This window comes from Plecotus auritus (assembly GCF_963455305.1).
Source record: "Plecotus auritus genome assembly, chromosome: 7".
NCBI lineage: Eukaryota > Metazoa > Chordata > Mammalia > Chiroptera > Vespertilionidae > Plecotus > Plecotus auritus.
Window position 1 is genome coordinate 154,671,407 of NC_137774.1, and position 72,089 is coordinate 154,743,495.

A 72,089-nucleotide genomic window follows, 5' to 3' on the forward strand; every position below is an offset into this window, starting at 1 on the left:
AAAATATCTGGTGTCAGTATGTTTACAAGGAGATGAAACCACATCTACTGTTTGCTCATTTTCTGCTGGTAATATTCGTCTATAATCTTGAGAGATATGAATCACAGGCCAGCTAGTTTAGTTCCTTTCTTCTCAGTCTAAATAAATTGAAATGTAATTTATGAGTTAGGGTACAGCCTAGACTTAGTTCTTACTCTATTGACTAGCCTAATTTATACTCTCTGTATCTGAGTTATATTGGAGGGCTCACATTCTCTACAGGAGTCCTCTCTAAGACAGTATGTGCATCTCAGGAGAATATCTGCTTCATAGACTTGTATCTTGCCACATTACTGGGTTGATGACATCGAACAGGTAAGAGAGTGTTTGAGGTGTCTCTTCCTGGAGCACCCAACTCACTGGGATTTCAAAAATAGCTACATCAAAGGGGACAAAATGACTGTGAGTACCATGTGTATAAAATTACTTACTGACATTTAGAAATTCTATGTACTTAGGAATCAAATTGATCATTTAATTGTCTCAGAATAGATTGGAAATTTTAATACCCCTTAAAAAGAAATTATGGATACAGTTGTTAAATTAACTTTAATAGCAACATTTTTGAATTATGTTTTCTATTAAGTGAAGACTATCTAAACTATAATTTACCTTTTATTGCATTTAATATTATCATGTGGAATATGAATAAATCCAAAATCTGATTTTATATAGTAAGTTATGTAGTTGACTTGTCTACATATATCTATATAATATTGAATTTAATTGAACCTATAGAAAGAAATACATATAGAGATATATCTTTTAGTTTAAGATTAACCTTCTATTGAGGTTAAAAAAACATAACCCAGAAAACAAAATATAAATTAAACTAAACTTATTTTTTGTTTTCCTTGAACTTAGCTCACATTTAAATACACATAAATGCTTTGTGATATTACACTGTAGTTTCCCCCAACTTGCCTCCAAAATTCCCGAACATTATTATCGCCTCCTGGAAGTCTGTGCATCTAAACTCCCCCCCACCTTTTCCTGCCTGTGTCATTTGCAAAAACACCCCAGGTATAGAATGACTAAGGTTTAAGACTGAAGGAGAAAAACCCCTAGGTAAACCCAGGACCTCCTTTAGAAGAATGGGAATGGAGAGATTGTAACCCTTGGGCATTGATAATACTGGTCCTGTCACACTTTCCAAAGGTCAGTGTCGCTAGATCAGCACTAAACTGTGTCACCTATAGATGCCCTCAAATTACAAACTAGTGTCATGTGCTTGTGAAATACTACATTTCAGGCTCCAGGAACTCTTATTTTCATGGATTTTACCCTGCGTCTTATCACACATACTATGACAAAATGAATTAAATATACTTTTAAACTGTATAATAAGAGGTTATTTGTAATTTTGTTTTTTAAGTAATTTACAGTTTATTTAATTTACAGCTGGATATAAGTGATTACAAGAATTACTTAAAACAAACAATTTTTGAGAGTTGTTTTTTGTTTGTTTGTTTGTTTTTGTTCATCCTCACCCAAGAATATTTTTCCATTGCTTTTTAGAGAGAGGGGGTGGGAGGAGGAGAGACAGAGAGATAGGAATATCAATGTAAGAGAGACACATCAATTCGTTGCCTCCCACATGAGTCTTGACTAGGGCTGGGGATCGCCCCTGCGACTGAGATAAGTGCCCTTGACCAGAATGGAACCTGGGACCCTTCAGTATGCAGGCCGACATTCTATGCACAGAGCCAAACTGGCCAGGGCAAGAACTGTTTTATTTTTTAACATAATATGATTTTCAATTGCAATCATGTGTGAGCTTTACATTTATACAGCTTTACAGGTGTTTGTATGGAAAATAATACAATTAATAAATAATAATACAAAAATAAGCTGTGTTTTGTGCATTCACAACTGTAAACCTGCTCTTTCCCACCCCTATATATTAAAAAGAATGAAATTCTCTACATTGTATCCAAAAATGTATTACACTTATTGAGATTTTAATTTCCCTTTCTTATGAACCATTTACCTGAGAAAGAATTGGTTTTTACAGAACCAATAGCATTTGCATTTAATTTCCCTCTCTTCCAAGATGAATACATTAGTTGTTCTAAGAACTCCACTAAACAACCTAAGTAGGGGTTGCATCACCTTCAATGCTTCAAGTGGTAAGTGTATTCTCCTTATATGCTCTTGAAAATGCAGAGATTATGTTAGAACCACAAGAGTGGTCTCACTTTGTGCTTAGTCTGCTACATTAGAAGAAATGTTACACGCTCCACAACCCAGGTCATTATTAGCTGGCCTTGGAGAGTAACCTGAACAAATTAGAAAAATGGGCTTATTTTATCTCTATGTCCTCATATGTGGGATGATTCTGCAAAGAGTAATATATATATTTCAGCCAAGTCTACACAAGTGCCTCAAAAACCAATTTCATTTGCATTTCTGCTTCTTGTAAACTATAAGGTTCAAATTCCCCCTTTTCACCTTTATTCATAAAATCTTGAGAGGCAGGAGGACAGTGGGGTAATCAGTCATAACCAACAGTGATTCCTCTCATTGGAATGAGACCAAAAAAGGGCTAATTTTAGAGCCAATGACACTTGTTATACATGACATCTGATTTATGATTTTGTAATCTGTGCTGGATTCTGTGGCCTATTGGTAGCCCAGTAAAGATGCTGTCTAATGATATTGGATGAATAATTTTGGTATTTTTTAAATCAAATTTTACTATCTTTTCCAAATAGTTTATTACATTTTAGTTTTTTTACAGATAAACCCTATATACTTTCTGTTACATTCTGTGCTTGAGTCTTCTGCTCTCTACAACTTGAAATTGGTGTAACTGTTTGTTATTGTTTGGTATAATCTCTCAATGAGTAGACTTTTAAAGCACATTTGTAGAGTGCAGCAGCAAAAAAGTGCAACTACATAGAATAAGGATTATTAAACAAGCAATTAAAAGAGCAATTCATTTCAGCTATCCTGTTAATTTGAGAGTTACAAAAGAAAACCAGACCCCAAAAAACATGACTTCATGATATAAAACAGACTGTATATAAAATTTCCAAAAAAAGGTCCAAAAACAACCCAAGTAAAACAATTACAATAAACATTTCCAATACTCCTGACTCAGTTTTATGTCATTAATTTTTGACCAACAGTTTGAGGTCAGCAGGGTACTACTCAAAGTCACCTGCTTCTTTTGCTGCTTTTGGGTTTCTACTCAGTCATTCAAGAATTCATCTGCCCTCTGAACTGATTCTTAGAATCCTTGGCACAGGTCTCTGTTTTGAAGTTCTGAGGCTGTATTTGTTAGATGTTTCTTTCAGAGGGATTACCAATTAGCTTCCAGGTTATTGCAGGATGCCTCATGCCAGGTAAGGGGAAAACAGAAACTACATGCTGATGAAATAATGATGGTTTATGTTATTTTATTACAATAAACTAGAGGCACGGTGCACGAAATTCAAGCACGGGGGGAGGGGTGCCCCTCAGCCCAGCCTGCACCCTCTCCAATCTGGGACCCATCTTACAATCCAGGACTGCTAGCTCCCAACTGCTCTCCTGCCTGCCTTCCTGATTGCCCCTAACAGCTTCTGCCTGCCAGCCTAACCACTCCCCTGACAGCCTGATTGATGCCTAACTGCTCCCCTGCCAGCCTGTTTGTCCCTAACTGCCCTCCCCTGCAGGCCTGGTCACCCCCAACTTCCCTCCTCTGCCGGCCTGGTCACCCCTAACTGCCCTCCCCTGCAGTCTTGATAGCCCCAACTGCCCTCCCTTGCAGGCCTGGTCCCTCCCAACTGCCCTCCCCTGCTGGCCATCTTGTGGTGGCCATCTTGTATCCACATGGGGGAAGCCATCTTTGACCACATGGAGGCAGCCATCTTGTGTGTTGGAGTGATGGTCAATCTGCATATTACTCTTTTATCAGATAGGATAGAGGCTTGGTGCATGGGTGGGGGCCAGCTGGTTTGCCCTGAAGGGTGTCCTGGATCAGATTGGGGGTTCCCTTGGGGCGTGGGGCGGCCTGGGCGAGGGGCCTGTGGTGGTTTGCAGGCCGGCCACACCCACCAGTGACCCAAGCAGAGGCCCTGGTATCTGGGATTTATTTATCTTCTATAATTGAAACTTTGTAGCCTTGAGTGGAGGCCTGGGCCTGCCAGGGTGTGTGGAAAGCTTGGCTTCCTCCATTGCCGGGAAACCCAAGCCTCCTGCTCACTCCATGGCCACAGCTATCTTGGTTGGGGTAATTCCATACTTGCTCCTGATTAGCTGGTGGGCATGGCTTGTGGGTGTAATGGAGTGATGTTAATTTGCATGTTACTCTTTTATTAGATATGATGACAGTATCTGAATGACATAGAGTGAAATCCTCCATTGGGAGTAAATATATGAGCACATCTGTAATTATTTTTAAAAACTGGGGAGCTGGGTGTTGGGTGGCTCATTGCCTGCACATAGCCCATGGAGGGTGGTCCAAAGTCGATTCCACAGTATGTCAGAAATATAAGTGGAGTAACTTTTTTTTTTATTGAGGTATAATTGACATATAACATTATATTAGTTTCAGGCATAAAACTTAATTCCATATTTGTGTACATAGAATAATGATATACTTTCTTTATTCTGTATTTAAATAGTCTATGTTATTATGTTTTCATTAATGTAATCCTCTTAGGTAAACTTTTCACGTAGATTCTTGCAAGGGGAACATATGCAATAGGGTGACTTTCAAGCTTTGAGTTTGTTTAAAGGGTTGTGTACTCATTAATTGATTAGAAATTTACTGGATGAGATGGGGTGTGGAACTATAACCCCAAAGCTTAAGCCAGAAAAGATGTGACTGAGTCACAACAGGGAAGGATACAACTGGTGGGCCTTATGAGTTCTTATGGAGCACAAAATACTTTTAATAAAATAGTATAAAATATTTAAATCTTTGTATCAGTACATACTTCCACAGCAACAAGTTTCATAGATTAAATTTTTTATACCTGTATATATAACTCTGATTATTCTTTTTGCCTTTGTGGATAAAATCCAGATATTTTTATAGCCATAATAGAGAAAAATGAATCATTTTATCTTCTTATATTAACCCAATGAAAAATTAAATGAATAAGAGGAAATGTATTTCTTTGAAGAACACATATTTCCATATTTCTAAAGAAGTCACCAAACCTATAAATATTTCCATATTTATAAAGAAGTTTATGAAGTGGCTCACTACCTAGTTAATTATTTGGTTATGCTAGCTTAGTTAGTGCTGGTTGGTATTAATGAGGTAACTACCTTTTCAAAATCATTCAAAAAGTTGAAGTTTGAGTGAAAGTTAAATATTCTTGGCAGGTAATATGAAGGTGATGACAGACTCTTCACTCTGACAATGACATTCTTTCAGAACTTTGACCTCTTTTTCAGTATTTCAAACTGTAAAACTCCATAAATTAATTTTCATCTGGTGAGGAACTATCAGCAAAATGTATTGCCATCTTTAACTGTCAAGTAATTTATGATCTAATATTAGAACAAGAGATAGCTAAAAATAAGTGGATATCTTTTCCTACCAAGTGCATGAAACATCTTCTCATCTGACAAATTTAAAATTTATATTTATCAATATAGGGGAAATATGTCAAGATACCAAAGTTTAAATTCACTCTATTCTATCCACCTATAGTACAATGAGCTGTCATGCATGTCACAAGCAAACACTGTCTGAATGTTTGTCAGCTTTGAACTTGGGGAAAGTCCTTTTTACTGAATTTTTGTTTTCTATTCTCACTCACCATCAAATCTCTTTTTGAAGTTTTAAATACCAGTTTTAAAAGCAGATAGTATAGAAAGAAAAAGCACCTTCAGAATATTTTCTATATAGTTTACAAGTCAAATATACTTTAATATTACAATATTGCCATGCTTCCTTTGCATATAAAGCATATTGTTATTAATATTACACAAATGCAAAGGTAGGCAAACATCACCCTTAAAATTGTTTAAATTTATTTAAATTAACTTTTAAAAATATTTTTATTGACTTCAGAGAGGAAGGGAGAAGGAGAGAGAGATAGAAACATCAATGATGGGAATCTTTGATTGGCTGTCTTTTGCACAACCTCCATAGGGGATGGAGTCTGCAACCCTGGGCATGTGCCCTGACCTCCTGGTTCATAGGTCCATGCTCCACCACTATATTTAATTTAATTTTAATTTAATGACTGTAAGTGAGACTGCATATTATTTGCTAAGCAAGTAGATTGTATAAGAATATACTAAGCCTGCCCTAACCGGTTTGGCTCAGTGGATAGAGCATCGGCTGAAAGGTCCCAGGTTCGATTCCAGCCAAGGGCATGTACCTTGGTTGTGGGCACATCCCCAGTGGGAGGTGTGCAGGAGGCAGCTGATCGATGTTTCTCTCTCATTGATGTTTCTAACTCTCTATCCCTCTCTCTTCCTCTCTGTAAAAAATCAATAAAATATATTTTTTTAAATAAGAGAATATACTAAGCTTTTTGACAAATGCAACTTCAGGGGGATATTTGAAATACTAATTGTTTTATATGGAAATGTTACTTTATAAAAAAGCTATGCTTTTGTATTATTTAAAAAAAACATGAAAGGAAAGTTATACAATGGGACTTGCTCAAACACAATGCTCTATACAATTTCTCATGAGATTAGTGGATGTCAAAGTAAATTTGTACCAGAGTCCACTTAGTTTATGGAATGATGAAATAATTTTGTTTATCTGGTTGTTATTTTGTTATTTCAAAATGCATTGTGCAATATTTTAGAAATACAGTCATGTATAAAGAATGATATAATAAGCCACCATTAAAATTTAAATAAAAAATAATAAATATAGTTTAAAAACTTCTTGTGTAATATTCCCTGACCTCCACCTTAACTTCTCCCCCCTCCCTACCCCTTCCACAGTAAGCAAATATTCTCCATAGTGTGTATTTCTCATTCACCTAAATTTTCATAGATCCTTACTATATATGTTTATAAATAACTATGTAGTATTAGTCTGCAAATTTTAAATGTTGTGTTATAGGTGCCTATTGTTTCTATCATCTATGGTTTGTATTCAGGATTATAGTTTATTTCATGTCATAAATACACTAAGATGTATTCAGAACTGTTATGTTGATAACATTAAAGTTGTTGCCATTGATTTTTTTTATATACAAACAACCTTGATGAGAACATTTCTATAACTTTTGGGCACAGATGTGGGAACTTCTCTAAGGTATATACAATGAATATAATTATTGTTTTGTAGAATAGTTTATTTTTAAAATACATCAGATAACTCTAAATCTCACTCCAAAAGATGAAACAATTTGCAATTGAAATATTAGTACATAAATGTTTCATATTTTTGCATATTTGACAATACTCAATATTGCCAGATTTTAGTGGTTCTCAAAGGAAGATAGTCATGCCCTGACCAGTTTGGCTCAGTGGATAGAGCATCAGCCTGCGGACTCAAGGGTCCCAGGTTCGATTCTGGTCAAGGGCATGTACCTTGGTTGCGGGCACATACCCAGTAGGGAGTGTGCAAGAGGCAGCTGATCGATGTTTCTCTCTCATCGATGTTTCTAACTCTCTATCCCTCTCCCTTCCTCTCTGTAAAAAATCAATAAAATATATTAAAAAAAAAAAAAAAAAAAAAAAAAAAAAGAAGATAGTCATGGCCCAGCGGGTAATGCCTGGACATTTTTCCTAGTGTGATCCCTAGAAGAAAGTTGTTTTTAATTATGAAAAAATATGTAAAACATAAATTTTACCATCTTAACTATTTTAAAGTTACGGTTCTGTGGTACTAAGAATATTGTACAACTGTCACAACCATCTATTTCCAAAATGTTCATATTCCTAAAGTAAAACTCTACCCATTAAACACTAAATCCCTATTCTCCCCTCTTCCCAGCTCCTGGAAACCACCATTCTACTCTCTGTCTCTATGAATCTGACCACTCTAAGTATATTACCAGTATACATATCTGGAATCAAACTGTAACTGTCTTATTTTGTTGTTGTTAATCCTCACCTAAGGATATTTTCCATTGATTTCTAGGGAGAGTAGAAAAGAAAGGAAAAGACAGAGAAAAATACATGGATGTGAGAGAAACACATCAGTTAGTTGCTTCCTGCAAGAACCCAACCAGGGCCCGGGCCTGGGAGGAGCCTGCAACCAAGGTATGTGCCTTGACCTGAATCAAAGCCGGAACCCTTTGGTCCACAGGCCAACGCTCTCTCCACTGAGCCAAACCAGCTAGGGCTGTAACTGTCTTTTGTTCCTGGCTTATTTCACTTAGTTTAATGCGCTCAGGTTCTTTTGAGGTGTAACTTGTATCAGTCTCCTTCCTTTTTAAAGGCCAAATAATATTATTTTGTTTATCCATTCATCTGTTAATGGACTTGGGTTGTTTCCACCGTTTGGCTGTTGTGAATAATGCGTTTATGAACATGAGTGTTTAAATCTGTAAAAGTTACTACTTTTAATTCTTTGAGGTACATATTCAAAATTGGAATTGCTTGATCATATGGTAATTCTATTTTTACTTTTAAGGAAATACCAACTGTTTTTCAAAGTGGCTGCATCACTTTACATCTCACCAGCAATGAACACGTATTCCAATTTCTCCACATGTTAACACTTATGTTCTATTTAAAATAATAATAGCCATAATTACCTGGAGATTTTTGATTGTCACAATCTAAGGGTTGCCACTGACATCTAGTGTGTTGAGTTTGGGGATGGTGCTAAACATTCCACAATACACAGAACAGGTCCCACACACAAAAAGAATAACCAGCCTAAGATGCCAGTGGTGCCAAAGTTCATTCTTAATTATTTTTAACAAATTTATGAATGTAAAATTATCTCTCACTATATAATAGTTGTCAATTCCACATAAATTCTTATTGGAAAATTTATTTGAGTTATGTTGATGGATTAAGTTTATCAAGTCCATATTTGTGATTTGTGTTTTTAACCACAAATATATTAAATATATGCATTAATTTAGGTTTTTTTTATGTGTAATGTTAATTCATATGTTTATCTCCTTCTTCAGCCATGCTAAAATTTTAGGAAACTTTAACTTCCCTTATGCCATTTTCTCATTTTTATATTTTTATGTCATTTTCTCATTTTTACATTATTATATTTCGTATTTAATCCATATACATTTAAAAATATATAAATAGTTATTACAGTTTTCTATTGATAATTATGAAGGTTTAGAAATGTTCCATCATTGTCTTTTCATCATTTCTTTCATCCCATTGCTATATTCAAGTATCATTTTCCTTTGTATTAAATTATATCTTTAAATTTTTCTCATGGATTAATAAAGGAAACATCTGGCACGGCACTAAAGAGAATAGACAGATTCCATACAATTGAATGACAGTTATGCTGACAGCAGCTCTGCACACACAATAATAGAAACCAAAATACAATGGAATAATCTATTTAAAGTCTTAGAGAAAATAATTGTAAAGCTAAAATCCCATACCCAAATAAACTGTCAATTATAGTAGAGACAGAAAAATGCATTTGAATATGAGAATATATTACTAATAATTATTCTATTTAAATACTTAATATGAACAAAAATAAAACTAGAATGAAGCAGTATTATGTAAGAAGTATTAGTGTGAAATAATCTAATAGCTCGCTTGTGTTTTGGTTTGCTTTTTGTGATTTTACCCTGCTAGTTACTCAATATAATTTTTAATATAAAAACAAATACCTTTCCTTAATCCTAGAAAATCTTAGCTGTTACATCAGTGTTCTATTTTCCTGGTACCTCATTCACAATTTAAGCCCTCCAACCGCTCTTGTATTCTAATAGTGCATACTTCTGAGCACCTTATTCTTGTCCCCATTACTGATTCCCTTATGTTATTTTAAAATATTCAGTATTGTATCTTTACTTCTATTTTATTATTTTCAGGCCTCTTTTATTTCTTTCCTCCTATTTTGTTTGGGTTTATTTTGTTTTTGTCGGGGTTTTAAATAGTTTGCCTCTTGAAATGAATACTTATCCTTTTTATAAGACTTTATTTCTTTAGAGCAGTTTTAGATTTATAGCAATATTGAGAGGAAAGTACAGAGCTTCCCATGTACCCCCTACCTCCATACATTGTCTCCCCCATTATCAATATCTCCCACCAGAGTAGAACATTTATTTCAACTAATGAACCTACCATGATACATCATAATCAGCCAAAGTCTATGGTCTACATTATGGTTCACTCTTGGTTTTGTACATGTGGGAACCCCTTTCACGTCCCGCGTGGTTCAGGGTTCCTGTTCAGGGTTCGGGTTCTGGAGAAGGCCGCACACAAATGAAAAGAGACTTGGAAAAGTATTAATTTTGGAATATTGGGGGCCAGGCGGGAGCCCAACTCTAGTGGAAGGACTACCCTTTGCTCTGGCCTTGCAATCCCTTTTATTGAGACTATGGCATACGCCCATAACCTTTAGGCAGGAAATTCCAATAACAGAAATTTACATAGGAGAAACAGAGGTGGAGGCTGCTTCAGCTAACAATGTTTCAACTAAAGAGTGAGTGATTAAAACATTTAAGGTTGTTGACCAGCCTTCCCAGTTTCCTGTCCACATTTTTCTATTAGTGGTAGAATGATTGGTTTCCGGCAGTACATTCTACGGGTATATAATGATAGGTATCTATCAGTATGGGAAAATAAAGAATATTTTCACTGGCCTAGTATCCCTCCTCACCCCCACAATTCCTAGAAACTGAAATCTTTTTACGACCACTCTATATATATTTTTTTACTTTTTGTAGAATGTCACATAGTTGGCACCATACAGTCTTTAGCTTTTTCAGAGTGGCCTCTTTACTTAGTAATATGAATAGTTGAAAAATGTGCACCTGATTCCCCAAGGAAATACTACATTACATTTAGTCAATTCACTGAATGTGTTCCCACAGAGCTTCTGTTGGGTTTTATATAGAAGTCAAAAATTGCTGTTATAAGACCTCTGTGAATCATATTGTTGAATTTATAAGATTACCTTGGGACTTAAAACTAGTAATAATTACGTTTCAAGACAAATTATGTTACTACTAGAGGCCCAGTGCACAAAATTCATGCACGGGGAAGGGGAGTGTCCCTCAGTCCAGCGTGCACCCTCTCTAATCTGGGACCCCTAGAGGGATGTCCAACTTCCTGTTTAGGCACAATTCAGGACTGCTGGCTCCCAACTGCTTGCCTGCCTGCCTTCCTGATTGCCCCTAACAGCTTCTGCCTGCCAGCCTGATCAACCCCTAACCACTCCCCTGCCAGCCTGATTGATGCCTAACTGCTCCCCTGCCAGCCTGTTTGCCCCTAACTGCCCTCCCTTGCAGGCCTGGTCACCCCTAACTGCCCTCCCCTGCAGGCCTGCTCACCCATAACTGCCCTCCCCTGCAGTCTTGGTCCCCCCCAACTTTCTCCCCTCCAGGCCTGGTTCCCCCCAACTGCCCTTCCCTGCAGGCCCGGTCACCCCTAACTGCCCTCCTCTGCCGGCCTGGTCACCCCTAACTGCCCTCCCTTGCAGGCTTAATCACCCCCAACTTTTCTCCTCTGCCGACCTGGTCCCTCCCAACTGTCCTCCCCTGCTGGCCTGATTGCCTACAACTGTCCTCCCTTGCAGACCTGGTTCCTCCTAACTGTCCTCCCCTGCTGGCCATCTTGTGGTGGCCATCTTGTGTCCACATGGGGGCAGCCATCTTTGACCACATGGGGACAGCCATCTTGTGTGTTGGAGTGATGGTCAATTTGCATATTCTTATTTTATTAGATAGGACAGAGGCCTGGTGCATGGGTGGGGGCCAGCTGGTTTGCCCTGAAGGGTGTCCTGGATCAGATTGGGGGTTCCCTTGGGGCGTGGGGCGGCCTGGGCGAGGGGCCTGTGGTGGTTTGCAGGCAGGCCACACCCACCAGTGACCCAAGCGGAGGCCCTGGTATCTGGGATTTATTTATCTTCTATAATTGAAATTTGTAGCCTTGAGCGGAGCTAAGCCTCCTGCTCATTCCATGGCTGCCGCCATTTTTGTTGGGATTTATTTATCTTCTATAATTGAAACTTTGTAGCCTTGAGTGGAGGCCTGGGTCCACCATGGTGTGCAGAAAGCTTGGCTTCCTTCATTGCCAGGGAAACCCAAGCCTCCTGCTTGCTCCGTGGCTGCAGCCATCTTGGTTGGATTAATTTGCATACTTGCTCCTGATTGGCTGGTGGGCATGGCTTGTGAGTATAGTGGAGTGATGTTAATTTGCATATTACTCTTTTATTAGATAGGATGATCAGGTCAGTAACTTGGACATAAAAGTCAAAGAAAATTAATGCAAAAGTAATTCTAAATGAAAGCTAAAACAGAAATTAGAAGAAAATTGATAGTTACATGTCTCAGAAATAGATAAAAGAAATGGCACAATAAACATTAAAAAAGAGTACTTTAAAAGAGAATAATTGAACTGAAAATTCAAAGTCATTATATTGAAACTTAAATCAGATAATAATAATTATTAATCAGAGACTCTTAGTCAACTATTCAATTGTCATTTCTTGTCTGTTTTGCTTCACATGTGCTTGTGTGTGTGTGTATATGTTTATTTTTTATATTTACAAGGCTATTATTCTGGTGTGTGTAATGTATATGATGTGCAAATAAAATATTAGTAAACATACCCACACTCCAGTTATTCATAATATGTTCTCAGAGTTTAGACATATTACCTCTTAATAAATGTATATTGAAATTTAAACAAACAAGTAAATATCATTGCAAGATATTTGGTCCTATTCAAAATGTCTATGGAAACATTTGGTCCATGATTTAATGCAGAATACAGACACTATTCAAATTGTATGAATGCAATTTTATTTTTGTAATTCATGATGAATTTGAATAACATTTATTTTTGTTCTTCTTCCTCATGAATTACTCTGAAATTGATGAGTGATTGCTCTCAAGTACATATCAACTTGATTATTGCTTTTCTATGCATTCTGTGAACTGTTTTGGTGATATCAATTTGATTCTATCAGTATTGGTGTGAGGTTGATGGCTAAATTACCTAGAACCTGGGTGATAAATTGTCTATGGCTCTGTTGTTTGCCTTTTCACACTCAAGGACCTATCAGAGTGGACTCAATGCTCCCATAAACATTTGGACAGGGTCAAATGTCCACTAATCAACCAAATGTCCTACAAGCAAACTTTAGTTTGTAAAGTTTACTTACATATTTAGTTAGTTCATTCATCTCTTATATATTTGTAACCTAAACAGAATTTCTCCACCTCTATAAAACTTAAGAGAACAAAAACTAAAAGTTACCCAACTGCTTTCATGAAAGAGAATAAAGAACCTTTACCAACTTGTTATTGAGTCTGTATATACCCAATACCAACACCTGACAATCATATTACAATAAAATAAAATTAAGAGTAATATATTCCTCTCAAATCCTAGGCACAGACATTCTTAATACATTATTGGAAAATAGAAATGATTTTTTAAAAAAATAATGCATGCTGGAACAAGTAAGGCTTATCCTAGGAATGCAAATTTATCTCAACATGGTGTCTAATTAAGACAAAGGAAAACCATTTGGGCAAAAATAAAAAGGATCCCAAATCAATTATATAGAAAAGATTCCTTTATTAACTTTTGGTCGAGAATATGTTTGTATATTTTCAGAAAACAACTCCAAGACCATGTGGATTCCTGCAACAGAGAGGAATTGACAGGACTGCTCCAACCACGAAGACAAGAGGAGAAACAGTCCAGAGATGGAAGACGCTGATGACGCCTTGCCACGTTAGCAGTCAGCAGCTGTGCAACGCAGCAGGTTGCCTAGGACCAAACCAAAGAGGGTCGGACCTGCATTGCCACCATGTGCCCACCATCCAGATATCATTGCTGACATGTACACTTAAGGAACTGTTTGACATTGAAATGGGGACTCAGAACTGTTGGACATTGAAATTGGGACTCAAACATGTTTTGTTATTATATGTTTATTTCTAGTCTGCAGAGGCAAGATTTTTTAAAGGAAAGAAATGGGGAAAAATAGATACAGAGGCAAAGAAGCATTGAACAGACTGTCAAACTACAGTGGAAAGGCAGGGGAGGTTGGGGTGGGGGCTGTAAGAGATCAACCGAAGGACTTGTACACATGCATATAAGCATAACCAATGGATATAAGACACTGAGGGGCGGGGCAGGTAAAGGCATGTACTGGGGGGTAGGGGAGGCCGGGGGGAGGTCAATGAGGGAAAAAAAGGAGACATATGTACTACTATTTGTAATACTTCAAACAATAAAAAAAATTAAAATAATTATGTTACTAATACAAAGGAGAAATAATGTGATAACCTCAAAAAATGCAAAAATACATTTGGCAAAACTAATACCCACGCAGTAAAGGTGTCTGAAAAAGAATAATAATTGATAATAATAAATAAGTTTAATAATGTTATTGTTAATAAAATAACAATAATACATTCTTTGCCCGTATTTAGACTTAATAATGTATTTTTATGTTTTTTTCTAATTTTTACAAGTAATTTTGGCCTCTAAATCTCTAAACTCAATAACCCATGCTCATAATCTTGATATACTCCTAGTATTGCATAATATATTAGTGTTTATCTCTGTTACCCTCTCCTTGGTACCAGTCCATATAGGAGTATATTATACAGTGTTTCCTTGTTGAGATTAGACATGGTATGTGAGTTGCTTTACCTAGTAGAATGAACATGAAAATTATGTATGGTTTTTACAGCCTGGGGATTTAAAAATTGATGAAGGGCTTACAACATTCCCTTTTCCTTCTTTCTGCTATTATAAATGTTTTGAGATGGACCTTATTTGCTATTGCAAAATGGACATATATAATCAGTAACAATTTTTTGTTGTAAACTAGTTGAATTTTTTTTTTTATGGTTTGTTACATTAGCATAATATAGCTCTTTTCAAACTAAAAGTTACCTAACTGCTTTCATGAAAGAGAAAAAATAACCTCTTTTTAACTGTTCTTGTTAGTTTGGAGGCAGTTTTGCAGATCACTTTTACTATTGTTAATCAATTTTGTCTTGGTTGGGTTTATGTTTGTGTATGTGAAAGATGAAAATACACTTTAATTAGATTCCTCCCTTATGAAATTACTGTCAGAAAAAAAAGTATTTTAAATGGCCATGGGGCTTAAGTTTGTATAATTGTCTACTTAATTCAAATTTTTATATGATCAGCCCCCTTAATAAAACAGAACTCCAGAACTTTGCTGAGAGAGAGAGATGATATCCACTTTAACTAACTCCTGGGTTATCCCTTGTTCTCACATGCCACTATTTGCTGTGACTTCAGACTTTCCATCTCAACTATAATTCATTTGATTATGTCAAGAAATTGCTTCTGGCTTTTCTAGCTCCCGAGGACCAACTAGCTCAACACAGTTACATTAATCTTCATCTTTACCAGGTTCAGGCATGATCCTTAACAGACACATACACAAACTTCCACTGAGCAGTAAATACTTCTCACATGCTCCTATTCTTACAGTAGAATCCAGTCATTGTGAAGGGCAGTAGCTCAATGCTTTTTCTGAGTGTATTGCTCTATCATAACTATTCAACATTATCAAGGATACATCAATGCATTTATTTTTAAATGTTGAAATTATGATGGAATATGTCATTTGCCCTATGATATTTAATGAAGCCCTAGTAACATTTTATTCTTTTTTTGTTCTCAAACTTAGCTTATGTAAGGTATGAATAGACTGGGCATCAAGGGGGAATTTAGAATTGTCCTATACTATTTTCAATGCTTGTAAAAACATACAAAAACCCAGGTGATTGTGTCATTTTGAAATAGAATAGCGGGCAAGCTCTGACAGACAGATATTTAAGTTTTGCCATGCCCTTCTGAGGTAAAACGTCAAGTTAATGTCAACCCAATATGGCTTCTAATCACTAATAATCCTTCATGACATAGCACATCAGTGTAACACAAAATGAACTTGAGCATGTGCTTGTACCTACAGAGTTTTAAAAAATGAAATAAAAATGTTAAGTTTGACCCTGGGGTAAGCCTCTTGAGTATGAGTTTCAAAGGAAATGTTTCTAAGTTGTTTCAAAAGACACACAACATGCTTATTTTTCTGTCTAAAATATTTTGACAGGGGATATATTAAATGGCTGCTATTTTGAGTTTGAATTTACAAAATGAAATAGGTTCTGGTTTTAGTTTATTTATTTATTTTTAAAAATATGTTTTTATTGATTTTCATTTTTTTAGAGAGAGAGAGAGGAAGGGAGAGGGATAGAGAGATAGAAACATCTATGAGAACCATCATGACATCATCAATCAGTTTCCCCCTGCACAGCCCCTACAGGGGATCAAACCCCCAACCTAGGAATATGCCCTGACCAGAAATTGAACCAGCAACCTCTTGGTTCATGGATCAATGCTCAACTACTGAGCAACACCAGCCAGGTGCTTCTAGTTTTATTTGCAATGATAAATATAAGAGTAATCATAGAGTAATCATTAAAATGGCAGGTTTTTAGTTGTATGTACTTTTACCTATCTTAAAAATGCCACGGATACCACAATTGCAGCCATATGCTTTTATTGAGGGCCAGATTATTATATGTTTAAGCCTAAGTTAACAATGATAAGAATAATATTTTCCCTTCAGCCCCGACTGGTATGGCTCAGTGGATAGAGCGTCAGCCTGCGGACTCAAGGGTCCCGGGTTCGATTCCGGTCAAGGGCATGTACCTTGGTTGCGGGCACATACCCAGTAGGGGGTGTGCAGGAGGCAGCTGATCGATGTTTCTCTCTTATCGATGTTTCTAACTCTTTATCCCTCTCCCTTCCTCTCTGTAAAAAATCAATAAAATACATTAAAAAAATAATAATATTTTCCCTTCAAGTAGCTGATAATTCAGATGAAATTATGTATTTGGATTCAGGGGAGCTGGGACATATACATCTTTATACCCAGTAATAACTCTTGCAAGTAAAATAATAGTGTTACACATTAATGAAACACGAAGGCAAGTTTAACACTAATAATGATGAGAGACCAGATTCAGCAAAGCCTTTACAGGAATAAATGGCATACAGATTTATAAAAAATTTCAGCAATAAGTGATGGAAAAAAAAAAACAGCATGTAACCAAAATTCATGTATTAGTCTGTGAAGGAGTTAAGACATGGCACTCCAAAACACCACACTTTTGTTATATTAATTATTTTGAGCTGAACACACTTGAAAAACAGCAAATGCGGGGAGAGGCTTTCTCTGAACCTCATCTATCTGCTTAAGACAAATCCTCCAAAGGGACCAGGACTTCCATCAACAGGAAATGCTGACCTACCACAGGAGAGGAGACTAGAAGTTGACCACACCCAGGTAAATTCTGTCACAAACTGCCATACCTCCTGGGTATTTTTCTCAAGGTCCATTTATCTTTTTTAATAATGATTTACTCTCTTCTAAATTGCCTACATCCCCATTATGACAGTGCATAAGCTCCAACATCTCTCCACCTGTTGGAGGTATTCATTTTTGACTCTGTGACACCCCTGTGCATGTGATATTAAACACTAATCAATGTGTGTACATTTTATCCTGCTAATCTGCCTGTGGGTCAGTTCATTTCTTAGACCCAGCCATTGAACCTAGGAGATAGAAGGAAAGTATTTCCTTCCCTAAGTTTTGCTATGGCTGCCATAAATATAAATAAATAATAACTAAATAAGTACAGACATATTACAGAGTGGGTGACTTAAGCAGCAGAAATTTTTTTTCCCCTCATAGGTCAGAAGGCTGGAGGGCCAAGATCCAGGTACTGGCAGCACTAGTCTCTCTCCTTGGCTTAAAAGCACGTGCATTCTTGCTGTTTTTCCACATAGCCTTTCCTTTGTGGGTGTGCTCCTGTGGGGGTTCTTCCTCTTCCTAAATGGCACCATCCTATTAGATTCAGGACCAACCCTTAGGACCTTTTTAACCTTAATTGCCTCCTTAAAGACCTTATAGGTCTTCAAATATAGTCACATAAGGTACTGGGGATTAGAGCTTCAGTATATATATTTTGGGGAAATATGATTCAGTCCATAATAGGACATCATAAAGAAATGCAGAGGAAGAGAGAAATGAACTTGGAAAGCTAGGCAATGATAATGTATGTAGAAAGGGAAAGATGAATAGGAATGTAAGAATGATTGATACAACTTTACACAATTTGTCATTTTATCTATTGTCTATTGTGTGTGTGCGTATGTTTGAGTGTTTTGAACCTTTATAAAACCAGAAGCAAGAGTTGAATTTTTATCAAATGATTTCTTTCATTTCATGTAATATTACATTTTATTCTAGATGGCCTATTTTCTTGCTAGTCATGGGTGTAAATTATGTATTCATTGAATTTCCCTTGAGATGATATAATCTATATTTATAGCTAGTTTCACTTTTATAATTCTGGGTTTCATTTGTATGATAAATGCTGCTTCATAAAATAAACTAAGTCATTTTCCATTTGCTGTTACTGGAAAGAGTTTACATATAATGGTGCTTATTTCCTTTATCTAGTGTTGTATAAAAAGTCACCCTAGACTGAAACTATTCAGAACAACACTTTCTATTATTTATTACTAGAGGCCCAGTGCACGAATTCATGCACCAGTGGGGTCCCTCAGCCTGGCTTGTGGGATTGGGCCAAAACTGGCTCTCCAACATCCCCCAAGGGGTCCTGGATTGCAAGAGAGCACAGGCCAGGCTGAGGGATCCCACTGGTGCACAATTGGACCAGGGAGGAATGTGGGAGGTTGGCCAGCTGGGGAAGGACTGTGGGAGGGTTCCAGGATGTGTTCAGCCCATTTCACTCAGTCCCAATTGGCCAGACCCCAGCAGCAAGCTAACCTATGGGTCGACTGTCTTCCCCTTGCCCCCTGGTAGTCAGTGCACGTCAAAGCGAGTGGTTGAGCAGCCTTAGCATATCATTAGCATATTACACTTTGATTGGTTGAACAGACAACTGGATGACAGGACACATAGCATATTAGGCTTTTATTATATAGGATAATGCTGAGGGTTGGCAGTCTGAATAGGTCTCTGTTGGTCTTGCCTAATCCTTATAGTCACATGATGACTTCACTGAACATTTGAAGTGATTATCAATAATGATTAAGTGTTCAAGAAAGAAAGAATGGGCTTAACATTATTCTCTTTTGCTACTTTCCTTTTAAATGTTATTTTTTCTGTCATTCTATTATTAGTCTCCTTGTTTTGTTTTTGACTTCTGAATTCCTAATGTAATAGAAATTATTAGGATATAAAAATTATAACCACTGCTGGATATTAATTATATGGATCTATATAAACCCATAAATAGGTCAATATATAGATTTTTTTTCCAGATGTCAGCCAGGACCTGCCTATTAAAGTATGCATAGGGTGGTATCTATACTAAATATAGAATAGAATGTCAATGATCTCCAGTAGATTTCTGTTAATTTTAGAAGACATATCTAGTAAATGATATTGCTTGCTTTTACTTACTTTTCCTGTGCATTTCTTACTCTCTAATATGAACTTGTGTTTTTTATATGGTCAATGTTTGGGGGTCAACACTTCTCATAACCTTTTACTAAAATAAAAAAAAAAACTATTCAGTTTACTTCTATTGCTTGTTTTTTGCTTAATGTTACATTAAATTATAAGTAGATATGCATGACTTTGTATTATTAAACAAGGTATTTCAGGCAATAAATATATTTACCAAAGTTGTTGAATACACAGTCAATATGAATAAATTAAGTATATTTCTGAGTAGCAGCATCAAACAATTTAAACATTTTAAAAATATGATAGCACCCAAAGCATAAAATCAGAGGAACACATTTAACAGATGACTTCCAATATCTCTGAAATAATAAATAAATAGGTACTCTTTATAATTATTTATATCAAAATATTAATTTTCTCACATAGATATTTGTGGTCACTAAAATTCCAATTAATAAAAAAACTAAGATTTTAAATTTGGTAGTAAGTGAGATTCTAAAAATAGTTTGAAATGCAAATGATCTAGAGTAGTCAATATATTCTTGGAGAAGAATATAAATGCAGTATAAATAGCCTAGATTTCAAGAATTACTGAAAAAGCTGCAGTTATTATCATCATATAGTATTGGTATATGAACTGACAAATATTGTTAGTACTAAAATAGATTTATATATTTGGGTATTTTATATATATTAAAGGTACAACAGGAAAATGATGATAAAACAATGAATTAATAAAAAATGTTGAATCAAATAATTTGATCTCCATAATGACAAAACAGTTAAACTTGACACTTATCTTAGACACTGAAATAATATTGAAACAACTTAGTTCATAGGCATATCTGGGAAAATAAAAAAATCTAAAGTCTCTATAAGAAAACAGAGGAATATGCACAATCACCTTGCAATAGGCCAAGATCTCTAATATAAAAATTGAAACACTAAAGGACTAATTATAACAGAAAAAAATAAAAATTGGCTTTCATAATAGTTAAGATTTCTCTCCATCAATAGATCTCATGAAGAAAATGAAAACACAAATAGTGAAAGAGAATGTATATGTGTGTGTGTGTGTGTGTGTATTCTGTCTACAACATAAAGAACTACCACAAATTTATAAGAAAAATTAAAATATTGGAAAAGATTCCTTGAAAATAATTTTAAGATAAAGAATTTTTATGACTAATAAGTATGATAAATGGTAGTCAACATCACTATTCATCAGGAAAATGCAAACAAATAATAGGAGCAAATATTATTACACAGTTACTAGAAAAGCTGCAAACAGCTGAGTCTGAAAATACCAAATGTTTGGGATGGGGAAACAACTGACTTCTCATCCATTGTTGTTAGGTGTGTAACATTATAAACCCACTTTGGGATAACTGCCATCTCCATTAGTTCCACTCTTAATTTTATACACAAGAGAAGTGAGTCCACACAAACACGATAATATTTACAACAGATTTTTCATGATAGTCATAAAATGGAAAAAAACATATTCTTAAACAAATATAGAATGAATAAATTGTGGTAAATGTTACATGGAATACTACAGAGCAGTAGAAAAATGCACTCCTCATACATACAACATGCATAAACTCACAGATATACTTTTGAATGCAATCAGCTCAATACAAAAATACTATCTACTGTATTATTCCATTTATGGGAAGTTCTAGAATAGTCAAAGTTAGCTGATGAGAGAATTCAAAATAATAATTAACTTTAAGGACTAGTTTAGGCTGAGAAGGGGCAAGAAAGTACCTTCCTGGTTGCTAATATTGTTCTATATCTTGTTCTGGGTGGTAATTACAAGGGAGAATACACATGTAAACATCATCATGCTATACTTGTAGGTTTAGTGCACTTAGTTCATTTATTATATGTATTTAGCCCCTTGATTTAAGAAACAGAAGTAAATAACTGCATTTGTGAAAAATGTATCTCAGGAAACTGCTTGTAGTCAACAAATTAATTTTTTTTCCTAAAGAATGTATTATTCAAAGACAGGAAATAATTCACCTTTTCCATTACCAGAAAAATACATCCTTTTTATTGCCTCTAACCATTAGAATAAAAGAAATAGCTCTGCTTCTTATTTATTTTTTGTTAATCATCACCTGAGAATATTTTTCCATTGATTTTTAGAGAGAGTGGAAGGGAAGGGGAGAGACAGGGAGAGAAACTTCTATGTGAGAGAGACCCTTCGATTGGTTGCTTCCAGCACATGCTCTGACCAGGGCTGGGGATCGAGACTGCAACCTAGGTACCTGCCCTTGATTGGAATTGAACCTGAGACCCTTCAGTCTGCGGGCCAATGTTCTATCCACTGAGCCAAACTGTCCAGGGCTCTGCTTATTATTAATACTTTATTTGAAGGCAATACTATACAATAGAAGTGGAATCATGTCTATAGTGCTATTATATAAATGCTGCCAAAAATGTAGAATGAAATCTGTCAACAATAATTACCAAGTACACAATCAAAAGAGTATTTCCACAAAGATATTTTGAACATTAAAGAGTAACCAGATAATCGAGAACCTAGTGTTATGCAATTTCAAAGTTATGTTCAAAGAAAAAATGCACAGTTAAAGCAAGTCAAGTTCATTATCAGTAAACACCTTGTCTGTTTCATTTTTCATGTTATCAGTTTCACACATTTCTGTTTTATGTTTTCAGAGTATCAGTCATTAGTAGGGTTTTCTCAAAAGCTTTAGTCCATTGCTATTTTTTTGTAAAAAGTATTATAATTATAAATAAACAAGCAAACTTTGATATGGAATTTAAAATAGCACATGGTGGCCATGTTTGCAAAATATGTCTTCTAATTAGTCATTACATATGCTTTGGCTAATACTACCTCACTAATGGGTCTATATTTCTACAGAGTTGCAGGCTTTATAAAAACAACAACAACTCGTTCCCGTAATAAGAACTTAATAACATATTAGTGATACTAACCCTATCCTTTTAAGCATATATTACTTTCTAACTTTAATTTTTTTTATATTTTAGCAATCTCAAAGAAACCTAAAGGATAATTATACTTATACAATTTTAAAAGGGAAACTGAGGCTCACAGGGGTCAAAAGTCACAGCCAGGATTACACAGTTAATAGGAAGTAGAAGACTTAAGAAATAAACAAATCAATCTAAAAATATAACTAATTTGAAAAAAAATAACTAATTTGCATTAAAATACAATCAATAGAAACATTTTCTTTTGAAAATGATCTTGACTGATATGGACAATTTGGGAATTGAAAGGATTATCTTTTATGTTCTTAATCATGTAAAAATAAATCTGTATTATCTATATATTCTTAAACTTCTGAGACTTATTTAAAGGTTTCAGTTTTGCTCTAATTCATAACATGAATGATGCTATTGAAATTAATAAATAGTCTTTATTAAAATAAATTTAGTTTAAATATTGTATCATTGCTTATGATTGTAAATAATAATGGTGAGTAAAGTCACATGCATATTAATAAAAGTTTTACTTTTCTTAGCTAAAGAATAGAAAAGATTGTATAGTCACTGAATTGATATTTCAAATAAAGTTTAAAATTTTACTTCTATACTCTAAATTATTTGTGCCTCTTCTAAACTAAATTGAAGTGCTTGGGCTATATAGACTATTGATTGAAATACCTTAATTCCAACCATGAAATCCCTCAACTTAATTACAAATTTGTAACAAAAATAAACAAAAAGTGCTCTTCCACAATACAATAAAGAATAGAAACACATCATAGTTGCTATGAATATACATACTCTTAAGACACATTTTATTTTATCAATGCAATAGTGTAAACAATTTTACATTAATATGCTTTTTATAATAAGATATTGTTTGTTTTACAACATTTTAAAATAAATATATGGTATCATTTCTTTGGTCTTAATCACCAATTAGGCATTATGTTAGCTGCTGGAGTATAATTTCAAGAAACTAAACACTTTAGAAGGAGATAATTTTGTTATAGTTGCAAAACTAGTCTCTTTAATGCATCATCTTAAGTTTTGACATTTCAATCTGTTATAAGAATCCTTTGTTAATTGGATTTATCTCTTTAAATTTAATTTATCTGCACCCAAGAGCTACTTTCCTTGTCAGATAACATGATTTAACTAGACATTAGAGCTAAAGTCTGATAATATTTCATCTCCTGCTTAAATATTTGCTACATTATATTAAATTTCCTTTTATTACTTTGGAAAAAATATTATAAACAAATGTTATATTAAGTTGGTAAGAAAAAGATACATAATGAAGTGACTAACATATTTTCTTTTCCCTTCATATTTAAAAAAAATAGTAAACCTTGCCATAAAGTTGCTCAGAACTCAAATGGTTCACTTTACTTCTACAACGTTTTCACTTTTCAAAATATAGAACATTATTTAAGTAACCATTAGAAGAAGTAAAAATAAAAACTATTCAAACATTTACCTCTACATTTAAAAGTTACTAAGACAATGGATCTTTAAAGTTCTCAACCCAAGAAAATAATTTGTAACTATGTGTGGTGTTAACTAGACTTATTGTGGTAATCTTTCTGTAATATATGCAACTATTGAATCATTATGTTCTACTTCTATCTATGGCTGCTCCTACTATTAAGAAAATTATAACGCTCTATGGGCCTCTTTAGATTTGGGGTATCACATATACCTTATTTGGGTGTAAGACTCTTGCCCATTTATGGAGTGCCCTGACAAGCTACCAGTTTTGAATGGGACCAAGAAGTCTCTGCAAAAAGTCCCTCTGCCAAGAAAGCTTCTCTGCTACTAGGACCATATGACCCAACAGACCCAATTTTGCTTTAAGTGCCTGTGGCAGAATAGACTGCTGCAGGGAACATTTTGCAGGCCGGTGTAAATGATTTACAGGACAGAGTTTTGGAATATTGGAGAAAAGCTATAATAATTTCCACATATAATTTTCCTTTGGAGAAATTAATTATTTTTGCTGCTTTGTCTTAGTAAAGATTAAGTGCCATGAGTCATGAAGCTTGAGATGTCCATAATGAACTGGTTTATCTCAAAGAAAGTAATTGCTACTAATAAAGTATATGAATACAAAAATTCAAACTTACAAAGTTCTATAATTCTACTGAGGTTGAATTATGCAAAGGGTAATTTATTTGAAGACTTTGAATGTATTTGATTAAATAAAAATATTTTTATTAAAATGCACATGATTAAGTCTTCATATAGACTTTATCTTGGAGTAAAAATGTTTTAGGAGCAGGACAGCCACCTTAAGAAAGGGACAGAAGGAAGAAGGAAGTGGGAGCATCCAGGGCTCCCAGCTGAGCTGTGTCCTTTCCCAGTAAAGGCCACTCTCTCAGAACCCCACACACCCACACCACCCTATGTATAGTTTTTAGTTCATTGGCTTTCATTTCCTCCTTGCTGTTTGTTTAACTAAATGGACAAGTGCCAAATGATCTGAATTAATACAATAAGAAATTTACCTTTATCTAAAGCAGTGGTGGGAAGGCATTAGGGGTGAGTTCATTAAATGTTTGACGAAATGTAGCAGGCTAATTTTTAAGTTGACAATTTGGTATGGCCCACGAATGATATTATAAATATCCAAATGGCCCTTGGCAGGAAAAAGTTTCCCCACTCCTGATCTAAAGAAATTTTTATTTGTGCTCTTGTCTCTGGGAAGCCTAGAACTCAGGGTAAGTTGGAACAAGAATTTAGAAAAAAAAAAAAGATGTAGAAGCAAAAGGGGTGTGATGGATCCACAGGTAATTGAATACTGTGGATAAATTGAGAAAAACAAAGATGCCAGCGATTCCACAGTTGAGTAATTTGTTGTTTTGTTTTTTATTATGACTTTACTCCCTATTCTGAACAATTAAGTGATCATTTATTGCTTGCAATCGAAGTAGTTATTAACAATGTGGAGAGTAATGCAAGACACTCTTCAACATTAGTGGTAGGATGCCAGCCATTGCAAACAGTGAGCCTCAACTTGGGTAATTTCAGATTGATCTGGAAACACAATTTCTTAGCAAGAATAGAACTCCCTTGGAAATTTTAAAAATATATATATTTACAATAATAAAACCAACAACAATAGCGGAAGTTGTAATAATATAAACAATGACAATAAATGTATCATGAATAGATACTTCATCTTATTTCACCCATGTATTGTTGAAGCACTTCCCCTGGGTTATCATTTACTTAACACGGCAATAAATGAGATATGAACGATTGCCCCCTCTGTTTTCAATGAGGAAATAAAGCCACCAACAGATTAAGAAACTTACCAGAGGTCAAACATTTATAAATCAAAGTCGAAGGATGTCAGAATAGGTAGACTTGGCTCATAACCACCACATGGTATACTTTCCATTCACAGAATGGGGTGGGAGAGAGTTAGCATTTGATTTATATATTAGTTGACAAAGTAGTTCTAGAACACCAAGTTTCTTTGGGTTGTGACTATTGTACTGTATTTGTACTTTTTTTATTTCCTAACTTTTATTAATATTATTTTCCATTTCATTCATATGAGACACAATAGTGTCATAAAATAAATATTACTAGAAATATATTTCTCACACTGTCAACTCCTTGCAAAGGCACTAATTAAAACTGAACAAGTCCTATTTATGTAAACACATAAGTTCCATCCTCCATAAGACTGGTGATTTAGGAAATACTTTTCATAATAAGTTAAGAAGACTGTAGAAATATCACTTCACCATAAATGAAGCAAAAGAGTCAATTTGTTACACAGAAAATGGATAATGTGGAAAGAATCAATTTGCTACAAAGAAAATGGATAATGTGGAAATTGGATTCTGTGACAACTCATTGAACAAACAATCATGAGCAACCGCAATAAAATGTAATTTCCTTTATCTGAAATTCTTTAAAGTTAGCAGTTAAAGCTGGATTCTCATATATGCCATTCCATATAGTTTATCTTTTAAGCAGATGATTTTATGTGTCAAATATCTGTAGCAGGGATAATTCATGAGCTGGGATTTTAGGGGTGAAGAAATCAATGGAACATCGCACTGCTGTTTCTTTGCTTCAAACTCATAATTGCACAATGTTAATTTTTTTTTCACTTTTCTGTGAGTTCATGTAGCAGCAGGAAAGCAAAATATAATCAAGTCAGCGGGGAACTTCTCTCTATAACTAGAATGAATTTACATTTGTCCATTATGTAAATGATTCTTCACCATTTTCCTAGTTGCCTGTTTGAAGTAGTGGCAGAGTAAATTTTCATGTGCACTTATGAAAATGTTTTCAAAATTTTCATAAATAACACAATAATACCCATTTTTACATTAAGATAAGTTACTGATGTATTTTTTCAGAAATAACAAATTAATCAATTTTATTTTACTTATTTAGCGTGTATATGATTTAACCTATAAAGCAAAGTCTGTCAATAGATTATCTAACTTGAATTAGCTATGATTATATTTTTAATAGTTGGTGGTTATTAAATACTTTATAATAATTAGTAAGTCCTCAAAGTTTTCACTTAAGAAGGCATCAATACTATATGCTAAATAAGAACAGAAATAAAATAAAATTATTTTAATTTCTAGATTCTGACAAATAGCTTTAATCAGCCAGTTCTAGAAACTTAGCAAATAGAGAGTTTCCATACTCTGCAATTTTTGAATTACATCTTACCAGTTTTGTTCTCTAGTAAATATAGTTGAATGAATCTAGCTGCAAGTATGAAAAATATTTTCAACCCAAAAAGTTAAAGTGCAATCTAAAATGGATGCCTATGTATTTCGTTTCATTGCCAACTTTACTTTTGATTCAATGAATGCCATATATTTTTTATTCCTGAAATTTAGTGCACTTTATAGCAGCCGCACCAATCGTCACTCACTCAGTCAGTGCAATTAATAACAGATGGTGGGAAAGTAGTAAAAGTGTTCAAAGCATTTATTTTCTTTAGTGCAGACTCTTGGGGCACAAGTTTCTCACTAGTAAGCAAGTTTTTATTAAGTCGATTGTGACTTTTTTTCTGAGAATATTATCCAAAGAATAGTCTAAGCTCAGGAGTCCACTCTTTTCACTGAGTGCTTCTCCCAAATCACTTATCTACCTTAATGCCTTCAACTATCACCTTCGAGGTAACAAGCCTCATATTTACAACCTGGGATCCTTTTTGCTTCCCAAAAAGAAAAAAAATAATAAAAATCATAAATATAAAAAATTATAAATTATAAATCTTGGCAGAGCATAATAGGAAATATATAACTTTGTGTACTGCAATAAATTTGGGTATCTTCATATATAAAATTATTTTTAATGTATATTGTTGAAAATGTTACATATGTCCCTTTTGTTTTTCATATTAATATGCAATTTTATGTTGCATATTAATGCATATTAATGCCTTTTAAATAACCATCAACAAAATGAAAGGACACTTTTTTTTTTATAGAAATGACATAATTTTTGAACCTTGTATTTAGAAATACTAGAATGTTTGGTTATGACAAAAACTATGTATCACCAGGGTATTTAAGAAGATAGAATAATTATTCATTGTACTCATGGATTAAATTAATCAATGCATAAAATACCATGCCATAAATAACTCTCAATACCAACTGAATTTTTCAGGAAGTATCAATTTTTTTCTCTTCTTATTTTCCCTATTTTGCAACTTCTTGCTGTTCTTAAAGTTTTCAAATGTACTATCTTTTTTTACTTAATTTCATCTGCCTTTTTTTCTCCTGTGTATTATTGAAGACAGATTAATGGGAGTCAAATGAACATATTAGCAGCCACTAAATTTAGTAATACCGACTCTCTGAAAGTATGAAATAAAGGCTGAATCTTGTTGAGCAATAAGTAGTTGAAAACTCAAGAACAAACAATATTTATACAAGATAAGCTTACCAAATTTGTAAATATTTAAATGGTATTAAGCCAATGGGGAGGATAAAGGAGACATACGTAATACTTTCAATAATAAAGATTAAATAAATGGTATTAGACTGGATTTGCCTGTCAGTTTTTCTGTATCAGCAGAAAGTTGTTGTCAACCAACATGGGAAAACAAGCAACAGCGACATTCCACATGTGTATTGTCAGAAAGTAGGATAATGATTCCTTTGGGGAGTTGCTACTAGAAGCAAGAATAAAGGAACCTTCAATCTAGTCCATGATATTAAACAAAGTAAGTACTTCCCCAAAGCAGTAACACGCTGTTTAATGCTTTAAGCATATTTGAAATAACTTGTAAAATTATGAACATGTACTATGGAAGCAGCACACAAAATAATTACAAAAACTAGTCAGACCCAGCTGGTGTGGCTCAGTGGTTGAGTGTAGACCTATGGATCAGAAGGTCATGCTTTGATTCCGCTTCAGGGCACATGCCCAGGTTATAGGCTCAATCCCCAGTTTGGGATTTGCAGGAGGCAGCTGATCAATGATTCTCTCACCAGTGATGTTTCTATCTCTCTCTCCCTCCTCTTTGAAATCAATAAAAATTAAAAAAAAAATACTCAGGGTAATTAATTCTCTATTTAGATCTTGAAGTAGGAAAGTTTCCAAGACTTTCCCCCAAGACTCCTGCCCCTGGTATAGCTAATTTACATAATCTCCCTCCCTTGGATGCAATCTGTGAAGATGATGGGATATCACTGTTATGATTAGGTGACTGACTAACTGTGCATTCCTAGAAAGGGAGAATATCCATGTGGGGCTGTCCTAATTAGGTAATAAAGGTGAAGCATTAAAGATGGAGGAACACAAAGATGTTGTGAGGTCTATGAATCACCTATTACAGAAATCAATTTAATAAGACCTATTTTGAATTCACCAATTTTTGTCTTATTGCATTTTTTATTTTTTCATCTAATTTTTGTTATAGATAACATTACTTAATTGTTTTAATTTCAACTCTTACCTTTATTATTTATTTCTTCTACTTTCTATAGGTTTAATTTTTATTTTTTTTCTATAATCTTAAGAGAAACATTTGTCTTTTTTTCATACCTCTTTATTTAAAAAATGTTTTGCAATTTTTATTCCATAAATCTTGCACTTTTTATATTTATTTTGCAGAATTACATTATTTTTAGTCTATTTTAAATGTACATTATTCTTAACTTAGGGTACAGCATTAGGTCTTTCATTATTAATATTGAAAGAGCTGTATTTCATAAGTTTCCTTTAACAAGTTGATGAATTTCACTTCTATTCCTAGCTTTTTAAGTGCTTTTATCATAAAAGGTGTTGAATTTTGTCAAATGCTTTTTAAGTGTCTATTGAAATGATCATGAGCTGTGTGTCATTTAATCTATTATTATAGTGTGTTACATTGATAGTTTTCATACATTAAATTGTTAATGCATTCTTTGGCTGAAGACCAGTTGGTCATATGTAATTATTTTGATATGTCATTTGATTAAATTTGCTAGTATATTTTGAAGATGCTTTGTCTATATTCATTAGTAGTATTGGTCTGTAGGTTGTTCTTATAATGTCCTTGTACTATAAGGAAAATAGGCACCTGTCTTATTTCTATTGCAATAAAATGTATTTTTTCACACTAATTCATGAACTCATTTTGTTTTTATCATGATACATGCAAAATAATTCAAATTTATACTAATACAGAAAAATTAACCATCACCAACAGGAGGTGTTTCTTTTGAATGGAAGAGAAGCATGTAATTTCTAGGGGAAGTTGCACAATTTAAAAGAAAATTACTAGTTCTAGCTTTACGGTGTTTTTTAAAAGAGATTTCCCTTATTCACTGTTGTAATTTTAAATCCAATAAATTTCAGATGTATGTGTAGTGTAGTGTTTATGTCTCATATATAGCTGGTCTATAAACATTATTTAAAATATGTAAGGTTTTACAATAGGGTATTATTTTCTCACCTCTCAACTAAAGTTTATAAATAACTGAGTCTGGCATTCTGTGCACTATAATATAAATGAACATGGGGTACAATATCAAGCTTTTAGCATAACTGATCATTAACACTCCAGAATATTTTATGTTGTAGGGAAAAAAATGTTGACTACCATTGAATGGAAAACAAAAACATGATTATACTTAGAAAATAAAGGCAGTAAATGGTTCATTTACTCTTTTTCCATTTGCAGAATTGTAATAAAAATGCCAAGTAGATTGATATTTAGGCAAACAGTGCATTGCAATAAAGTTAAGATTACTAGAGGAGTTGCATTAATACACAACATTCCTCTTTGGGTCTGCTTTTCTATTGCAATTTCAGGAGTACTTGGGTATTTTAATTTCAGTTATAGATACTCATTTAGCTTTTGATTCAAAGAGAACTGTCTTTTGTATAAAATAAATGGTAACACTTCTAAGTTATTTTATTTTACCATGCTTTCTTAGATTTTAATCTTAATATTAAAAATCACAACATTTGAAAGAAGTTACAGTCCTGTATATCATACACCGTACTGAAAGCCTTCCAGTTTACACATTTTTAAGCTGCTGTAGCAGCAGCTGCATAGGATTTAGCACGACATATGGTGTTGATTCTTTCTGATTTTAATGAAAATGTGATTTATAAACCTCTTGCAACAAACTGGTGATGAGATGTTTAGCAAAGCTATAACACACATTACTTGATATTTTAAAATGCCACATTTTTTCTTGTGAGCAAAGGATGACAGAATTATGAAGGTATTTTAAAAGAGGAGAGAAAGGGAAGTAGAAATGAGAAAAAAATGAAATTATAAGGTAATAGCTAATAGCTCCTAAAATGAGTCTCATAGAATAAGAAATTTATTTTAATGGGTTAAATAATTATCTGAGTATTAATTTTAGATGTTCTAAAATTTTAAAAGCACCAAGGATATAATGAGCTATTTTTTGTGTATTATTAATACAGGATAGAGAGGTCATACAGCAGCTTAAAAAGAAACTGTACTACTTCAGGATGTGTAAGAAATCTAAGTAAATCTAAGTAAGGCATTTCAAATAAATGATTTAATATGAACTCCACAACTTTTTAAATACAGAAAAAATTGTGTTATCAATTAAAATTTTTAAATAGTGTCATAGAGACTCTGGGTATACATGTTCCAAGGGGAAAAACCTTGCTGAAACTTGAATTTCTTGCTCAACTCATATTTTTCTATTCCTATGGGATCTATTCTTTGTACAAATCAACCAGTAGCTTGATGTGGTTCTAGTTCCTTCCTACCATGTAAGAAATTATTTTAAGTAACACATTTTCCTTACATTTTGAAGATTTCCAGTTACAATACCTGGGATCTTATCACTTAAAAAGCGGAGCCACTTAAAAAGAACTTCTGATGAAAATTGATATTATCAAAGAAGCTCTAATAGGAAAGCAAACCATCCTTTACTTCTAAAGTGATATAATGCAGGTGTTTTAAGGAATGGTAGACTTTCCTCATATGTACATATATGTAGAGTGGTTGATTCGACATCTAATGAGTTTTAAACCTCCATTACTAACATAAAAAAGTATTTTTTTCACCAAAGATGTCATCAAAACCTATATAAGCAGCCCTTCTCACAAATAATACTTACATCGTCACTAACGGTGTATCTTATGTTTCAATGTCACTGGTACGTTCACATTAAGAACTAGATGTATTTTTTCATTTCCATTTACTTTGTACCAAACATTCAGATGTTCTTGTAGTCTGGGCTCAAGAAGATTGGGAATGACAGTTTCTGTTTCCAGACTAATCTTCTCTCTCTGCTAGCCAATTAACCTTTCTAGTCTCCACTTCCTCTTTATTCAGAGTAAGTCCCCATCCTTCAATCTCTGCTAAAAGAGGACCTTCACAGCCTGAAAGAAACTTCCTCACCCTAATATAGATGTGTCAAACATGTCTGAATACTAGAATGGGCATCATTCGGCCACAAGCTGGTAATACCACTACATATAAGACTAATAAAACCAATATAAGACTCCAACAAAATAAATTATTTAAAGCAAGCAAAGCAGAATAGATTTTAAAAATAGTAACTAATATTACTGAGTAGTGTATTTAATTTATTTTACTTATAATAAACACAGAGATCTTTTGTATGCCAAATAACAGCTTGCAAAGTATAGGTAATTCTAGTAGAATTCATAAAGGTGGCCAGGTACTATCACTGTCCTGGTTATTACTAGCATTATGATCATTATCAGTGAACATAAATAATTTGCAGTTGTCTATTGACCTGTCTAGAAGAGGAACTGGTGCCAAGAGAAACAAAAATCAATAGAGAGGAAATTAATTAAATATCAAATTAAATCTTGACAGCGGGCTCTCAGAGGCAGCAAAGAGATTCTGTTTATAATACCAAGGAAATATACTTAACATCATTCCTCATTTATAGTATCTATTTAATCAATATATGAGACATCTGCCCCAGAGTTTCTATGGTCCCAACTCTTAAAAATATAAATTCTACATCTTAGATAGGTACATTTATGCTCTGTTTTTTTTCCTCCCACAATGTTTCAGAGGGTTTCTAGAATAATTTGAGTTATTCAACTTTTTTCTGAATTTCATTTTAGTGCATTCCAAGAGGTGGAACTCAGAATCTATCTTTTAAATCAAAGACAGTAACATTTTGTAAATGCTTGTGTATGAATATATTTGGCCCTGAATAATTGCTTTCAGTATTACTTTTTCCATTCCCATATATTTGAACTGAATTGTGTTCCGGGGAACTAACCACTGGGACTGTTCTCAAATGTATCCTGCTGGGGTTAAAATTTCCAAGTATATTCTAATCTTTTTACAGGTTTTTAATTTAAAAAATGATAATAATGGGGGAAAGTGATTAAGGCTCTTAATTCCAGAGATTGAGGAAGCTTAGAGAAAGAGAGCTGTAAAGTTATTTTTCTTAATTCAGCACAGGAAGGGGGTTTTACCTAGACATGCCATTTGTTTTGATTCCATGGCTGTCCTTGGTGCTGACGTTCTTGCTTTTGTTCCTGCGACCCTCCCTTCTAACCCCAGCCCATGGCTCAAAACTCAGTCCTACCCATTTGGGTCTAGAGTTCAAGGCTGGGCCAGTCTAGATGGGACTTCTCTCACTTGAATATGAAAGTAATGAAAATTCTTATGAAGTGTTGGTTTAACTCAGTAACAAGAAGATACCCACCACTGGTAGAATATAGTGTTTCTCCACAGTTCAGTAACCATGGTAGCAAAATACTCAGTAACCATTTAGATTGTAGTGAATGGAGTGACTGGCAGGTGTGCACAATTTTTGTTCCAGAAATTTGGGAAACTTGTAGCAATCACAGTATGTGGTGGCATTCAGATTTTTCAGTCACAATGGCTATGTGCATATCAACAAGGGCAGAGTTGAAAAAGATAAAAACAATGCAAGAAGACACGATTAAATAAGCAAATAAAGCAGGGCCTGAAATAAACAATGTAACTGAGGAAGCAGTGGAATTTATCCAACAGAACAGTGTGATAGCCAATGGATTTGTGGGAGGCTGGCATCTTAAGGACAAGAATGTCCTGTCACAGAGGATTCAACTTGATGTGTTCAAGGATCACTTGGGCAAGTTATTGAAATGTAAATTCGTATTCACCACATAGATTCTGATTCATTTAGTCTCTAGTAGGTCATAGGAATTCACATTTGAAAGAGGCACTCTTACTGGTTCTGATGAAAGTATTTTTAAAACTAAATATTGAGAAATCCCACTGTAAGGGACTCATAAACTAATATCACAGTAACTGCTGGGAACCATGTCTTACTAGAATGCCCACCTAAATCTAGGCCAGTGGTCGGCAAACTGCGGCTCGCAAGCCACATGCGGCTCGCAAGCCACATGCGGCTCGCAAGCCGCGGTTTGCCGCTCTGTTGACTAATGAGTTTGCCGACTACAATAGGCAAACACTGTGGAAATATCTCTGCATTTGGAGATTCCTATCCGTTGCCAACTTATTATCTAAATTTTACTATAAATGATGTACTTAAATATCATAGAGCACTATCTTTATTAACTGCTATTATTTTGAGGTTCAGCCTATTAAAAACATAGCTCAAGGACAGAACTTCTAGTGATTTAATTAAAACAAAACTTTTATTTTGTGATTTAGGTAAATTTTCTTTCTTTCTTTTTTGAAAGAGAGGAAGGGAGAGAAAGAGAGAAACCTTGATTTGTTGTTGCATCCAATTATGCATTCCTTGGTTGATTCTTATATGTGCCTGACCAGGGATGGAACCTGCAAACTTGGTGTATCAGCATGACACTTTAGCCAATATGTAGTTTTAAAAATACTTTCATCAGAACCAGTAAGAGTGCCTATTTCAAATATGAATTCCTATGACCTACCAGAGACTAAATGAATCAGAATCTATGTGGTGAACACAAATTTACATTTTAATAACTTGCCTAAACCTTTTTCTTTAATGTCCAAGCAAAAAATATAATGTAATTATGCTATTTACCTATGCGTCAGAAACTCCATAAAATAACTGAGATTATGTTTTTCTACAAGAAATCTTGAAATTTTGCAATTCAGATTTTTAGTTGGTAAAATACAACTTTCATTACTATACATAGCAAGATAGAGAATTTAAATATATGTGAGAATTTAAATGTTTCCAATCCTTTTTATAATAAAATATTATGCATGTTTTAAGTCAGTTAAATTACTATTCTTCTCACTAATGATTTGAGTAAAATATTGCATAAATGTGTTATAATATTTCTAAATCTCAAATATTACATTAGAATTTTATTTTAAAACTATAGCTGTCATCTCATCTTAATTGTCATAATCCTGAAAAACACATTTCAACTTGGTCAAATTTGCATTCTGAATTATTTTGTGTTTAATCTTAGACATCAGATTTATTAGCAGGATTGGTTCAAAATTTGGCTTGCATAAGAATGAAATTGTCAATATTACAGTGATTAAAGTAATAGATAAAGAAAGTTAACCATATAAACTGAATTTTTATATTGATGTACCAGTGTTAGCAATTAGATAAAATTTGTTAATCTGATCAGCTTTATTTTTTTAATTTCAGAAAATACCATCCAATTTAATGAAGAAGAATAACACTGGCCTCTCATGGAATTATTACTACAATGCAATCAGTAAAGTATATTAACTTGGATAAACAGTGTTTGTGTGAGACTGCACATATGTGTGCATGCATATATGTTTTCATTAGAATATCAGTAGTTTAAGTACAGTTAAATTTGTCTTTGTGAACAAGTTCCAATTTCTGTTTTGATCACAGAGCATTATTAATTCAACCATGCTACTGATCATCTATTTCTGATTTTCTAAAGAATTATTTTAAAAAGAAGTCATGTTTCCTTCTTTTCAGGTTGGTTTTCCTCATCAAAACCATATATCAAAGAAAAGTACTTTAATGAAAAAAGAAAAAGGATTCCACAGGCTAACCCTAGTTTTGGAGGGAAAGCTTTATGTCTGCATCCTTGATATCAAAATGGCAGCATCATAAGATTTTAAAGTTTGAGAGTTTTATTTGACTGAGGTTAGTAAGGAACTCTGAAATTTGTATTTGTGTACCTGAAAATATCAAATTTGATATACCTTAAAAAGATGGATTCTGTCTTAACTTACTTTTCACATGACTATGCCACAGTCAACTGTTCTTTCTTCACATATATAAGAAAGGAAAGTAAATTATTTTTTGTGAATATTACTTTATTTTATGTTTATTATAAGTAATTGCTTTGAATATGTAAGAATTAATGCATTTATAAGAATGTTTAAAAACAGAAAAAAATACAATTAGCAAGGACTTAAAAAGTTATTTTTAAGTAAAATATATAATTGAAAATTGTTGATTATTATAATTATTAAAGTATGGCATGAACAGTGTTTAAAAGGCTCATAGATCCATCTACTATCACAAATATAACTGCCAGCTATGGTTTCAGTTCTAGGCAATCATTTTAGATATTTGTCCAGAGGATTAGTTAAACCAATGTCCCTAACCTATTTAAATGTGTCATCTCAAATGAAGACAGGCCTCAAAAGAGTGAGTCGGTGGACTCTGAAATTCGTGGACAGTTAGTGGCTGTCCTGTTATCGGAAGCTAAAAAGTAATTACACAAATCACAGAGGTGGCAGCGGCTGGAAGGGGTCAGGTTAGAGAGACACGTAGAAAAATTATGGTCTGATTAAAAAAAAAAGAAAAGGATGTGTGTTTAAAGCCAATTGAGTTATTTTATGTGGAGAGTTAGAGAAAGGGTTGTACCCTGTCACACCACTTCAGCATACTGAGCAGCTCAAGGGGAAAATGTGACAAGGAAGCTTTAATTAATTTCCTTCATCTAATCTTCTGTTAACACCGAACAAGCCTCTTGTCACATGCATCATATGAATTCCAAGGACAAAGTAAAAGCCATTTAAAATTAGTCATATCCCAATAAGGTTATTAAGAGGCCATTTCTAAGTTCTTCATTAAAGTCAGTGCTTTTAACACTATTACCATTCAAAATCCATAAAACAGCCCAGCGATGTTATAAAATATTGATTGCTTTGGTGTGTTCTCCTAGACTAACTTATTATATTTTTAAGTAACTTAGTGAGGCAAAAGTCCAACTTATCTCATAGCTACTTGTGAAAGATTGCAACTCCTGTAAGAGCTTTGAAAGGCAATAGCTCAAGCCTATGGGTATATCAGGTTTCGTATCTGAAACTGAGTGCCAGTCCTATAGCCCCTACATTTTACTGTAGCATTTCTCTCTCAGGGTCACACAAGGGGAGAGGGGATTAATGGAGTGACATATTAAAAAGTTTTATGAATGATAAATATTATCCCTACTTTTCTGTAGGAGAAATGGAGTCAGATGTAGGTTAAGTAACCATTAAAACTGTTATCCTTTAAAAGGATCCATTTATGCAGCATTTAATTGCATTCCAAGCACTTATTTCCTGCTACTATTCTTAACTGTCACTTTGAGCGCCAGAGGTGGGGTGAGGGTAGGTATCATGTATAAAAATATGCAAATTTTGAATCATTTAAACTATCTTTTCAAATACAGCTTCTAATATATTACATTTAATGCTCACAGAACAGATTTTTGCTTACCCGTTGCCAAAAAAGTCCCCTTTGCTGAGATTCTCTTTAATTTAATGAAAGGGGGTGTAGAGATAGGCTTGCATATAAACATATTTCCCTTTAGTAAACTTACTTCCCCAAACCTCTTCTTCGAAACTATGTTCAGTTTGATAACCACCACATTTTATTCCCTATCCTTTTTTCTCACATTCTTGATTTCATTTCACTTCCTCCCTTTCAATGAAGATGAAGCACGTAAGATTTTTCTCATGTTCTGGTCTCTAGGAAACCAAGGTTCAGACACAAAGTTCATAAGAAAGGTAGACAAGATAAAATCGAGGGCAGAGTAGATGATTTAAGTACTTTATGATTCTATGAATATATGAGGCACAGAATTTATGCCATCAGTTTGTAAATAACTTACATTCTAACTCTCACAATATTATTGAGACTATAGGCAGTACCCCCAAAAGCAGAATTATGAGTCCTTACTATAAGAAAGGCTTTTATACTTGGTTTTCAAAGATAATTTCTCTGGTGTGAACAGATGCAACAAATTAATTTTTCTCCTTGTAGGGCTATAAAAATATTGCAAATAACCTGTCAGTTATAACCTTTAAAATGATACTGGCCTTTACATCTCATAACAGTGAAAATGCAATAAAGTGTGGCTGCACATAAATTGTATTTCAAAAGTCCCCATAAGATTGGGTAAAACCAGAAGCAGAAAAATACAGAGTTGTTCAGTGCAGTCACATATAGGAAGTGTAAGAGTATTTATGGGACAATTAATCATTTTTCACATCCAGAAAAGGAACATGTGTGTGTGTGAGTATCTTGGTCTCTAGGACATATAACTAGTTTTTTACACCATGTTCAGCAACATCGAACTCAATTTATCCTAATGTTTGAATGAGTTTGAAGAAAAGAGTAATATAATGAGAAATAAATGAAACAGTAGAAAGTTCTTACCCACTTAAAGGCCACCTTCTATTACATTGAAGTTTATATACCAGTACTATAAACCTGGGGTCACTGTTTTATTTTAGAGTCTAGGTTCTTTGTAACTTCCCCAGATTTATTACTTATAATTATCAGTTTTATATGAATGGTTACCAATTCAAAAATTAAAGGGCTCAAAGTGTATCTTCTGGGGTACTAAAAAAGGAAGTTAAACCCAGCTGGCGTGGCTCAGTGGTTAAGTGTCCACCTATGAACCAGGAGGTCACGGTTTGATTCCTGGTCAGGGCACAAGCCTGGGTTTCAGGCTCGATCCCTAGTGTGGGGCAGGCAAGAGGCAGGCAGTCAATGATCCCCTATCATCATTGATATTTCTATTTTTCCCTTCTTCTCCCTTCCTCTCTCAAATCAATAAAAATATATTTTAAAAAAAGGAATTTAAGGTATTAAACCCCTACAGAAGTCAAAGGAGATGATCCAATATATAAAAGTCAATTTTATTTATATATACTAGCAAGGAAAAATTGGAAATTGAAAAATTTTAAATCCTATTTACAGTAACATCAGCAAGCATGAATACTTTGTGATAAATTTGATCAAATATATGTAAGTTGCTGAGGACTAGAAATTGTAAAACATCACTATGATAACTTAGCGGAAGCTATAAGTGGAGAAATACACAAAGATCATTGAGTGAGACATTATTATGAAATCATTCTCAAATTGGATGAAGTGTTTTTTTTTGTATAAATCAGTAAACTGATTCTAAAAGCCTATCTAATAAAGAGGGAATATGCTAATTGACCCTCACGCCATCGCAAAGATTGTGGCATCCACAACCAATTAGGAGGGAATATGTTAATTGATTGCCACACCCTCAAAGATGGCGGTGCCCACAGCCACAAGATTGCGGTGCCCAGTCCTCTCAGCCCCACCAGGTGCCTAGGCAGGCCCGGCCACTCCGCGCACCTGCCTTCAGAGTCCCCCAGTCTTCTCAGCCCCGCAGCTGCCCAGGGCCAGCCCGAGGTACAGGCAAGCCTCAGATGGCGGCTGCCCAGCCTCCCAGGGCCGGCCTGAGGCGCAGGTAACCAGGGCCGGCCGAGGCTTGCGCTGCTGGCAGTGGCAGCAGCAGAGGTGTGATGAGGTGTCACCTTCCCCTGATCACCAGGTCACCTCCCTCCCCTGAGGGCTCCCAGACTTTGAGAGTGGGCAGGCTGGGCTGAGGGACCACTCCTCCAGTGCATGAATTTTCATGCACCGGGCCTCTAGTTCTTTTTATAGAAGTCAGAAACTTTAGGAATAGACTAGATAAACTATGTTGAAAATACTACACCAATCCACATTTTACTGAGTATAAGCTCTGCATTTAAGTGCACACTTGAGTCTGGCAGAGGGTGGGGTAGGGGGTTTGGCGGGGGGAGAGGCAGAGAGAAAGACTATCTCTGATGTTCCCTTCTATCTAATTAGGAGACATATTAGAATATTTGCATCATCTCTTAGGAATATACAAGCTGTGGCACTGACAGCTAGAGTTTAATGTGAGAAAGAGAAGAGGTTTGAAAGACAAAGATTTCCCAAAAGCTAAAAACTTTAGAACAAATTGGGAAGCTGACGAATAAATATTCAGTCTCTAGATCTCAGAAGATTTTTAACATCAGTGATCTCAAAAGACTGACTCAGAACCCAAACATTTATTGTGACTCATTTCGAAGAACTCTTGGGTGATTTTTTTTTTTTCTCAAATAAATGTTGGCACATTTTTTCCAAGTTTTTTGAAGTTGAATGCAGAGTAGACTAAAGCACTTTTTCATTAAATGACATATTTTTCTAAAGTAGATTTGAATATAAATTAACAAAAATATTTCAACCCAAGATAAAAAAATCAAATTATTTGAATCAAATTCATATATTCTTTAGTATATGGCATGTATAATCTATAATAATAAGAGCATAATATGCTAATTAGACCGATAGCCAAACACCTTCCGGACGACCTTCAGGACCAAGCCGGGGCTGTGAGGGCTGAGGCCAGCTGCTGCACACTAGTGGCCCAATGCAGGAAACTTATGCAAGAATTGGCCTTCCTTCCCCCTGCTGCTGGCTCCGGCTTCCCTCTGGCACCCAGGACTGGGGCTTCCCTTGTAGACCAGGCTTTGTCTGGAAGGTCGTCCGGAAGGATGTCTGGTCTAATTAGAATATTATGCCTTTATTATTATATGTATATATATTTCAGATTGCTCATACTTATTCATAGGTTCCACTTTATTTTATTTTACTAAATTCTAAAAGCAACAATCACCTTTATCGATTAATATTTCCCATTTAATTGGAGAAGAAATGATGAATTTTTTAAACAATCTTACTTGTATACATGTTCCCTATTATACAGAAGTTTATCATTATCCACTCATATTACATTTTCAGACATAACACAACAAGATATAATATTGAGCATAAATATTTAAGAATATTTATAAGATTTCTAGTAAGCTTGATATTCTTGAAAAAAAATTATACAAAATGACATAGCTTGAATTCTTTTTTTTTAATATATTTCTTTATTGATTTCAGAGAGGAAGGGAGAAGGAGAGAGAGATAGAAACATCAATGATGAGAGAGAATCATCGATCGGCTGCCTCTTGCACACCCCCAACTGGGGATCGAGCCCACAACCCAGGCATGTGCCCTTGGCCAGACTCGAACCTGGAACCCTTCGGTCCGCAGACTGACGCTCTAACCACTGAGCCAAGCCGGCTAGGGCACTTGAATTCTTATTCATGTGAAAAAATGGTGAGAATTTAGAGTGTTGTTATATTTTTTTTCTGGGACCTCATACTTAAAAATTGGAGGAAAAGCATAGTGTAATTATTAAGAACATGAACTTAGGACCAGGCTATTTAGTTAAATTAATAGTACTATCTGCTACTGGCTGTGTTTCCTTGAGCAAATTAATTACTCTCTCTGGGTCTTTGTTCCTTGCCTATAAAATGAAGATTATATTTTCCTATCTGATATTAAGGTTAAAGAAATTAATGCATAAGGTATACTTAGAATGTGGCCAGACCCACATTGAAGTCCATTGTATTAAAAATTATAATTAGTCTGTTTCTATCCAGTGAAAACATTTGGCATTTCACATTTAATGTCCTGGGGGCATTTATAACAATGTGAATCCACAATAAAAGAGTTCTTAACACAATTTTTTCCACTTCCCCAACATGATTTCTGCATATATGTATTTTTTTCCTTGAATAATCTGCATTTTACAGCTGGTTAACCTACTTTATCCAAATATCTGCCTCTAATATTGTCCTCTACAATTTCACTTCAGATGTTCCCCCCTTCATTTTTAAGCCTTACTAAATCCCATCACATAAATTATTGCCTCTCCATCTTAAGTCTTATGATAATTATCACCTCTGTTGTAGCTAGGATTACATTCTGCTTGACTTTTTTCATCCTCATCCAGATCTTAAATAACTCTTGTGTGTGTGTGTGTGTGTTTATTCTTGAGCTTTGAGTCAACTCCTTCTCCCTCATATGTATTTTGCGTGCTTTTTATGTTTCTTCACAGATAATTTTTAAATTATAAAACTAATGGTTTTGGCACAATTAATATACCTTAATAACACTTTATATAGAGATATAATTGCTTATAATGTATTATTACAATTCAGATTCAATTATTTTGTAAATATGCTTAATTGGGGATATTTACATAAGCATATGCTCTTGCTCTATTTCCTAATTTTAACTTTAAGAAAACATATTAATTTCCACTGTATTTACAAATGATTTTATAACATTTTAAAATTTATTTTTTCAAATAGTGTTCAACCACAATATTATATTGTATAAATATTACTAAGTTGCTATAATGCACTTATTTTTATTAAAAATAATCTATTTCAAGAAGTATACTTGTCCAATTAGTTTTCCACTTGAGTAATTTACAAAAATTCTACTTTAAAAACTTCTTTAATGAATAATAGCGCATAAAAAACATTTTATTAATTAGTAAGTAGATGATATATTCTTCATCCTTGAACATTTAAACTTAAGATAACTCAAAAAATGTTTATGGTCTAAATAAAATGTAGAATAGCAAAAACAATAACATTTATATAGCTGTTTATAAAAACTGTAATAAGAACTTTATGAATACATTTATTTAAAAAACAAAAAATGTTTAACACTGACTATTTCTAGTGCTACAACATGTGGCTATATTCCCTTGTACTTTTTTGTTTTGTTCAATACTTTTGTTAACAGATGTTACTTTGGGGATGGAAAATGTTTTTATCCTTCTTTTTCTTTGTTTTGTTTTTAAGAAGTTACTTTCTTGCTGTGTGTGTGTGTTTTTGTTTTTTTTCCAAAATAAGTGTACCACGATGAGTTTTTCATATATTCTAACATTCTGTGGAGAAGTCTCAGATACACAAATATTTTATAATGCCATTATCATAAATGCGTTATATTATAATCACAGTAGTATTTTGAATGTAAAGATCATCCATTGGACAAGTTACTTATTGAATGCAAAACTCATAATTAAAACAAAGAGAAAATATAATGTACATATTTTTCTTTCTTATCTTAGTAATTATCTTTACAATTCATTGCTTTCTCCTCTCACAAAAGTTTCTAGTCTGTTTACATGAATGTTTTACTTGAAATATACATTTATTTCCAACTTAATGTTTCAAGGAAAAAATCAAGATAACTGAAACTATATACTATAAGAAATAAGGAATAAGTATATATGAAAGAAAAGAGAAAAACAAAAAGAATTTTTTAAAAAAATATATTTTAATTGACTTCAGAGAGGAAGGGAGAGGGAGAGAGAGAAACATCAGTGATGAGAGAGAATCATTGATTGGCTGCCTTGTTCACGCCCCCTACTGGGGATCGAGCCCAAAACTGGAAACCGGGGCATGTGCCCTTGACTGGAATCGAACCTGGGCCCCTTCAGACTGCAGGCTGGCGCTCTATCCACTGAGCCAAACCGACTGGGGCCAAAAATAAATTCTTAATAACTATTGAAAAATCCCATATGTTTACTATACCTCTTGCAGCATACGTAGAATCATATAATTTATTTTATGAAAAAAATGTTGACAATATTTTATGCACAAATGTAAACGTTATAACAAGTTCAAAGTGAATCTTCTTTATTTATAGGAAATTTTTAATGAAATGTTTTCAGTCTTAAAAATCTGTCCCTTACAAGGTTCTTCTGTTCCACCCCATACTTATCCCTACTTGTATATGCAAGTATTTGAAAAGTTTTGGATTTTTGTTTGGAGAAATCTTTATGGGGAGATTTGTCTCTTTACTAGGTCCAACGTGAGGCCTCATTCTTTGGACTCTTGTAAACTTCCATCTCACTACAGGAATTAAGGTCATTGCTGTTACTTTAGGGCTTTGGGGTTTGCTTTGCATATCTGAAAGATTGGGCCTATTTTTACATTAATTAGCAGGACTGAAAACTACTGGTTAATATCCATATTCAAATACCATAAGCAATAAAATTAATACTTTAGGTGTGATCATAATAAAACATTATTAGGTGCTTTAGGAACTATATTAATATGCATTTTGTTAGTAAACAATACTAAACATGGTGCCTTTGTTAAGTGAAACCTCACAGTGCAAAGTGATGCTGGTATTGCAATCTTGGAAGAAGAATTTCCCTTCATCAGATGAACTTTGGTCCTGGTATACTCCCTGAAACAACCTAATCTTTTTTTTCCATGTTAAGCTTTTAGTGTATGAACTTTACATATTTCTGAATGCTTCTAGTAATGGTATATTATGAATTGAGTAATTCAACAGCAATCATTTTCAGATAGTGACCTATTTTAGGATTTAGTTATGTTAACCAATGAGAGCCACTTGACCATAAAGAGTTCCTTCATTGAGAAATAGAAATGGAATGACAGTGTTGTAGCATATATATTGTTTAATAATCACTGGGTCCTTTGTAAGACAAAACAGAATATTTTATTCATTTTAATTTATGTAAGAGTCATATATGTTTAGTCCAAAGTAAATACGAATTACTATTTATTCACTCACAAAATTTATTAAACACAAAGATTTATTAAGTCATAGAGACCAGTTCATTTCTGAACCGTGGAATTCTATAAATTTATAAAAGAGACCTCAGTCCTAAACTCATGAAGCTCAGAGTCCTGTCCATCTTAATCATATTTAAAGAGCTTTTTGTGAAGACCTATTTTTATAAATGTTTTTAAAACAGACTAAATTTCAAAGAACTAAAAATAAATTATATATTTACATTAAATGTCAAATTAAGAAAAACAGAGACTGAAGGTAGCCTTTAAATCACAAAACAAAATCACCAGTTGCCTGTTAAAACCTTTATATCCTAAGAATGCTGGGGCTTTTTATCTCACTTCCTTAGGAAGTGATTTTTATTCTTTGGAGAGAACAATTCCTGGCTTTTTCTCTTTTACTAAAAAGATACTATTCTTATATTATTTTTACCTGATTTTCACAGCACCAGGACATAGAGTAATCAAAGTCATTTACCACAACGACCGTGCACCGTAACAAGGCCATCTTTAGTGGCAGCCTGTCAAAAATGGAGTCATTTTTTAATATAGAGGAGCTAGGAAGAAATAAAATGAAATGCCTGCCCTTTCACATTTCAGAACAAGGGAACTGATTCACTCTGCCCCATTCCAGTTAAAGGGAATAGATGTATTTTGAATGTGTTCAAGCCTCAGAGCTCCTGATGGACATTCTCTGAAAAAAAACAAAACCCTGTATTTTCTTTCTGCTTATTTTCTTTGGAATGGCAGCTGCCTCAACTTAATGAGAGTGAGACTATTTCTCTGAGGAGCAGGTGCTGGTTCAGTAAGAGTAATAAAGAGCATGAAAGCCTAGTTTTCTACTTCAAAAATATATTTATTTATTATCTATCATCTATCCATTATCTATCTATCTATCTATCTATCTATCTATCTATCTATCTATCATCTATCATCTATCTATTGTATCTATTGCCACTATCCATGGGGATCTATTTACTAACCAGTGAACTCCATCCCCAGGCAAGATTTAGGGTAACTTGTAGACTTTAAAATATGACCAATAAAATAATACTTTATAAATTTTCCCAGTATTCAGCTCCAGCAATACTGGGTTTTGTTCATCATAATAGTAATTTGGAGAAATAAAAGATTATCACTTTTTCTTTACTATTAATATACTCTCAATATTTGTCCTCTATCTCTATCAATTTATCATAATTTCATAATAACCGTACATTTTGACATTCTTAAATTTATTAGAATCAATAGATTCTTAAAAACATCTGTCATTTATACAGCAATCTATAACATTCCTTCATTCATATCCATCTTCTCACAGTGAATGTGTGAAGAATGATGGCTGTGGTATGATATAGGGATATTCATTCAATTGAAGGAAATTTCTCTCTAATTCCTTCCATGTTATTTAGAAATGTTTTGAAAGCAAATATTAGATATTAGCATTACTTTTCAATACTTGTTGAAAAAAGTATTATTTCTTTGTGTATCTACTAATATTTTAATTGCATTGGTGCTAAGCTGAAAAATAGCAGCCCAAACAATATCCAGATCCTAATCTCTGGAACCTGTGAATGTTGCTTTATATTGTCAAAAATATGCCCTAAAACAGGGTCTTTGTGGATGAGAATAAATCAAATATCTTGAGATGAGAGATAATCCTGGGTTACTACTCTTGGTGTATCCAAAATGCCATTAGATGCAACCTTATGACCAGGATGCTAAGGGAGACTTTGCATACAGTGTGGAGAAAGCAATGCAAAGACAGAAGAGAGAGATTCTAAAACGTTGACCTTGAAGTTGCCATCTATTAAGAGAAGTTTTTGTTTGTTTATTTGTTATTTTCATATTGTTTTTTATTAGTGAAATGTTATATTAATTTATCTTAACCATTTCTCTCTTAGTATATTCTCTCTCTATTCCTCACTTAGGTCTATACTGTTGATGTTATACTTATATTTATTTTAAATTCCCAAGCTTCCTGGTAACGGAATTTCATTTTTTGCATGAATATTGCCTTCTCAAATGGTGCAAAATCTATTTATCAAGCTAATTGTATTTATTTCTGCATTACTTTTCTTAATGGATAGTTCTTTCATTTGTCTAGCTGGTATTCTTCTTCTTCTTCCTCTTCTATTTTCCCTTCAAATATTTGGTGATTATGAATCTTCTGTATAAATTTAAAATAGTAGTTAACATTGATAAATAGTAACAATATAAATGGCTCCTTTTTAATCACTCAGCATAATAAATAGTTTTCTTTTGTAAACAGTGAGTGCAGTTTTATCACTAAATAGTGATTTCCAGCTGTGGCTGTAGTTATGAATGTGAGCCTGGTCCAGTTTTTCTGTTGAACAGGAAGGAAACATCATTCCTATGGCCATGACCAGAACTTGTGCTGGGTACCTTTCAGCTCCTCCTCAGCTGCAATATCCTCTCTGAGAACCTACCTTCCTTCATATCTTTAGAGAGGTATCCTTGCTAATTTGTTCTGCAACTAGTCTAGATACAGAAAATGATAAGAGATAACTAGCACAGCAATCATGCATTTACTATGAGACAGATCATGTTCTAGTTCCCCAGATCATGTTTCTTGATCTGACGATGCATCGGGGGGTTGGGGGGGGGGGGGTTAAATCTTACTGTTTGGAAATTTCTTAATTTGGCTCTATTCGGTTATGGACATTTCAGATTTGGTTTATCCTCTCCAGACAGCCTGCTCTTCACTCTATATCCTCTGGAAATACCTCAAACATTTATTTTTACAAGGGAATCCTCTTGATTTTTCAGTATGTCCAAATCTTTAATTGGTTTATTTACCTTATTTTGGAATGATTCTGTAATTTCCATATGATTTTAGAAGGAAGAAGTGTTTTTTACATGCCTGTAACCCGCCATTTTAAACCCCCACATCTTATATCTTTATGTAATATTACCAAGGTGAGAGAGCAGAAGAAACAGTTAACAGCAGTCAGGGTTTAATATATAATTACAATTCTCTGAATTATATGTTGGATTATGGAAACAGCAGTTGAAATTTCATCCATATTAGAAGAAATTGCACATCCTTAAATGTGATTATTTTAACTTTATTATAATTAAATTTTAATAAAATTACATACCGGTTTCCTGGAATCTAGTTTATCATTAATTAAAATGAAAGGAATGATTAATGAATCCACATTAAAAGTGCTTTTAAAAAATTAAGTAAGAAAAAATACACTCATAAGTAAATGTAAATTTAATTAGTAAATAAGGAAACTCAATTGGTCTCAAATAAATTAGAACTAGATATTACCTAGAATTTAAAGTGAGTGTAGACTAGAAATCCCATGGGGAATGTAACTTTAGTTCACAAGCAAACACTGTGATATTACAATATATAACTTGAGTGTGAATGAAAAATCACTTGGGTTTCTTTTTATAATGAGCATTCCAGGTCCCCATTCCCAAATAGGCTATCGTGGTGCACAGAATACTAAATTTCTAACAAGAATTGTCAGATGATTCCAATGAGAGACACTTTTTAAAGACAGAATGTCCTCATTTTACCACTCAACGTGAAGGCTCAAAGGAAAAGGGTAATCAGATTGGATAATGCTGCAGCAGCACTAACTTTAACACCAATAACAGCAATAACAATAACAAGAGCAAACACAAATTAATGGCTTTATAGCTGTCTGGTGATCTGCTATGAACTTTACACTAATGATTTCTCTTTATGCTTGTTTTAAAAACCCCTTAGTTTATACTAATTAAATTCAAAATTCTGTTTAAAGAATTTAGTCTAAGAAAGAGGAAGCCATTTGTCTGATATAGGGAACAAATGGCAGTGTTCTCTGACATCAGAGACCTTCCTCATAGTCCTGCTAGCTAGATAGTTCTACGCAAAGTAATGATAAATTTTAATAGTAAAAATTAAAAACATATATATGTATATTTTTTCATATAACTACAGTGTATCAAGCTAGTGTACCACAGGACTAACAGAAAGACAACTTTATAATATTGATTCTTGTCATGCAAGCACAAAGCCCATACTTTCATTTATTCAAGTCTTTTTTTAAGACTCTCAGTAATGCTTCAGTGTTTCATCTATTGAATATCTAAAAATTGCTCGGTGAGTTATTTTTAAATATTTATTTATTTTGTTCTATTGAAACAGATTCATTGTCTTTCATTATGCTTTTATTATCTGACTATTAATTTTTATTAAAGCATTTATTTTTGGTATGTATTTAAATCTCCAGACAATTTAACAATGTTTTTCTTATTTTTGTTTTTGTTGCATTACTAGGGTTTTCCAGGTAGGACTCTGTGAACTGTGAATATTTTATACCCATTATATAATAGTTATACCTCTCATATAATCATATGTTAACTAGCTAAATGCATAGTAATCAAGAATTGTGTCAAGCAATTATTTTTAGAAGCATTACATTTAAACAACATGACAGCTATTTTAACTATATCCCAAATATCTTGATATACTATATTTGTATCTGTATTAAGTTGAAAATACTTTTAAACTGGTTTTGAGAATACCTCTTTATCCCTGAGCTATTTATGAGTGGGATGTTTAATTTTCAAATATTTGATAATTTTTCAGATTAATTTCTGCTATTTGTTTTATAGTTAAATACCATTAAGTTATTAGAACATAGTTGCTATTATTTCTACTCTTTTAAATTTTTTTTTATTGGCCTATTACATGGTCTATCTTAATGAATGTTCAATAGCCTTAGGAAAAAAAATGCATATTCTTCTGTTGGGTGAATCATTTTATAAATGTTAATTATGACTATTTTGTTGATAGTGTTCAAGTCTCCTATACTATTACTAATTTTTTTGTCTACTTTTTCTCTCAATTCTAAGAAGATTGTTGAAATCTCCAATTATAATTTTAGATCAGCTTACTTGTTTTACTTATATCTATTTTGGACTCATTTGTTTTGATGCTCCGTTATTAGGAACATATACATTTAGGGTCCTTTTGTCTTCTTGGAGAATTGATCATCATGATTTAATGTTCCATTTTATTCCTGATAGCATTCTTTGTTCTGAGCATGCTTACTAATATTAATATAGCTATGCCAACATTTTTTTTGAAGGGGGTTGCATGGTATGGCTTTATCTTTTTTCTTTTAACCTATCTTTGTTATATATAAACTAGAGGCCCGATGCATGAAATTCATGCAAGGGGCTCAGCCCTCACAGCTCCAGCTTCCTCCGGAAGATCGTTCAGAAGGTCATCCAGAAGGTCGTTTGGCTGTCTGGTCTAATTAGTATGTTACACTTTTATTATTATAGATTGCATTCTTTTTGACAATATAGAATTTGATCTTGCTATTTGATTCAGATGACAATTGCAGTCTTTAGAAAGTTGTATTTAAGGCATTCATATTTAATGTGATTATGGATATAGTTGAATTAAAAATATACCAAATTGCTATCTGTTGTCTACTCATTTCATCTATTCTTTGTATACTCATGCACTGTATTATTTTATGTTAAATGGCGATTATCTATTATACTAGAGGCCCGGTATACGAAATTCGTGCATGGGGGGCGGGGTGTCCCTCAGCCCAGCCTGCACCCTTTCCAATCTGGGACCCCTCGAGGGATGTCCGACTGCCCATTTAGGCCTGATCCCACCGGGACATCCCTCTCACAATCCAGGACTGCTGGCTCCCAACAGCTCACCTGCCTGCTTCCTGATTGCCCCTAACCACTTCTGCCTGCCAGCCTGATCACCCCTAATCAATCTCCTGCCAGCCTGATTGATGCCTAACTGCTCCCCTGCCAGCCTGTTTTCCCTTAACTGCCCTCCCCTGCAGGCCTGGTCACCTCTAACTGCCCTCCCTTGCAGGCCTGGTCCCTCCAAACTGCCCTCCCCTGCTGGCCATCTTGTGGTGGCTATATTGTGTCCACATGGGGGCAGGATCTTTGACCACATGGGGGCAGCCATCTTGTGTGTTGGAGTTATGGTCAATTTGCATATTACTCTTTTATTAGATAGGATTGAGGCTTGGTGCATGGGTGGGGCCAGCTGGTTTGCCCTGAAGGGTGTCCTGGATAAGGGTGGGGTTCCCTTGGGGCGTGGGGAGGCCTGGGTGAGGGGCCTGTGGTGGTTTGCAGGCCAGCCACGCCCCCTGGTGACCCAAGAGGAGGCCCTGGTATCTGGGGTTTATTTATCTTCTACAATTGAAACTTTGTAGCCTAGAGTGGAGCCAAGCCTTCTGCTTGCTCCATGGAGGGAGCCATTTCTGTTGGGATTTATGTATCTTCTATAATTGAAACTTTGTAGCCTTAAGCAGAGGCCTGGGCCAGCCAGGGTGTGTGGAAAGCTTGGCTTCCTCCATCGCCTCGGGCAACCCTAGCCTCCTGCTCTTTCCAGCTCCGTGGCTGCCACCATTTCTGTTTGGATTTATGTCAGAAAGCTTGGCTTCCTCCATTGCCGGGGAAACCCAAGCCTCTCTCCTGCTCTCTGTGGCCGTAGCCATCTTGGTTGGGTTTATTTGCATATTCACTCCTGATTGGCTGGTGGGCGTGGGTTGTGGGTGTTGCTTGTGGGTGTAGCGGAGTGATGGTTAATTTGCATATTACTCTTTTATTAGATAGGATCATTTCCCCCCTCTATTAACTTATTATCTATTTATATTACTTTTACATCTTTTATAACTTTAGTGATTTCCTTAGGATTTACAATATACATATTTTTATCTTTAATTAATATATCTTTAATTAATCAGATTCTATCTTCAAATGATACTACCTTTCTATCTGTCATATAAGGACTTTAAAACTGACCTTAAAATGACCTAAGGCTGGTCCTGTTGCTATTAATTCAGACTAAAGCTTTTATTTTGTAGTGGGGGTATCAGGAAGGATCTGGGTGGAGATACTAGCCCTTCCCATAGGGCTGTGTTCCCTTCCCCAATCCGCAAACAGTGGACACTTAGCAATCTTTCAAACTCTTACTGTGAGAGGCCTTTGGGGTTACTAAAGAACCTTCCAGAGCATGTAGACTCCCACAATTTCTTCAGTACCTAGACATTTCACATGGTATTGCCAGACTGCAATTTTCCTTTTTCAATTTGTCAGCTAATCCAGCTAAACTCTTTTTAACAGTGTCCTGCTGTGTCTGACCATTTTGTTTTTTGTGTTGTCTTAAAATTTTCTTTTATCAGTATATAACACTACTATTATATTATTTGAAACATTAGTCTGTCTCCTAGATCTCATTTTCAAAAAAAGACAACTTTATTATCTGACTCTGATAAATTTAAATTCCTAAGTATGCATTAACTGCTGGAATTTTCAGATGATAGGAAATGTTACACTGACAGATTTTATAATAAAACTAGAGTCCCTCAGCCCTCTCTCAGTCTGGGAGCCCTCGGGGGGATGTCTGACTGCGGGCTTAGGCCACGGGATGGCACCAGGGAGTGTTCGGCCCGTCTCACTCAGTCCCGATTGGTCAGACCCCAGCAGCAAGCTAACCTACCAGTAGGAGCGTCTACCCCCTGGTGGTCAGTGCACATTATAGTGACTGGTCAACCAGTCGACTGTCTGCCCCCTCGTGGTCAGTGCACGTCATAGCGAGTGGTTGAGCAGCCTTAGCATATCATTAGCATATTACGCTTCGATTAAACGGCCTACTGGACAACCAGACACATAGCATATTAGGCTTTTACTAGAGGCCAGTGCATGACATGTGCACACTGGGGGAGGGTTGTCCCTCAGCCCGGCCTGCGCCCTTTTGCAGTCCAGGAGCACTTGGGGGATGTTGCTGCTGCGGAGACGGGAGAGGTTCCCACCACCATCGCTACACTCGCCAGCTGTGAGCCGTCAGCCCGGCTTCTGGCTGAGTGGCGCTCCTCCTGTGGGAATGCACTGACCACCAGGGGGCAGCTCCTGCATTGAGCATCTTCCCCCTGTGGTCAGTGCACATCATAGTGACTGGTCGTTCCGCTGTTTGGTCTATTTGCATATTGGCCTTTTATTATATAGGATTATATAGGACTCCCTTGGAAGACTGTAAACACAATTTGAACATATTAAACATGGAAGGTTTTTCTTTGTTTGTTTGTTTTGTGGCTGTTGTTGTTAATCCTCACCTGAGGATATATTTTCCATTGATTGGAGAGAGAGAAACATCAATGTGTTAGAGATATATTGATTGGCTGCCTCCCGAAATCACTCTGACCAGACCTGGGATCAAACCTACAACTCAGGTACATGCCCTTGACCGGAATCCAACCTGTGACCTTTCAGTCCTTGGGCAAACACTCTAACCACTGAACAACACCGATCAGGGCAAAACATGGAAATGTTTAAACAGAAGTACTTAATGAATTTCTCACCATTGACATGTCCTTAAATGCAAATGATTGCTTCTATTCCATTACTGTAATAGCTGAAAATCAATGTTACTGGGGGATAGATAGCCAGTTTTATATTTCCATTCTGCAGTATATTCTGTAACAAATGCTCAAGGACTTCAAATTATTATAGCTAAGTGATTTACCCTTGAAACTCAGGGCTTACTATTATATATTTGACTCTCATATTTTATATAAAAGTAAGATCATTTGGTTCAGAGTCCTGTTTCCATATGACTTCCAATGCCAAGCAGTTTGGAAAATAATTACTTTGATTCTCTCTCTTTTTCTTTTTTATTACTCATCATCTACACTATGCTATCCAGAAAGACAACAGTGAAGTTAAAAAGCACTGTTGATTTTCTGATTACATTACAAAGTCTTCTCAATAACATTCATTAACATGGTTATTTGTTTTGTTTGTTTGTTTTAAGTTCAAGGACTAAGATCACTGAAAATATAAAACAGCATGCTTTAATTTTTGTGGTTGTTGCTAGATAGTTTCTACTATAGAATTATTGTTTGTGAATGACATTGAAAAATGCTACAAAATTCAGATATGTAAATACATGCATTCAAATATGTTTGCTCAAATTTAGCTTAATTTTACTTTTTAAGAAAGATACAGAACTGGACATAAAAGAAAGTCAGATTGAAAGTTTTCCACAAGGTATAATCTGAGATAAAACAAAGATCATGTATTCATACCATTCTATAGTTTGTAATATGAAAGGCCTAGAATTCCCAATACAGGTCCTCGGGTTACATCGGAGATCCATTCCTATGGCAGGGCATAATGTGATTTTTGCCGTAAGTCGGAACCCACCTACATAAGCGCCTACATCACTCACATGGAGCACATATATAGCAGTGATGAAGTGAAACAGTAAAAAAAAAATTAAAAGGAAGATAACAATTCCTGACCTTTACTTGTGGTAAATAAATAATAAAAAACATAAAGCACATACATATGTACATATGTTGAAATGAGGGAACTTTTTTTTTTATAAATAAATGGGAGATGGCTAACTAACCATGAAACGTTGTACATTGAGTCAGACGTAACCCGAGGACTGCCTGTAGTCTTGATATCTTTGGTTTAATTAATCACATAAAATTAAGATTAAAAAAATTTCAATAATTTTTCAGAAGGATTAAATTTAAAACAACATATGCTTGGCTAGTGCAGCTAGGTGGTTAGAACGCTGGCCCATGCACCGACAAGTCTCAGGTTCAAGTCCTGGTCAAGGGCACATACCTGGATTGCAGTTCCATCCCTGGCCCCTGTCAGGGCTTGCTCATGAGGGAGGCAACCAATCGATGTCTCTCTCTCACATGAAGTCTCTCTCTCTCTCCCTCCCTTCTCCCCTCCCTCCCTCCTACTCTCTCTGGAAATCAGTGGAAAAATATATATCCTTGGGTGATGATTAACAATCAAACAAACAAAAAATTTCAAACAACATAAAGTATTAATATATAATCTAGGATTTACTAATTTAAAGCTAAATTCCTTTTCTGAAGCTTAGTGACTATTGATTCCTTCTTTCAAAATTAAATAATTTTTTTTAGACAATAAAGCATAGTTCAGTCAATTTTCCCTATTTTCTCTATTAAACAGAAGAAATATTCAAGTATAAACTATACTGTTTTCTGTCTGATGACAATGTTTCAGACACAATCATGACCAGGGACCCAATCTACTGAGACCCGCTATATTCCTAGCCTCTCATCAAGGGCAAGCACTGAAGCATGCTTCCAGCAATGAGATGAAAACAAGCCATCCAGTTGAGCTTTTGGGAATATTTTAAAGAATGGCCAGACTTCAGGGGCATGCACTTATGCTGTTGTATCTAGAAACTTTTTTTTTCTACTCTTTTCCCTTCTTTGTGCTTGGAATAATAACAGGTTATCAGAAGTTCATCGGCTATTATGAATAGGAAAATAAAATGTGCATGTAAAGATGGCAGAGCAGGAAGATAGAATGGACCTGGGCCCTTGATGTTGTCAACCAAAAACAAACAAACGAAAAAGGTTTAGGCTGTACTTACAAATCAAAGCATTTATTTGAGCAGAGGATTGTATCTGGGAGGCATGGATAGTAGCCTAAAACATAGAAAGGAGAAGCAGGGGTTTATAAAGTCAAAGGGCAAAGATATCCAGTGATTTACATAGGTTGTTTTTCAAGATTTATGATTGGTGCTGACACAGCTAGAGCTACATTAATCTATATATGATTGGTTGCTAGAGGTAGTGTTGGGAGAATGTCCACATATGCCCATTTTGATATGTAGCATCCATCCATCCCAGATGTTTGCAGGTCCACCTTGAGCTAAGTTCAGCCTCAGGTCAGCTGCTGAACAGCATTTCTGAGAACTGGGACATGGGACATGCACAGGCCCCTCTTCCTCAGTGTCTTCCTGCCTCCATTTAAGTGACTCTTTTAATACTGCTGACTCCATTTATTCTCTCTGTTATCAATGGCATTGGTCAGAAGCTGTATGTTTAACAGCAACTTACAACAACAAAATACATAAGAGAGTGGGGGAGGATGAGAGAGAGAGACTTGCACTGAAAAATGTTGTTTTATTTTTTCTTCCTTGGTTTGCATGCTTTCCTTAAGAAAGGCACCATCATATGATAATATACTAAAAACACTCAATATTTATTCTTAATTTATTCAATATGCTTTCCATAAGAGAATAATCATTGTGTGGGGTGGTTGACAAAATCATAAAAACGTCTCCAGAGATTTTCTGTTCCCTGAATATTCAGCCTGAGTGGCCCTACTGTAATTACATGGGCCCTTACAAACCAAAGAGGAAGACTGATCAGTCAGTCAGAGATATGAGGCTGGGGCGATTTGAGGGATGGAAGGGACTAGGTCTCTCACTGCTCTGAAGAGGGAGAAATAAGGCAGGAGGCAAGAAAGGATAGGAGCTTCCAGAAGCTGAGAAAGATCCTGACTCCTGGCCAACAGCCAACAGCCAACAAGAAAATAGGGATCTTTCTTAGCCCTCCAACCACAAGAGAGTGAATTCTACCAACAACTTGCATAACTCCAGAAGTGCATTCTCCTCCAGAGCCCACGGCAAGGAACACAGCCCCGCTGACACCTCAATGTTGTCCCTCTGAGACCAGGCAAGCTAGTCTTCAGACCTCCTGAACTGTGAGTTCATGTCTGTGCTGTTCTAAGCCTCTAGATTTGGGGTAATTTGTTATACCAACAGTATGAAACTAATGATCATGTTTAGAGAATTTGCAGAAAATGTCCTAACATATTGGCCCTTCAAAAGTTATTTTCATTAAATTGTAATGCAGAGGTCAGAGAGCAGAATTCTGAAAAGTGACCACGAATAACCAAGTGTTTTAATGGAGGAATGAAAAGTCAGGGTCATGAGATGCAATCAGAGTGGCCAGTTTGTGGAACTGTATATGGTGCTTGGTAAGTGCCTCCATAAACCTACACAACCTCAAAATTTTCAATAGTATCCATTTCTCAGAAAACCTTATATAAATTCATATAATTTTGACAAAACAATGCTTAACTTTTTATTCTGTGAGAACTCTCATATTTGAACTATATGATATGGTTTACTAGAAAACTTAGGAAATTTATTATTATGTATTTTTCAGGTTTTTTTGCATATAACAAGTAGGTTGATCAAAACTATGTAATCTCATCTACTCACCCTTTTTGCTCTTGTACTACCATTCTCTTAAAAAACCTATAGTGCAATTGAAATGAAAGAATTATAGTATTATAAACCACTCATATTAGTAATATGTTCAATCAATTCAAAAGTATGAACTAAATAACCATTATAGCTACTGATTTTTATACATACACTTACCTATATTGTCATAATACAATGCATATTTGAGTGTATTCAAATTATTTTACACACATGTACACACAATAAGACCAAGGCATGATATATTTTAGCTACAGATATTTTATTAGGTGATTAAATAGTAGTTAGCACAGAGTACAGTTAATAGTACCAACTATTATTTCATCACCCACACATGAAAACATATTAAATAAAGAGTCTGTGTTTTATTAATCTAAGTTCCCCAAGCAACTAACAGAGTCCCTAATACAGAGGCACATAAAAATGCTGCTGGAGTGAATTGTATATTAATGCTTACAAAATTTAAGCAAGAATATGACTTAGGATAATTATTTAGTTATTATAAACTGAATAACTATGCTTTGTTATTTTGGTGAAAAATTTCAAAAATAAATTTAAGTTTTATTCTTAATATTTGACATATTTCATTATGTAAACATATATTACATAAGCACAAGCCATGTAGCAGGTAAATCCAAGACATTTAGAGTATGGAAATGAACAAATAAAATCTCTGACTTTAAGAATCTCCTGGACATGTTAGAATGCTTGCCAAATACAGAACCTGAAGATGCCTATTAGAGTTTTATTCAGCATCCAGCAAAGGCAGAAGATGAAGTACTTAATCCAAGGTAAGCCATTCATTTTTTCCCCTGCTTGCTTGCTGGGGGAAAATCAATGAAGTTGGCTGACAGCAGGTGTCATGTGATATTATTGTTTAATTATTCTGAAGTGAAAAATGAAAAACCATTTATATGGGTGCATTACATTATATTATATTATGGGGAACAAATTAAGTGATTTTTTTATTAAATGAAAATGTATCCATGTTAATTACAAACTCTAGAAAAAATATAAGTGGAAGAAGAGGAATGAGTGGTGTTTTTTGGTATTGAGTTGGGAATATGTTGGTAGCAGTGGCAACTTGCAGGGCTGTGAAAATTCATGGAATGTTTAAAAATTGACAAGTGGTTCAGTAAAGCTGGAGCAGAGAGTTTTCATAGAGCAGAGTGACAAGGGATGAGTCTGAGAAACAAGCGGGAACAAGATCACAAAAGGTCTGGAGTATAATGCAAAATGGTCTTTTACATCAAATGAGGCTGTGAGAAGACCAGGTCAGATGTAAGCTACAGAAGCATGACCATCTTTCCCTTTCACAACAGCCACAGTGGTGGCCATGTAGTGGGTAGTCACAGGGGAAGTCAGAATATGAGAACCCAAAGGAAGAGATAATGAGCACTAGCATTGTGCCCAGTGCTGAGGGATATAGGTTGGAGGAGAGGGCTTCCAGAAAGATCTAAGATAAAGATATAAGACTTTCTGATGGATTTGAAATGAAGGGGATGAAAAGTCAAAAGAAGATTCAAGAACCACCCCAACTTACTGTCGAAACAACTCATCACACTTTACTTGTAATAACTATGAATTAAGATGGCAGAAACCTTATTTACGTTGTGATTTTCAAAATTAACCTGAACATTGCTAATGACGTTTGCTATAAATTATGCTTATTTTTATTTTCTTTCCTAGTACTCAAAAGTAGTAATTTTACTTTTCATGTAATCAGGGTATAAGCACCATGAAAAATATTAATTGCAGAATATTTTCTTCAACATGTCTTTCTCTCAAAGGTTTGAATATTTCAAAGCATAGTTTGTGATTTTAAATAAAAATATTTATAGTTAATTCTAAAAGGTGGTATACAATTAAAATGTGTAATCAATAAAATACCATCTAATTAGGCAGGAGTGGGTGGGTGGATGGAAAGAAATCAACCAAAGAATTTGTATGCATATATGCATAAGCCATGGACACAGACTATGGGGTGGTGAAGGCCTGGGAAGGTGGGGTGGAGTGCAGGCTAGAGGGGGTCAGTGGGAGAAAAAGGGGACATATGTAATATTTTCAACAATAAAGATTAAAAAATACAAAAAATACAATCTACCTATATTTAAAACAACAACAAAAACACTGATTTGCATGAGTGCTAATGAGAAAGAAAAATATACAATTAGAAGACAGGAAGTTCAATTGAAAGCATACTTGTAAGATAGTTTAGTACCCTTTTCTCGATATATTTTAAGATGAATATGGATTTAGGGCATACTCTACTCTGATGTATATAACTATTTTTTAGAAAATTATGTTATTTTTCATCATGTTGTGAGGAGTAACTGAAATTCATGGTGAATGTGGGACTGATTCCTCAATTGCCTGGGTGCCCTTGGACAAAATGCTTAGTTCTCTCTATCTAAATTTCTTCATCTGTAAAATGTGCCTGAGGTGTGACACTGGCTCAAATGAGATGAGTTATGCAACCATTGGTCCCCTGTGGACCAAAAATTATAATCTGCTATTTCATTGAATAAATTATTCATAGATACTTTTATTATTCAATTAATGTTTATTTGTTCATGCTGTGCTCCAATGAATATTTAAAACAAGTGCCCTTCGGCTGGAACTTAAGTGACCACTGTTGACCCTTATTATTATCAAGGCTTACCTTTCCATATCTTGATGAACTAAACATCCTTTTAAGAGTTTCAACTCTAAAGTTCATTTGGGTCCAATGAACTTTGTTTCAACACTTTACAGACTTGCTATATTATATATTTCTTTTTTTATATAAATATATTTATTGATTTCAGAGAGGAGATAGAAACATCAATGAGATGATGAGAGAACCATTGATCGGCTGCCTCCTGCACGCCCCCTACTGGGGATCGAGCCTACAACCCAGGCATGTGCCCCTGGCCAGAACCGAACCCGGGACCCTTCAGTCTGCAGGCTGTCGCTCTATCCACTGAGCCAAACTGGCTAGGGCTATATATTTCTAATGAACTTTATTTTAACCCTCATAGACTTGCCACATTATATATTTCTAATTTATATTTTTAGTCACTTTATGTTCACAGTTATTCAAATATTCCAAGATAAAACTCATTAAAAAGCTAGGTTCAACATTTATTATTTCTCATGGTTTAGAGAAGTGCAGGCAATTAGAGAATACTAACAAGTTAAAAAGTCCCCAGGGTACACTGCTGTCAGGGAGGAAGAAAATTTCCCTCTACCCTTCTTGAGTTCTTATATTTGGACTAATAAGAAATTTTAGATTAACAGTAGAAATGCAATTTAACATGTGTGCATGGGAGATCATAAATGATGCTTTGAAAAAATGATGAACAAGCCAGCTTTTTATACATGTTAGACAAAAAACAAACAAACAACAACAAAAATAACGAATTTGTGAAGAATTGACCGAACAAACACCCTCAGGTTTGTGTTCTCAACAGTGAGGAATGTAAATTTGGGCTGCTTGGTAAATTCCTAAAGGAGTAACATTTGTTTAAATATGTAAGATTTTCAGCCTCGGATTCCTTAACTCTGCTGTTAAGGGTATGTCTATAGGCACTCTCCCCTCCAGCAATGCCCCCCCCTCCCCCAGATCTTGGAGGGCACCTTTCACAGGTGAGATTTATATCCTGCAATCAAGGAGACAAGAGAGGGTCAACATGCCTTCTTACACAGGCTGCTGCTTGTCAAGTACCTTTAATGTAAAGTAATCGATAAGCCATTGTGAGGTATTTGGGGCAGCCTTCCATGGGCCCTGATAGTACTGTTATTTTTCTCGGTTGAAAATAAATGAGGGAGGCAGACAGAGCATTTCTAATCTAAGGAGCTCCTCGGAGCAGAAGGGTCTTTGCGTGGGATAGAGGCAGGGCACAATGAGAGTACTGAACCCTCCTTCCCCTCCCCTCTGCCCCCACCCCCCCATGGTTGATCAACAAGGTTTACTAGACCCATGGTCACCCTTACCATTTGGTCACCCACGGGTGTGTGAGGAGGAAGGTACATAGGAGTGGTTGCAGTGAACACTGTGCAGGAGATGTTTATTGAGAAACTAGAAGAAACTTTTTCACACAGGCATGAGCCTTGGGGGCTTCATGCATTCACAAGACAGGGGATTTACCAAAACACAAAATGGATTCACTCCCAAACCTAGAAAATGCCTAACTTCTCCAACCAAGCCTCAGAATAAACCAGAAACAGAATAACAGGTCTCAACTAAGATAGAAAGAAAGATCAAGGACAATTAATGGTAATATGATAACAAATGAAACCTGTGGTCAGAACTCTCCACAAGCTTAACCAAGGAGAAGGGAAATTGCCAGACAACTGTAGAAAAAGTACCTATATAACTTTTTCTTTTGAAAAAAAAAAAATTAGCATGAAAAACACGGAAAATAACCAAATTTTAGAGAAAACCTAATTCAGGGTATTGAAAAAATTCCCTGTGGAAATTTAATGATAAAACAAATTCAATAAACAGGAACTCAAAATTGGAAACGGAAAATTATAGGAGCTCATGGAGCATGAAGCAAACCTCACACAGAACTAGGAAGTGATTAGCCATGGCAAGAAGAGAATAGATACAGCTGAAAATGGAATCACTGACAAAAAGAACATTAAAAAGGTATGCAATGATTAAGTTTGAAGAAATTACAAAGAGAGTAACAGATAATGAGGACAATAAAAAGACACCCAATTTAAATATAGTTGGTATTTCTAGACACCTTAACAAGTGAGAAAAAAAAAAGATTTTAAAATAATGTTTTTCTTCAAGGAAATTTATAAAAGGAATAACAGAATTTGAAGTCTACACAGGCACACTGGGAAATGATACAGATAATTGATACTGAGGCATATCCATGTTAAGTTGCAGCACTTCAAGAATTAAAAAAAAAAATGAATTTAAGCAACCAGGCAGAAAGAATCAATTCACTTTCATGTGGTAAAATTCAAGCTGGGCCAGCCAGAGCCAGAGATGAAGGAGCCAAGGAGTGTATTTGTCAGGAAAATAAAATAGGTCCCTATACTATACCTAAATAAGGTGTTGTGCAGCTATAAAAAAAATAAAAATAAAGAACATAATCATTGACAAACCTGAAAAGTTTAAAACAAAACAAAACACACAAATAACATTCATCTTTCCTTGAAGACAAAATCCAGCTAAAAAAAAAAAAAAGACTCATAGAGGAGCAAGCAGACAACTACTGCGATATTTCTCCACAGAAGACAGAGGTGTTTGTCTGAAAAATTCTGAGAAAAAGTGTGAAGATAAAGTTTTGTACCCAGCTTTTTTTTTTTTTAACTTAATAAAGGGAAGGCAACACTTAAGCATTCACACACAGGCAGAAGCCCAGACACCTGCAAACTGCTTTCACAAATAGTAAGAGCACACCAAGCAAAGCAACAAACAAACCACACAATTAAATGCAAGGAATTAAAGGCGAATGTGACACCGTAACTTGTGACTAGAGAAGCTTTAGCAGAGACGGGCTGCTGTGCTGAATTACTATACGGACCCAAACATGTGCATTACCAAGGAAGACTGAGAGACGTGAAGACTTTGATGCATTTAAATTGCTATTAATGTAGTAGTGGAAGATTCTGGCATTTTTATACTTATTATAAATGTTGGAATACTTTTTAAACCAGGCATGAATAAAGTACTAGTGTAGATCCAAAGGCAAGCTCAACCTGGCCTTTTATGGTGAAAGGACCTTAAGCTATTTTAAAATAGAATTCATATTAAACAACTGTAGAATTTAAGGCTATAGCAGAAAAATTTTAAGTAACAGAAATTATGAAAATTGGAAAATAATAGGTGGTGATGTGGGAGGAAATTTAAGTGAGCTGAACTAATTCCCTGATCTTTCAAAGGATTCAATCCCAATTCAAATTATGGATCTTTTTATATTTAAAAAAGACAATGCTCCAAATGCTTAATTTTTTTCATTATCTACTTTCTTCTAAGTTTATAGGAATATTTAAGAAGAATCTTAATCTGTATAATATAAATTTGTACCTGAAATACATCATGTTTTTCAGTATTATTTCTACTTGTTTGAATGCTTCAAGTAAAAGTATATTTTCTTAATATAACATGCATTTGATGACAACTTAAATAAAAGTACATGTGAATATTTTATTGTGGAAGGGATCTCAGGGAATGATGGGGAAGAATAGTGGGGGAGTAACAGAACTAGACTGAAATAAAGAGATATTGATGAATACTTCCACCACTATGGACTATTGGTGGCATGATTCAAAGGGACTCTCTGAGACGTGGTATGAAGTGTATCTCAAGACTAGGGAGCTAAAGAAAAATGCATTGATCCATCATCTCCCATACCACATTTTTCAAATACTTATTTAACAATGCGTTCATTCTCCTCTTACGGTTGATTATGAGAGGCAGCCAGGTTGGATTTACAGTGGTTACCTGTCCTGTTTTTCTGGGAAGCCTCAGGAGATGCATTTGCTGCTAAAAATAGGATGGCCTGGGAATACTGGAATGACTTAGTCTAGCACTCACCTTTTTTATAACCTAGTTTATGCCTTAGTGTCAACAGAGAAGAGACAGGATAGAGGCAAGAGGCGTTGATATGAACTTGAGATGCGTATATTTTACATTGAAAAACAGATCACTTCAATGTTAGTGGAATAAGAGGATAAAACAAAGAATATCTGAAGTTGTCATTCTCCAACTCATTCAAACAGTAGTATATAGTAACATTAAGATACTGTATTTCTTCAATAGTTCTAGCTCTCATGTTACAAAATGGGTATTGTAGACGTCAAAGCTGCTATGTGACTAGATCTTAACTGTTTTCACCATAAAAGAGGAAATGATAATTATGGGTGTGATGGAGTTGTTAGGGTGGTAATCATATTGCAGGATATAAATGCAACAAATCACACATTGCACATCTTAGACTTACACAATGTTGTGTGTCAACTATATCTCAATTTTTACAAAGTAATTGGTTGAACTAAATTGGTTATCAGAATGGGTGTGTCATTTTACTAGCTCAACATTAAGTCCTGATCCCCTTCTAGTATAAACTCCAGGATTCAGTTGTACAGCTGTGTTTTGAAAACTATACGTAGCATACACACATGTACAGACACACACATCAGCCTTTGGATGTTTATTTTGAAAAACAAGTGTTTGAACTAGATGGGCCCACTTATATGAATATATTTTTCAATAAATATACAGTCCATTGGGAATTCACAGATTTAGAGGGCAGACTGTAAGCATTGTTCTACATCATTTTATATAAGAGATTTGAGAATCCTCAGATGTTGGTGTCCGCAGGGGGTCCTGGAACCAATCTCGTGTGGACACCAAGGGATGACTGTAGTTAAGTTTTTGGAGAGTGGAAAGTTATATGCAATTTTTTTACTGCGAGAGATGTTGGGGCCCCTAAACCCCCACATTGTCCAAGGGTCAATTGTACTTTCAAAGTTGAGAATTTAATAATTTTTGGAAAATGTTTTGAGGTAATTTTAGTCAATTTGATATTGACCTAAAAATGAACCATATCTGCCAGCTCCATACTACTAATATCCAGTACTGTTGTGGGCTAAATTGTGAAAAAGATATATCAGAGTCCTAAACCCTGATATTTATGAATGTGACCTTATTTGGAAATTGGGTCTCTGAAGATGTAATCAAGTTAAAGTGTGGTAGTCTTAGATTAGGGTGGTCCCTAAATCCAATGTCTGGTGACCTTATAAGAAGAGAGAGACACACATTCAGATAGAGGTACAGCGAAAAAGCCATGTGACCATGGAGACAGAGATTGAGTGATGCAACTGTAAGACAAGGTATGCTAAGGATTTGCCAGGAACCATTAGAAGGTGGGAAGAGGCAAAGAAGGAACCTTCCCTAGGGTTTCCAGGGGAGTTTGGCCCTGCTGACACCGCAATTTCTATTTTTAGACTTCTAGCCACCAAACTGTGAAAAAATAAATTTCCATTTTTAAGTCACATATTTGTAATACTGTGTTAGAGCAGTCTTAGAATACTAATACAAATAATATAATCGGTACATTTGCAAGTTGTATTTATATTGGACCACCTTTTGTTTGACATGTTCTTACATGGATGGGCATTTGCCAAACCTTTATAATTTGTGATTTATGGTTTGCTTCTGTGACCAGAAACATTATATGAGCTTTACAACAGCAATGACAGAAAGTATTGGGTCACTTAACAGTGTTGTTTCTCATGAGAGACACCAGAAAAAACAAGAGTCTAATTACCCATTGCTGCTAATCTATTTACAAAGCTCCTGACATCTACTGCTGCCTGAAATCAGCTCCAAGTGTTAAAATAAAAAGTATGGCTTCTACAGGTCCTTACCCCCACATCTTTAATGACAGAATTCACAGAATCATAACTGTTGAAGTAAAAGACTAGGCTTTTGAGATTTTTATTTATATTTTTGTACTTATATAGTGCCCTACATAAAATGACATAAACATTAATGTTCCCGGGCCCAATATCATATAAAGTATAGTAACTTGGAAAAACTACTTTTCAGAAATTAAGATGCCTCAACAGTAAAGGAGAATGGTACAGTACTATTTCCTTTGACCCTAATAAATATTTGATTATCTAGTCCAGGGGTCCACAAACTTTGATAGTGTTTACAAAGGTAAGCAAGCATATGCACAGCTCACATATGACCCATTCATAATCGCAGGGGGAAAATAGTGGCACGAAAATAATAAAGCGTTAAAAATATAAATAATTGTGTTTTGGGAAGTTGATTTAGTCTCCTGTATTTACTATAAAGATATTTATTATTCACATTGAAAAATTAAATATTTATTTGGATTATTATTCATTGAATTACTGTTAAATAAATAACACATATTATCCTTTTTAGAACTTGCAGAAAAATTATAGTCCAAGTACAATATTTCATAACTTCATACCATAGACTAATCAAATAGTTATAATAGGTGAGATAGGAAAGGGTAATTTATAAAATAACTACAAAAATTTGTATGTAATATAGTAAACTCAAGGTATCACGGTCAGTGACATGAAAACAAAAAAAATCCCATAGCTTTTTCAGAAGGGATTTATATATATATATATATATATATATATATATATATATATATATATATATAGTGAAAGGAAATTTGTGGACAAAAATATATGTCAATATTCTCAAAACTTCTACCACTGAATTTAACCCAATTACTAGGTTCCCAGCAAGAAAATCTTGGTATATATAAAAATGAAAATCTAACAATTTGTACTTGATTTCACTGTAAAACACTTCATTTCTTGAAAAGCTTGCAGTCCAAGAGATATTTCACTCTTTGGTATGCCTGCAACCACATTTTGGGGCTCACTGGCCTAAATAACGATGACATTCCATCTGATAGCACAAGACAGATCCAGAGGGCTCCTTACCGAAAGAAGCTAGAGGACATTTGTTCCTTTGTTGTTGAATTATTAGGTGAGTTGGTAACTCACTGAAGAAATAAACATTTCCAAACCAATGACTTTTTAGTGAATGCCTACATGATAGATATGAACTGTCCTGAATGTAGAATCCAAACATAGTAAACACATATTCTCTCTCTCCATATATATATTTGTGTGTGTGTGTGTGTGAGTGTGTGTGTGTGTGTGTGTGTGTCAAGATATATGTGATTAGGTTCTGAATGTGTCATATTAGGTATATGTAATTGTAGCTATTTAGATAACTAATAACTTTCAAAAATATTTTAAAATTCCTTACATATATACAATTACGTTATTTAAACTCAGAAACAATAATTGAGGTTGTTCATTAATGATTTAATTAGTAAGAAAGAAGAAAGGTATGAAGAATAAAAAAATCAAGAACAGTTTGAAGGAAACTGGAAAATATATTCATAAGCATGTTAGTAACTGTAATTTTTATTCAAGAATCTAAATATAGCATTTAACACATAACACCCATGAAAACTGTTGTTATGGCAAACAATTTTTTCCACATTTAATTTTATACTTCACATCTTTGTTAATTTAGTTTCATTATAATCCTATTTTTTCAGTCTAATTCTGAATATTTTTTCCTTTTTTAGCCTATTCTTGCTGTCATAATTGGAATTTCTAACCTAAGACAGATAATTATTATAAAATATAAAATATAAGATTACTAAAATTATATATTTTTCTAAAGAAATTGCTTCAGATCACCCACCTCATTTTAGGTCTATTACAACAAATAAAAGTGAAAATGCATAAAAATTATGCATGTGATGTATTTATTAAGTAATGGATTCCTATTTTGTGGATATTAGGTCGTATTTTCCCATCCCTCTTTAAGGGAATAAAAATATTATATTTTTATAAAATAAACATACTAATATTTAAAATATAGATTTATATCAGGGAGCATTTTAAAAAGGTGAATCTGCTCCCTAGCTTTTAGAACAGAAATAAAATCTGGGCATTTCTAACAGAAGTCACACTGGAGATTTGTTTTTCTCCTCTGTTTCAGAAAAGCATTGTTAGATAAAAGTGCTTTTATCTAAATTATAAATAAGAATAAAGCATCACAAAGTTGGAACTTTTGTGATAGCGATTAACTGACAAGGAGGAAAAGTGACAGCCTAATCCTCAAGGGTAGGGTAAGTGAGAGCCATCTTCCTGTTGTTCCTCCAGGGAGACTGTGCTGAGAATCAGGAGGGACAGAGGAAAGTGAAGTACGGATGAAAAGAGAAGAATTTATTAAAGACTTTTTTATGAGACAATTGCACTAGTCATCTAACTTCCCACCAACCTATTGATGCATTAGGAATAGAACCACAGGCATTTTCCCCCAAGCCAAACATTAGAATGCTTACCCTTAAAGCAGCACTATCAAACAGATATTTTAGAGATGATGTAAATGTTCCGTTACCTGCTCTTATTCTAATGGGGAAACCACTGGTTGCACATGGTTAAGTAGAGCTAATGTGGTTATGGATCTAAATTTTTAATTTTACTTAAAAGTATATTTTAATATATCATTTAATTTTAACAATTTGCATTTTAAATTAGGGCATTTGGGAATTTAGTGTAAATGTAGTTTTCCCTATTCTCTCACTGAGTACAACTGAAAACTCTGGGTATATAAAAACAAACACAAAACGACTGAAAGATGAAGAGAAGAGTCCCTAACAGATAAGAAATCTAGTGCCAAGGAACAACACTGTGGTGAGTTCCCCAGGTTTTATTTTTGCTTAATATTTCTCAAAATTGGAGCTGAAGAAGCTGGAAACCTGGAAATGCCAATTTAGACAATAAAAGGCCTGCCAAAACCCTGCTCTCTTGAGCCAAAAAAACAAGAAAGAGCAGCTAGCAAGACATAAAATTGTTTGACAATAAATGCTCCACCCCAGGAAGCCACTGTTTTTCAATCTAATGCTCATTTGTAAGCTTGTATGTGAAAAGAACTCTCAGATGGGCTGGGTGGGGGCTGGTGCAAGGCCAATGCAGGGCTGATGAAGTGGGATCTCCCATGTCCTGGTTGCATCGGCCATCTTCCAGCCAATTGAGTATCTAAGACTCCCTTAACACAGTGGCAGGTAACGCCTTTGAAGGAAAGGCCGACACACCCTGTACATCAGTCATAAGCTGAAACGCTAGTGGCCACTCTTGGGACCACAGCTGTTAGAGCTGAGGCCCCCTTTGCACTCAGGCACAGTGTATTCTGCAGTCTGTTCTTGAAACATCTGCAGTCTGTTCTTGAAATATCTGCAGTCTGTCCTGGAAACATCTGCAGTCTGTTCTTGAAATATCTGCAGTCTGTTCTGGAAACATCTGCAGTCTGTTCTTGAAACATCTTGATTGCTTTTCTTCAACAACTGTCATCAAAACCCAAAAAGTTGTTCTAAGTCTTATTTTAGGGAGAGATTTTGCACCCTGATCCTCTGGGGTGATCTGACAGGAATCTCTGCCTTTTACTCAGGAGAGACTGGTTTTGGTCTCTTCACAGACTGGTTTTACCTGTGAATTGTTTCTTTTTTTTTTTTCTCTCATCCCTCAGTAGCAGCCTTTGCTCTTCACCAGAGATATGGATAGTCCTTTTATCTGCAAAGCCCCCTGACTGCTACAAGAGTAAAACTGTATCCAGATAAATCCAGGTACATTGGGTTATTTATTTTTTAAATAAATATTTGTATTGCTTTCAGAGATAAAGGGAGGGAGGGTGGGAGGGAGGGAGAGAGAGAGAGAGAGAGAGAGAGAGAGAGAGAGAGAGAGAGAGAGAGAAGGAAGCATCAATGATGAGAGAGAGAATCATTGATTGGCTGCCTCCTACGGGCCCCACACTGGGGATTTAGCCTGCCACCTGGGCATGTGCCCTGACTCAGAATCGAACTATGACCTTCTGGTTCATAGGTGGATGCTCAACAATTTAGCGACATCTCGGGGGGGGGGGGGGTGCTAATCAGGTTATTTAAATCCTTCATGTGTCATATTTTATTCCTGTTTTCATTGGGAAGAAGAGATGTTTATGAACCTTGGGTTCTTAGGTTTGAATTCCTCAATAAAATATCTAATGAGCTATTCTTAAACACCAGCTTGACATAAATGACTATTGACTCTGGTCTGTTTCTGACACCTTTGTAGACAAAAAGTCAGTTGCTCAGGTACACCAAAGAGGAAGTAAGATTTGCTAAGGCCTCCCTTTATAAAGCTTTGCAGCCCTCTGGACCAGCGGTCGCCAACTGGTGCTCTGCGGACCACCGGTGGTCTGTGAGGTCTGAAAGGTCGGCGACCGCTGCCTGGACCATATTCACCATTTCCAGAAGAGACTGGGAGACCTTAGCCTTGGAGATTAACCAGTTTGGCAGCAAAGGCCCAACTGGCCAATTCTATAACATTTACCAGCAAAGATAAGAGCCTGGCAAGTCACGTTGCTTTAATCTGTCAGCAGAAGTTTCTCCCATTCAGCATATAAAAATTATATGTACAACAGACTTCTCCTGAGTGTTCTAAACTAGAATTAATGGTTGAATTAAATTACATCATTATTTAATATAGTTCAAATATATATGTAGAGGAAATATTTAAGATACCGCATTATAAACTGGGGAGTATAAAGTGACTTCATGGGTGGTAAGATTTCTAGGGTTTATTCAAACTGGTAAGAGGATGACATCATGGACTATGCTAAATTATGCATATATAATAGAATACCCAACACCACTATAAAAACATAACCCAACTATATACTGTCTACAAGAAATACTTCCAATATAACAATATAAGGATGTTGAAACAAATAGGTGAAAAACTCATCTTTATGCAAATAATTTAGGACTCATTATATTGATATTATAAAAAAGCAGACTTTAGAATGAACAAAATTATCAGAGAGAGAAAATGACTTTTATTATGATAAATAAACCAGCCCACAAATATGACATAAGAATGCTAAATGTGTATGTAGCAAATAACAGCTCCAAGACACATGATGCAAAAACAGACATAACTGACAGGAATAAACAGATCCACAGATAGAATTGGCAACTCCAACACCCCTCTCGCAAGAACTGGGAAAACAACTAGAAAGCAAATCATCAAGAGGGCAATATTGACATTTATAGATCACTTCATCTAACAGCAGTAGAATGCATATTTTTTTTTAGCACCCATGGAACATATACCAAGACAGATAATAACTTGGGCCATAAAATATAGCTCAAAAACTTTGGGTGGAAATCATACAAATCAAGTTCTCCAGACACAAGAAAACATAAAATTAGAAATCAATAACAGAATAGTAGTTCAAAATTCAAATCTAAAGAAAACACTTCTAAGTAATCCATGAGTCAAAGGAGAAGTGTCAAGATAAACTTAAAAAATGGATTGAACTCTATGGAGATGAAATAGAACATATCAAATCTTGTGGAATGCTGTTAAAAACCTGTCAAGAGAAAAATTAATAGCAACATGGGCAGATTGCTATGACTAAGTCAAAAGAAAAGATTACTCTGTGTATCCTCTCATTCTGTAATACTCCACATGATTGCAGACCTAACTACTACACAGACCTACTTACCAGTCAGTTAAAGAAACACACATTATCCTATATCATTTATATCTCTCTCTATCTCATCTCTCTCTATCTCTATCATATATCTATATCTATCTATATCTATATCTATATCTATATCTATATCTATATCTATATCTATATCTATCTATATCTATATCTATCTATATCTATACCTATCTATCTATATCTATATCTATATCTACATCTACATCTATATCTATCTATATACCTCAATTTAACCTGTCTATGCCTATGTCTATCCATCTCTATGTCTATATTCATACCCATATCTATATCTATACCTATCTATGCCTATGTCTATCCATCTATTTATCATCTATCTAATTTAGGATTTAGAAATGTTACCTGTTAATTTCATAGTTTAGGAAGATCTTTCATTGTGAGTTTAAAGGAAGAAAGGAACCTAATGTTTAAATTAAGCATAAGAAAGTGATGATAAGAGAACAAAAAAGAGAGAGAAAAACCATCAGAGCAGGTAATAAAATTCCAATGCAGACCATTACATGTATTTTTAGGGAAAAAAATAGAACACAATAATAAGCATGATTTAAAACTAAAATGTGTTGAGTATAAAATCAGTACATGTACTTTTTAAATTGTCACTATAAACTCAAGAAATGACAGAAAATGAGGATAAAATAATATTTTTTAATATATTTTATTGATATTTCATAGAGAGGAAGGGAGAAGGCTAGAGATCCAGAAACATCGATCAGCTGCCTCCTGCACACCTCCCACTGGGGATGTGCCCGCAACCAAGGTACATGCCCTTGACCGTAATCGAACCCGGGACCCTTCAGTCCGCAGGCCGACGCTCTATCCACTGAGCCAAACCGGTTTCGGCTAAAATAATATTTTTAAGCATGATTTTAAATGATTTTTTACCAATTCAGGAAATTCTTTTAACCTAACACTTTCCCTCAAGTGGTATTTGGATTGTGACTTTGCTCTTAGAGATGGAAAGCTAACTGGTATTTTACTACTTAATAGGCTCACAACCATAATAATGCAAATATAATATTTAAAATTTGGGAAACAATCTTTAGGTGAAGAAAGAAAACGTTATGCTTAAATGATGGTATGAATATATAAAAGCTGTGAATATGTAGAAGTGTAAGTAATGCACAGCAAATTGTGGAGAAAATTTGGTAGAGAATAAATGGTATTAATATTGCCATATAAAGAATAAAATCTGCCCTAACTGGTTTGGCTCAGTGGATAG